Source organism: Corvus hawaiiensis, chromosome 4 (assembly GCF_020740725.1).
Source record: "Corvus hawaiiensis isolate bCorHaw1 chromosome 4, bCorHaw1.pri.cur, whole genome shotgun sequence".
In the NCBI taxonomy this organism is placed as follows: domain Eukaryota; kingdom Metazoa; phylum Chordata; class Aves; order Passeriformes; family Corvidae; genus Corvus; species Corvus hawaiiensis.
Genome location: NC_063216.1, coordinates 36,314,851 through 36,386,939, shown reverse-complemented (window position 1 = coordinate 36,386,939; position 72,089 = coordinate 36,314,851). Strand labels below are relative to the sequence as shown.

Here is a 72,089-nt window from a genome sequence, read left to right as displayed (position 1 = left end):
GTGACAGTGTCTCTATCAGTTCTCCCCACTGATAACATATGTATAATTGTAAGACAGTGCAAAAGCCAGAGCCGAGTCCATCTTGGTGGCATAGAAAGGAGCTAACTTTTCCAAGGCTACCTTTTCTTGTTATGCTTCTAGAGATATAAATGATTCATAAACAAGAACTGCTTTGTATGTGTGGTGTTTTTCATCTAGAAGGTAAAGAACTCAACACAAAAAATTTCCATTTCAATACAGCTGTTTCATGAACTATGAACTAGATTAAAGTAGATTAAAACTAGTTCCAGGTTTTAGCCTGTAAAATAAGACCAGGATAGCAGTTGAGCCCTTGTCTTACCGAGGTAATAGGAAAATAACTTGATTTATACTGAATCCCTTTGGCCTTGTTTATATCTGTACTTGTGGTAAAAACTTCCGGAGGGAGGCATTCCTACTCTCATTTCTGAAACTTACACCACTTTGTTTTGTAATTTTTATTTTTGGTAATCTCTTTTGTAAACAGTGTCCTGCAGAGACCTACAGTAGTGAGTCCAATGCAAACAGGACATCAAAACGCATTACATTTTAAAACACATGCTGGTGTATAGTTAAGATTGCGACACTTAGGACTACAGCTTGTAACATTATATAGGGCTACACTATACAAACACTTGAAATGAAGAATTTCTCACACAGTTACTATTATTTTTGAGGGAGTTTATGTTTGGGTTTCTCAGCATCTTACACAGACTTTAATAACCTTTCCTTAAAAAATCCTCCCTCTTTCTTTGTATGTGACAGAAACCAATGTGTAACCAGACCTTGGGGATACCTTTGCTCAGGCAAATGAAAACAGACCTTGAAGGCAGCTGGGATTTGCAGGTATCTCCAGCTCTGGGCAGTGCACGCAGCTGACCTGGGGGAAGCAGCCTGGCATGCAGAGCCCACTGAGTGGCAGTGAGACCACTCTGACCATGTCTCACCTGAACCACCCCTCTCTCCTGCTCGTTGCTCAGCTGCTGCCACACAGGTACTGCACTAAGCATCCAGAGACAGTTTTGTGGTCCCCAGTGTCTGTCTCACTGCCTGTGTCCCCTTCCTGTCCTTGTTGCTGTCAGGTAAGGGTGGCTGGAGGTAGCAGTGGGAGGACTGGGCAAAGCAAGGTGTGGAACAGGTTGGACAACTGTACATGCTTCAATCTAAACTTAGTGGCTTCTATTGAAAAAGTATAGCAAATGCAGAAATAGGTAACCTTCCCATATTCTGTCCTATATCCTTATATAGAAAGGAAATCCCATATTAAATTGGAAACCTAGAACCTGTTTGGGACTCACTCCAGCTTCACTGAGAGAATTAAATTGGGGGGTCAGGGCTTAGTTCTGTCTGGTAGAGTAGAAATATGTGAAAAGATTTGGCCCCGTGGAAGATAGTTTCCAGTCTAATTCACTTCAGTGATTTCCATGTTTGTCTTGCAGCTTGTCCTGCAATGAGATGGAATGCCACACTGTGTGGGAATTAACTGTTTTGTAACTAGCTTTTGCAAAGCAAAAAGGTTGCTTTGATAGAGATATCATTCAGTTTAGGCAACATCCAAATTTTGCCAACATCCAACCCTGGCCTTACAGCCTACTTAATTTGCTAATATACCAAAGGAGTGCCTCCCAAGTTTCTCAGATGACTTTGCTTATTTCCTCATGCATAAATAAATTAGTGTGACCCTGAAAACAGTGCAGTTTATTCTCTGTGGAAATCCCTGTATTTCTGGTTTGACATAGTCCTTCTCAGCTCCTTTTCATCCATCGAGTTTCTTGCAGTGGAAAAAAACAGCAGTGCAGGCACTGCTGAGACACAGCGTCCCTACAGCCATGAAGCTGCCACATTAAGACAAGTGACAAAGTAGCTTTTAAAAATCTCCTGACACAGCTGAAAAAGAATGTTTGGTCTAAAAACTTGTCTAACCATATCAGTTAAAAAGAGCGACTCAATGAAGAACAAACTTCAGTCTCTATGACAGTAGCAGAAATCTGGAATTACTTTCTAAGCACTGAAGTGCTTTTACTAAAGATTTCCACTTGCAGAGGCAATATCAGCTTTGGGCCCATATCACAATCCATATTTTAATGATATTCTAATGACAACTTGCTCTAGGTGTGGCTAAAGTGTGTATATGGATTTTAGTCAGAAGAAGTAAATATCTGAGGAAATTCTAGACTATTTTTTAGACACTAGTGAGGTAGAAGCAGCACTTGTGAATTAAAAACAGTCCTAGAGACAGCCTTTGGACATTACTTGCAGCAAGACTGATTCCTATCATCTTATCAGCCAAAGCATATGACTGCAGAACACACTAAGAGCTGTCAGGCTGTTTCCACAACTATGACACAGAAATGACCAGCAGATTATCTGCTTGAGTACAGAAGGTCAGCACTCTTGCTGGGATCTTGGAATACAGGGAGGCCAAATTCCTTTTTGTTACCAGGTACAAGTTAAATGGGAAAAAAAAAAAAGGAAAAGCAATCGATTTTAATGAGTGACTCCAGATTTACACTGCTACAGCTGAGACCAGAGCTTGGCTCATTGTGTGTAGATATATCTATGAATAACCTTCTTAACCTGTTGGAAAGCTAATGACGGAAAATGGTCCCCATAAAAGTATATATATTACAGCTGTGTAAATATATTAAAAAACCCTAAACTGTCAGCAGACCTGCTGGTAGATGTATGAATGCCTCAACAAGATCTCTGTAGTCCACATAGCTTCATTTTTATCCTCTACATAGACACACACACATGCACACACCTGTATAGACCTAATAACATTTAGAGTACAAAACTCTTTGATCAGTTAGCTCCTCCAAGCAAACAGGATCCGTGGCAGAATACATGCTACATTGTACTGCTTATGAAACACATTTTATAAACTTTACCTGGCTGCCAGCTGTAGAATTCAGCAGGCAATCTATATAACAATCCCCAGGCCTAAGAAACAGAGGGTCTTTTTTTCTCCTTTCATATCTTCCAGGGGATAACAAGAGACAGCTTATGATGGCACTGAAGTCTCCCCATAAATGCCCCAGCAAGACTGGAGAAACTCCTTGTTTTCTAGCTCCATAAGTTGCTTTTATCATGGGTTAGTGGCAAATTTTTAGGGAGCAAGTAAGAAACATGGAGTAGGTGTCTTTAAGTTTCTCTGCCCCTTGGTATTACTACTGGAGAGATGTGAATGACAAATTCAGGGCTAAATCCTGACCCAAACTTGTACGTCCACTATTTCAGTGGAAAAAAAGGGGGGTAAGGGAGGATTTGACACATACTTCTGGTATTTTTAAAAGCTAATAAAGTGGTTAAATGTCTATAACTGAGCAGCTATAGTGAATAGTTAGTTTTTTTGGCAAGACTGTTAAGACATATTTACAGCATGCAATTGGAAAATAAGCTTGTTATATGTTATAAATAAACTATTCTCAGTGACAGATTAAGAAAATATTGGATATGTACAAAATGACAGCATTAAACAATGAAAGTATTTCCTGAGGAGCTGAGCCTTAGCAAAAGCCACAGACAAAATATTTTTAGTGGCATTCCAACACTCTGTGTTTCAGAGCCATTTATAACAGAGCTCATTATGAGATATTCCTTTCTGCTACAGGCCACAGCTGGATATACCAAAAAATTAAAGAAATATTTACCTATGAGAAAGAGTCACAGTACCTGGCTTTATTTCATACAGATAATTTCTCCTCTTCAATCCACCATGTGGGTTCAAGAGAAGAATTTGCCCTTGTGTCTCCAAATCCTTAAGTCCCTGCCTCTCCCAAGAACTGCTATAAATCCAGTCATTCCCATGTGCATGAGCAAAAAATCACAGAAAAAGGCTTCTGCAGAAGCCTTCTGCAGAAGCCTGTCAGGGTAGGAGGATACCTGTACCTGTGGGCTGTAATTGCCTGCTCCCCTTACATCCTCCTACAGCACAGTAGCTGTGAACTCTCTTACAACACATGCAAAATGGATCCTGACTTCAGCTATTGTGCTGGGCATGAAAACTAGCTTTCAAGTGAGTCATGCTGCTAAAAGCTCAGGTATACTTTCTTGTCTCTTTAGAACAGCTAAACCCAACCACTAAACAAATTGTAGCCCTTAAGGACTCAGATGGGATGGTGAGGCGCAAGGTGAAAGGAAGAGAGCACAAGTGTGAAAATGCATTGCCTCTGAGCAGCAGTAGCTTGAATACCTTGAGGGCATTAGGAGGAAAATGCTCAGAGACGGCACTTTGCGCGTTTTCTAAAAGGTAAAAGCATCATTGCCTGCGAAGCTGGCCTGCAGGTACTGGTCAGCTGTGCTATCGTGCAGTGGCACCAAGAACTTTGGCTGCTTCGCATTGGGCATGCATCCACATTAACAACGTTTGTGCTGGTCTGCCTTGTCCTTTGGCTCATGACTCAAACCAGAACTCCAAGCATTTTGCTTTTAGGAACTGCTTTTTAGCAGTGTTTTCCCCCTGCCAGGCTATGTTTGTTCTTCTGGGGTTTTCACCATATTCATTCCCATCAGGGCAGATGGTACAGTCTGTTACTGACCTGGAAAAGCTGCCCTAGGGAGAAGAAATAAGTTGGGAGGAAGCAGAGATGTATCATCACTTTGCTCAGGGTACATCTCAATGGAGATCTAGATTCAGTTTTCCTTCCTTTCTCCCCTTTTCTGTGTGAATGGTGTTGACAGTGTGTGTGTGTGTGTGTGTGTGTGTGTAAGTCTGCCAGGCTTCTGCAGCTGCCTGGCTGGTGATCCTCTCCTAGGGAGCACACATGCAGGTAGAGCTGCCAGTTGGCTTCCCTAGCTGTGCTTGCTGTATAAATATGGACACTCTTCACATGTTTGTCTTTCTTTTGGAGAATATTAGTTCTTGGGTCTCTGGGTGGCTGCAAACGAGAACATACCGAGTGCCACCTTGTCTTCTCTCCCTCTGTATGCACCTCTGTAAGCTGACTCTAAGCACACCCAACCACCAGTTGTATATAGAGATGTGTGTAAATCCATGCCACTGTATGACAACAGCCCTGTCCTGGAAGTTAGAGAAGAAGAGGATCTCTTGGATCAGTTAGTTTGATGACTGGGGGTGCAACACAGTTTGAAACAGTAAGCTGTAGCTGTGTAATAAAATGTCAAGGAGGCATTCCCTGTTTTGGTTTGTTGTTGTTTGTTTTTTTGTTTAAGATCTTATATTTCTTCCATGAAAGACCATTGATGAGCTTCAATGTCAGATGAATCTCATTTCAAATTCTTCATAAATAAATAAATAAACACCAGTTGTTCTAATCAGGGTGATCCAGCTTTTTCTGATGGTAAATTTTAGATCCCAACCTGGAATTTATAGTGGTGAGGCTTGGATTTAAAAAGATATGAACGTATTCATACTTTCATCCCCTCCTTCTAACAGACAGAAGCACAGTGATGGCAGATATTCTGAGCTCATAGAAAGATTTCACAGGCCTATCCAAACCTGTGATTCTCCTGCTGTTCTGAATGATATGTGCTGTGAAAGCTACAGAGTAAGCAAAGCTGTTGCAATGGCCAGAATTTCCTTATGAGATCATTCCAGTAACTTGAAACTTAACTACGAAATCAGGTGATTCCTTACAGAAATATATTAATTATGTCTTTTTTCTTTTCCCAGGACTGCTAATGTACTGTAGCCAGGTATATTTGCTAATTGTTGCATGCTTTTTCCATGAATCATATCTCATTTTGATGCTAATTGCATAATAATTGAGGCATATTTTAGATTAGACAGGAGCAGTCAAATTCTATTTATACATTCTATTTATATTTATATAGTGTAAAACCAGAATAGTTTCTCTAGGATTTATTCTCCCAGTACAAAAGTTCACCTCCACTGAATAAAATAGAAGAGCGTCTCAACTTAAATAGGGTTAAATGGATCCACTGGGGGTTATAGGGCAGGGTAACAGCAGGAGACAAAAGGCTGAGTCCATAAACCATGTAGAAGAAAAATGAAACTTAATAGAAAGATTACTGTGTTAAGCAATAATTAAGATATTACATGTTCTAATGTATCTGTATTTACTGTGTGTGGTTACATGCACAAGAAAAAATACTTTAACTGTGAAGGTGGTGCAACAACAGCTGGAAGAGGTCGTCCAGAGGAGTTGTAGAGTCTTCATTTTTACAGGTATTCAGAACTCTATTGGTCATGGTCCTGAGCCAACTGCTTTAGTTGTAGGTTTGGACTATATGATCTCCAAGAGGTCTCTGTCAACCTCAACCATTTTGTAATTCTGTGAATGTGTAATTCCAGGGTCCAAAGGAAAGTTTAAGAAAAGATAAAATACACTTTTTTTTTTCCTTAAAACTTGTTGCTTTAAAGGCTTCAGCTTGCTCCAGGAACAAATAAAAGATTTTTTGCCTTATAGATTTTTTGCATGGAAAGTTGTAGTAAATGTGAAGTGAAGCAATAACACAACAAAGAAAAATTGTTGAAGGTAAATAATAAATTTGGGAATACCTTCTCCTTTCTTCCTGAATCTCATAGCCAAAGTAAATTGGCACAGCAGCAGAAATGAATGCTGGAGGAAGGTGCTACATTCAGGAAGCATTAATTCTTGTTAGCTGAAAGCATAATCAACAACCATATAGAAGAATAGAGAGTCACCAGTGTTGTTCTGCCCTTTCAAATTCTGCTGTTGCCATAATAGGTATGGTGACTCTCATATTCAGGACAACTAGCTAAACGGCAATAATAGTCAAATTCCTTCAATTTTCCCTGTAATTAGAATAATTATATATCCTACATGCCTATATCCCAAGCTGCGATCATGCTAGGAAAATAATTTTTTTTCATGAAAATCTTATTAAGCTGCATCATCATTGGTATTAATCTTTCCCTGTTAAAATCTTTTTTATTTCCAATAATTGAAGTCCAATGTATTGTGCTTTCTGTATTGCAAAATCCATTGGTATTTTCCCTCAAGGCAAAAGGTCTGAAGCAGCTGTCAGTGTAGAAAAGTCTAACTGTATAAACCATTTGAATTTCTCTTCAGTTTGATTCTAAGCAACAGCTGCTTTAATCTACTTCACAGCACATTATGTTTGTAAAACAATGCAAATTGGGCTGTGTTTCGGTGGTTGACCTGCTTGTCTGGCAAGTGTTAATTCAACAGTGGTACAGTTTTACTGTCATATTTATAAAGAACAACTGATTCATCTCCTGGGAATTCTCTGTCTGGATGTTTTCCACCTTTTGTAGTATAGTAATAGATAGACTTCTGTTGGAGTAGAAGGCATTTTCTTCCCGTGGAAACATACATATCTGACCAAATTTTTAGCTGCTGTATTTCTTGTGTAATCCAGTTAAGGGACAGAGTGATATGCGTTGTGTGTGATCTTACCTTGTGCACAGATATTTACAGAGCAGGCCTGAATGGAATATTCCTGAAAATATTTACTGTACCTAGCAGTCATCCAAGTCAGAGTAGCTATTTTTGCACAAACATCCTTTGTATGTTTCACTTACTCAGAAAAGATTAAAAAACACCAAGAATTTTTTCCTGTCTGCTTTAATATTTTATTTTCAGAAACCTGATATGAATAAATGTATGGTTTCATTTTATTCTTAGTGTATGCCTAAGATGTGTGCCCTTTCTATTTCCACAGTATTCCTTTAATTTGCTATTTTTCCCCCAGCCAGTTTTAAATAGTTTATATTTCAATTAAGCTTGAGATAGATGTGAGCAAAACCATTTGAGAATAGTTTTGCAAATTCTGATTGACTTTTCTCATCTTATGCTCATATGTTCATACATCTTTGCTGTTCAATGAATTTTAGGTGCTTGCTTATTTGAAGAGCAGGGAATTTCTACTTTTTAAGTGAATATACTCATATATGTAACAAACATGCAGGTGGAAAAAGCTGTCCAATGGTGTGCTGTTACAGTAGTTGCTGCTATTACAGACATCAAAACTTCTTAACTTTGTTTATAACATTTTTAGACACCTAAAAGTAATGCAGTGCCAATACACGGTCAGGAGAACACTGACAGGCAAGCTGTGGTAGGTCTTGCTGAACTAGTTAAATCAGCACTTCTTCCAAGAAGATATGGCTCCCAATTAAAGAGATGGCAGAATAGAGCATTTTACTGCACCTCAGCTGTTCCATTTTACAGCCCTGTACATGAGCTTAACTGAGCAATAGAAGTTGTTTTGCAGTAAGACACCAGATTATGAGCTGGAGCAGCTGAGGTGCAGCAGGTTTTGCTGTATCTGGAACAGAAGCAAGAATTTCTGGCAGAGGGTCAATAACAAACAGCTGGGATGGGGCGAGAAGAGGCAGTAAGGTCTTAGCCACCACAGCTGTTTGCTTAGTGAATGTGAGTCAGAGCCTTGAGAGAAGCATATATTCAAAAACAGTTGAATAGTTCATGAACAACCTGTAGCCTGAAATACATTCACAGGGAGTATTTGCTGGACAGCTGAAAAAGATGAGTAAAAGTACCCATGTCTGCTCTTGGATCACTTGCACAGAGAACAGAAGGCTATATCTGTAGTATAAAATTTTCTTTATGAAGTTCAAGGTCTTGTACCTGGAGTGTGAAGGTAAAATATTTTGAATGGAAGTTGGTTTTGTAGGGTGTGTCCTTGTAACCAGTATGTCCCTGGCACTTTGCAAAATGAAATCCATTCAATGTTCCTCTGAAAATGGTGCTTGCCACGTACGGTACTGACATAGTTTATTAGGAAATACCATAAAAGAATTCAGAGGATATTGAGGAAAAGAAAAAACTATGACATCAGCCAAAAAGACTCTCAGTGTCAAAATATTCACTCTGTTTTTACCTCTTTTCTTCTGATAATTCCTGAACCTTGTCTACAGAGAGGCACTCACAGATCTTTATTTATTTATTAACATGCATATCTATAAAACATGTGACCTCTGCCCAAGCACCTGGTTGGATTTCCATTCAAAAAAATCTAATAAATAATTCACAACATATTACCAACAACTCTAGAGAAAAGAAAATCATGAAGCTAATTAATATCCAAGAGTGTAAAAGCCCTCTAGAAACTTCAGGTGTAACCAATTTCCCCACTAAGTCTCCTAAGAAAAGAAGTATGTGGATTTTCTTATGAAGAAACACAAAAAAGCTTTGCTCTGTGCCCTAAAGTCTAGAAGGACTAGCAGTCCAGCTGGAAACAAGTTCTAGAGCTGAGCATTTTTCCTGGCAAATATTTTCCTGTCCATTACTGGAACTGGAACTGACAACAGAAACACTCCAGGTGAACTCAATGGCTTAAAAGACAAAGCAAAGAAAAAAACATGTCCCAGACCACTTAGGCCTTTGTAACTTATGCCAACATGTTCAGTGTTATTGCTCCACAAACAAAACTTTATAGACTGCTTTAATAAAAAATGCACTCGGAACTAAGAGTAAAATGGCCATGGAGTTCATTTATGACGCAATAAAAGTGAATTAGTCACGGAGCAATACTATCAGGCAAAATCAAGTCAGATTTACTTATTCAAACACTTTACTACCTGGAAAGTAAAAGACAATAATTTGTAAAAAGTTTTATGTCTTGACAATAAAACCTTTAAACAGCCAGATACATTATCTTGCATTTAACGTAGGGGCAAACAAGCTAAAAGCTGTTTAGAAACCTGCAGAACTCAATGACTTATACAGTAAGAGTCCAGCAGATGAGTAAAATTTATAGAGATCTGCTGACATAGGCTGGATGATTCAGACCTTGTGACACATGCCCTCGTGTTAAAGCTCAAGAAGCTGACACTGGTCAGAGATTTGCAGGGTTGCAAATGTGCAGGACTTCTCTATGCAGTTCAAACCTGTTGGGTGCAGTACTATTTCAGCAGCTGCTTTGCTCCTTTGGTCTCATTAGGAAGGGAAATCTTTCTTTGTCCTGTAGGGATACTTTTCCACAATTCCTTTATGACTCTCTGCCCTTTCCCCCCCGCCAGACCATTATTGTCTAATGGGAAACAATGGCATTGTTTGATGGGGGCTTTACCACTCACTGAAGATGGTGGAAACTCATGTCCTTAGTTCTACGTTAGGGCAATTGTGTTGGAGAAATGAATTTCAAAATGTCTAAGGGGAGTTTAGAAGACATTGCTGAATCTTGGGAAGAATTACGGAGAAACACTGGGTATATAGAGAGGACACAATGGTAGGTGAGAAGGAAAAATACACTGCTTCTACGCAATCCCGAAACATTCAAAATGCATAACTAATCAAAACTCCCATAAAATTCTAATTCATTTAGAAAATTTTCTGCTGTGTACCTCATTCAATAAAATCTCAGAACTGCTGATGTCCAGTGGCCTGTAAAGCCTAAAATACAGGAAAAATCCGAAAATCCCCCTTCCTAGTGACACAAAAGTAATTATTCCCTCTTATCAAACAAAAGACAAATTCTATTATTTGTCTTCTCCTATGTCTGCTGACTAAAATCACTGCCATGGGTACAGCCCCTACAGTGCAGATGGGCCAAGCTAAGGAGGACCTGCTGAGAGGAGTTCTGCTCTACTTGCTTCCCAGCTCTGTAATTTGTGGATAGGTGTCTATTCAAACACCCTTTTGGATAAAATCAAACAGCTTGGAGTTATCTATGCATTTATATTCAGTGTAGGACCATTGCTTAAAAATGACAGAACAAATTTACTCAGAGCATATCCAGAGCATTCTTTGTGTTCGAGCTTGTGCCTTACTTCATAAAGAAGCTGATATGAGGTTGTTTATTGCCTGTTTGCTAGAAATGCAGCTCATTATTCTGAGATCACACCTTCAGAAGCACAGATTTTTTACCACATCTTTTCTGTTGACTCTGACCTGAGTTTTCCTGATAATCAGGCTGATGGTATAAACCCACTCTCCTCAGCACAGACATTTCTGTTTTATTTGCTTCTTTTTTTTACAACCAAGTGATCATTCTTACACAAATAGCAATAGCAGTTAATTTGAGATGTGTTCCCTAGCACTATGAACAGCATGGGTGTCTTTTTTTTCTCTTTCCTGAAGGATGTTTTGAGTTGGTACCAGTGCCACCTGAAGTGTCTGTCACCTTACAACCACCGTCTGTCCTACCTGCAAATTCAGCAGGAACAAAGCACAGATAAAACAGAGAGGAACCTCTCCATGAGGTCCTTCCTGCTGCATTGCTTCATCAATGTTTAAGGATAGGGAAGGACCTGCTGTGGGGCCCCGTGGATGGTGCAACAAAGCCTGCAGACCTCACAGGTCCAGATTGGCTCCCAGGAGGGCACTGACTACCAGCCCCTCATGAGGAGGGCCTGAGACACCAGAAACCCTCTTGTGCTTCCCAGCAATCTCCTAAAGCAGCCATGCTGCCCAAGAATTCTCAGGGAAAACTCCCCAGGGTTGTGAATACAGCTACAATCTTTAGTCCAGCAGTCTCTGTACTGGTCAATAAGAGATGATGTGCTGACTTGAAGCAGTATTTACTCCTGTTATCTCTTGCTTTTATATTTTTCTGTACAGATTGTAACTCTACAGACAGCATATTAAGAGTCTATGTAGAATATTTCTGCTACCACAGATATGATCGCCAAATCTTTGTTGTGCAACTCCTTTCTGATCCTCCATAAAATCTCTTGCTCTTTGTACTTCAGAATGTGGCACAGACATCCACTGATATCAGTGACCTTTCAAATCCCATCCCAGAGTTTTCCCAAAGGACAGATAAATCAGTCTACCAACACTGTGACAGTCAGAAATGTAAGCTTTATATCAGTAAATGACATTCACTGTGTTTCTTCCAGTAGGCTCCTTGTACAGGGCACTGAAGGTCTGCTCCACTGCGTTATGCATAATCATGACTAAGACCAAACAGAATATTCCATTACTTGAGAGTGTCAAGACATCTATCTTTTTAGAATGGCATGGGCATGTTGAACTGTGATTAAGATCTTTGCTCCTCGTTGAGATATTTCCAAAGCTCTAGCAAAAAAAGCTTGCAAAAATACAGATGAATACCTTTATTCAGCCTCCTGGGATAAAATTAGATCTCGCATAGATTTATGCTGCTCTTGAATTTTCTGAATTCAGTCATTTTTTGTGAAACACAAGGGTGATTCTTAACTAACTTCACCCCAGATAAAGTTAAGTGTGTATACAGTTAAGTGTAATGCAAAAGAGTGGGCAGATGGGCTCCCTGCCAAAAGAATGGAGGCAAGTCTAGTTCGCAATTTAGCTTCTTCTAAACCAGATGTTTAAGTCATCGCAGCAGAGCACCCTGAAAGTGGCTCTCTCTACTGTGTAACAAGGCCTTCCAGAAAATTAAGACCTCCTACTATTTGACAAGTTCAATCCACCCTAGCTCTAAGAAACGCAATCCCTATTTTATACACTTAGGCCATCCCATGTGTTATTTCTATTATTGTATCTCTGTTTTACTGGACCAGATTTAATAGAGTTGTAATTTAGTGGAAAAATATTAGCCATGAGAAAGTATTGACAACAAGCTGTGAGCAGCTGGCAGGAATGACCAATCTTTTTCCCTGAAGCATTTTGTAAGATTAACAGGAAATTGGTAGAGGCAGGAGGCAAGGAACGAACTTGGTTAAAGCCGGTACCACTGAAGGTGTCATCATGGTTAGAGTTGTGTGTATGGAAAACAAAACCCTGAGTTCACAAATAATAACAAAACTGCCTACAAGCCTTTCTAGGGCACATTTATGAATTTAAGTTTACTTTTACGTATCTCATAATTTTTTGCTTCTAACAATTTTTGTGTAAGCATCATGGTCTATGAATTCATCTACCCACATAAAGATAGAGGAAAAAGTTAGTATGAACTCAGTGCATTAAAGGAATCAAGTACTTCACAGAGGAAACAGACCGCATTTCAACTTATTTACTAGTGAGTGAACAAAACGTTATAGCAGAGGATTTATTATAATGCAGAAAGTAAAGATGGGTAAGAATCTGATTTTAAAAATTGCTGAGTGACAAAAAGGCTGTTTGGGAATGATAGACTCCATGGGAAACATGAAATACTGTGCAAAAACTGCACTTACAACAGTGTCTGTCATGGCACTGCCCATGGGACTAAATAAATACAACAGCTACACTCACTTCCATTACCTCTGATTTTCCTTTGGTTTCTAAGACTAAACTGAATGATGAAATTTTCTGCAAATATAACATTTTCCTTCCTTCAAATGCTTTCTGGTATATCTGCCGGTGCTTATCATCACAGTAATTTGTCAATAAAGAAAAAAAGACACGTAGTATTTCAGTCCTTGGTGCACTATTTCTTTAATCTGGTTCTTTGCTATAGAAAGTTCAGTCAGATGTTAACTACTATGAGCTACTGAAGTGATAACAAACAAATATTACTGAAAAGCTTTGCAGCTCAGGGATCAAGTTTATGGCATTATTCTTTTGTGATGTCTGGTTCAAAGCTTGTGAATAGCCAACACAATAGTAAAATTAGGTAACAGGTAGAATAAAAAACCTGTCTTGAATATTTCACACTTGCTTGTGTCATGTCTGCAAGATTTTTCTTTTTCTTCCTGCTGTGGATTGGTGTCTGCTTTAGCTACAGATCTGACAGGACATGCTCTAGATACCTAAGCAGAAGCATGCAAACCAGTGTTGTGCAATCCTGGATACCGTTGGAGGCAAAAGCAATAGTTCCGGTGTACCTCAACAATGGCTGTGACACAGCTGCTTCTGTGCTACACAGCTTGAGTTGTTGGGATGAGGAATACACTTTTTGACCAGAAGCATTACATTTTGGAGACTGGTCCCTTGATGCACAAAATGAAATTTCCCCGCTTCCAAAGTGCTGAAGGCTACATGCCAGGTGGTAACTACAGTTAATGGAGAGACTTAGGAAGTTTAGAGTTCACTTCCTCTCCTCTCAGATCAGAAATCTGATATAGGCATGATGAATGAATTTGCCTTTGTCTCTCTATTGACAAGCAAGGATGTAAATGGCCACTTTCTTCAGCTCACGTGTGTATGTGTAACTTTAGATGTTATGGCTTCTGTTCATTGAGGCTTACTCACCATAGTAATTTACTTCGGTAAGTCACTGATTTTAAAGTATTTCCAACAAGGATGACAGTTGCTAATGTGACTGTAAGCCCACAGAGGGTCAGGATGACTGTGTCTGATCTGGACTAGATACTTACTCACTCTCTCAGTTTCTTTAATGTGTTTCATAAGATCAGACTTCACACAGCACCTTCTTTGTCTTGGTCCAGAGCCATGCCTATTAAAAATGATATCTTACTGGTACAGTAAAAGCTCCATTTACTAGTGTGCTGAACATTTATTTTTTTCTTCTTATTATAAAGAGATTGCTGGTAAGCCTAAAATTAGATCTATCAGTTCTGTCTTTTTGTTTGTGAATATATATGAGCTCATCACACGAGCCCTCTGTTCTGCCTGTCCAGTCAGTTCTTGTAAGTATAGACACTGAAGCAAATATCATAATAAGAGTCATGCTCTCAAGTCTCACATACTTCACTACCTTGCCTGCACACAAAGGTGAAGCAGAGTGGAGTGGTAGGGTGGTGTGACCTGCACATATCTGTACATGCCTTATTCCCCCGGGTTTGCTGTGGCCACGATACCATGAGGAAAACTGAATTTTAGCAGTACTGCGCATTGTCACTGGGGGGAATCTTGGTTCTGTAGGGCAGTGAAAAAAATAACATCATCAAATGGATGGATGCTTAAAAATGGGACCTATCATTCTTCATAATGTCAATCTTAACTTGAACTCAGTCCTTCTTCCAAACATGCAGAGCTATGAATGACACGAAGGATTCACATTTGGCTGGTGGCTGGCAGCCACAGCGTACAGAGGCAGAGTGCAGCTATTGTTTTGTATTGATGTAACGTTATTACAGAGCTGCTTAATGTTTTGCAGAGAACCTGGAGGGGAAAAAATCACAATGGGTGTTAAAATCAAGCCTACTGGGAAAATAATTATATCTCTTGCCCATAATCTTAAAACCTCTGTAACTCAGCTTCTGTGATCTTGTATCTCTTGCCAGCAGAAAATGTTAAGAGCTTTATCTCTCTTCCTTTTTCCATTTCATAGTGCTCCATTGGAAGGTGGAGAATATTCTTTATAGAAAGACAGGATATCACTATTTTGTTCTGTGTTGCCTATGATTGTAGAGATCGGACTCAATTGTGGCCGGTGTTCAGCCTTGTACATGCATGAGGTTACGTATTAAAGAAAATAGAAGTCTGTGAATCATTCCTCAAGCTCTGGATTATTTTCTAAAGCACTCCAAGAAGATCTCGTAAGACTTAGAAAAATTGCCAGTACATTCCCAGCACTCTAAAGGCATTCTGAGGCATAATATGGAAAAAAACCAAACGTTGAAATTTCAACTGTCAGGCTTGCTGTGGAATATTGATGCAGATGTTCAACTTAGTAATGGAGGATGTGGATGAAGGGACAGAGTGTACTTTCATCAAATGTTCTGATGATACAAAACTGTGAGGAGTTGCTGATAGACCAGAAAGCTATATTGCCATTCAAAGGGACATTGACAGGCTGGAGACTTGAGCAGAAAGGAACATCATGATATTCAACAAAGGCAGATGCAGGGTCCTGCACCTGGGGAGGAATAACCCCAGGTACCAGCACAGGCTGGGGGCTGACCTGCTGGAAAGCAGCTCTGTGAAAAAGGAGCTGGGGGTCTTGGCAGACAACAAGATGCCTATAAGCGAGAAGTTCGTCCTCATGGCCAAGAAGGCCAATGAGATCCTGGGGAAGAGCATTGCCAGCAGGATGAGGGAAGTGATCCTGCCCCTCTCCTCAGCTTTAGTGAGGCCACATTTGGAGTCCTATGTCCAGTTCTGGGTTCCTCAGGACAAGAAAGACTAGGAATTACTGGAAAGAATTCAGCAGAAGTCTGCAAAGATGTTTAGGGGACAGGAGCATCTATCTTATAAGGAAAGACCAAGTGAGCTGGGCTTGTTTAGCCTGGAAAAAGAGGACTGAGAAGGGATAGTATCAATGCATATGAATATCTTAAGAGAGGGTGTCAAGAGGATGGGGCCAGAGGTGTCCAGTAATAGGATAAGGGTCAACGGGCCCAATTTGTAACACAGGAAGTTCCATCTGATGATGCGGAAAAAGTCTTTTGCCTAGAAAGTGAAAAAACGCAAGAACAGTCTGCCCAGAGAGGTGGTTTCTCCTCTGGAGATGTTTAAACCTGCTTGGACATGATCCTGTGCAACCTGCTCCAGGTGAACCTATCATAGTGTGTGTGGGGATTAGACTAGATAATCTTTAGACATCCCCTCTATTCTATGATTAAGATATATGTAATGAAATATGAAATAGTTGAGTAAGTAAAGTAAGATATCATATCTGTATGAGCTACAGATCAGGTAGACCTTAAGAAGCCGTTAAGTCATTATTTTTTTTAATTTGTTTGTTTTTGTTAAAGATCTGTTAACCCCCCCACACACACACTCCACACCCCGCCTGCTAAAAGATCAAAAGAAAATGGTTGGGATGACAGTGAGGCAAGACAGAGGTTTTTTTCTTTGCTTGTTTTCAGCACTGGACAGCAGAGTGAATGCTTAAAGCTAGATGCCTGAAATTAAAATGGTCCAGGGCTTAAAATAAGGTAATCCTTTCCTCAAACAGAAATCTTATGATAAAATGAAAATGATTTGCAATTTCTGTAAGAGTAGTTTTCTAATAGCCTGTTGGTGACATCGGTAGACAAAGGCAGCCTTGTATCACAGCATAAGTGTAGTGCATATATTGAATTTTGTGGGTATAAAATCATGTCTCATGTATTCTCCCATGTGAGGTGCCCACATCAGGGCAGAGATTGAAAAGGCCAAAGACTTGATGAAATGCTGGTGTTTTGTCAAAGAGTAAAGAGCAAAGCACAGCTTATGTCCAAAGAATAAATTAAGAAACAACTCCATGTTTGAGACTCTAACTGATTCACTGGAGACGGAAAAGTGGAGACAGACGGAAGGACACACAAAATCTCAAAACATGAATCTAAGAGCCTAAACTACTTGTAGAATAAAAAAAAAAAAGGCAATTTTCTGCAAAATGCTAACAAATCCAACAGAGTTTTTAAAGGTACCTTCTCAATTAGGTGACCATCAGCATATTTTGGTGCTGCTTATGCCAAAGTCTACAGTGCACTGGTGATTCTAGCTGACAGTAGAGTCTAACTGACAGTGAGAGAAGACTGACAGATGCTTTTTTTGCCTGCTGAGAACTACAGTTGTATGGAACTCTCTGGACTATTTGAAATAATGATGTGTTACCCAGAAATTATGCTGTTCTCAGTTAAATACTCCTCTCTGTTTCTTAGGGTAAGGGAGAAAATGTGCCTCATCTTGGAGTAAAAGCAGATTTTGCTGTACGCCACCAGGAAATCAAATTTGTATTCTTTATGAGGAGGCCTCCCTGTTGGGCACTTTAACAGCTCAAAGTCAACCATCATCTGCGGGTCTCTGAGGCAGTTTTCTTCCATCAGATGAAGACAAACAAAAATCTTACAATCATTCATCCCCATTCTAAGTGATGTGGCGGCTAATAATTTGGAAGCAATATTAAAAGGGTCTCCTGCCCCACTGATATTAAAGATTGAGTGGAAGATGATACAAAAACAGTGGAGTGTACACTAAGTACTGCCTGGGAGCATGAGACATCACCTGTAGACTGTCATTCCACTACTCCAATGGAAAAAGACATCTGCTGACCTATTAAGCGTAGGCAAAACCATGCAGAATAGGTTTCTGGCTAGCCCCACAAACTTATCCTAGGGGTCTAGATGAGGTTCCTTTGTCTGCAAGGATCTCTTGATAGGGAATGCAAGATGAAGATATAATTCCTGAAGCCATGACTAGCACCCTTTTACTTTGAATAAAAACCTTCCAGAGTGAGAGACAGACAGTGGTCTTAATGAGAGGAGAATCCTAACTGTGTCTACGTTTACTTGTTTGGGTGCCACTTAATGCCTTTCTTTGTCTATTTAAGTTGTCTTTCAAAATCTTCCACAAGCTTTATACTGGCAAATGGAAAGACAAGGCCTTGATGCTAGTCATGTGGGCTCTTGGGTCATGACACATTTTGTGACAAACTCTCCAGCTATGCTTTTCTCTTAACAATGAGGAATGGTTTTCTCAATAATAAGTTATCTAAAATCAAGACTAATTCAGACAAAATTAAAACTAGATTGATGTTTTATTCAGAGATTTCTAGTCTGTTCCCTCCTTCCTCCCATCTATAGGAAAGGAAGGTAAGATAAGGTACCAGTACAGCAGAACACATTTCCTTCCTGCTGACCTCTGATTCCTACAGGCAGAGTGCAGGTGGGAAAATTCATCACCTCTCTTCTCATTCCTCCTTCTCAGTTCAGGGAAGGGAGACTCTGGGCATAAGAGAATCCTTTTCCCCACATGTCTTAGATACAAAATGCTGTCAACCTTGATGTGGATGTATTAGTTTAATAGTGACTACAGAAGATGGTATTTCAGCCCTCTAAGAGACAAATGTTTTCTCAAAGGGCTCTGTATAGTCCCTCTGTAGATAGCTGTAGCGGGTTCAGTTTGTAAACCAGGCAGAAACACCAATTAAGTGTAGTGGTTTGGTTCAAAATATCCATTACTTACTTATTTACCTTCTGTGAGATAAGAATTAGGAGAAAGCAAAGCAGGCACAAAACTTAAAAGAATATAAAGAAGCTTATTAATAGACCTAAAAGAAAGAAAAAAAAGTCAGACAAAACCTTCAGAACACTTCTCCTCCCCCCACCTTTCTCTCTTCTCCCACTGACAATGTAAAAAGACGACCCTTGAGATTTTCAGTCAGTTTACCACTTCTATAATAACCTTTTTCAGTTCACTTAGGGAGAGGAGTCTCTCTTGCTCATGCTATGGAGACATCTCCATAAGAAGTTCTTTCATGGCTTCAATGTCACAGCCAGACAGCCGCCTGGGTTGGTTCCCTGGTTGCACGTGAAAGTCTCTTCCCTCGTCTTACAGCTTTCCCCACAACTGCTTTCGAGGGTCCAGTCTTGAGCTACTGGGGTACCATTTTAAGGATGAGCTGTTCTCATGATAGGTTCTCTTCACCTATCTCTGGGAGCATCTTCATCTCTAGGAATAGAGGCCCTCCCCCTCCCCTGGGAGCAAAGGTCTTCATCACTTTCATCTCTAGGAACAGAGGTCTTCTCCTTCCCTGGGAGCAAGGGTCCTCATCAAATTACAGCTACTGTCATTTGCTTATTTCAGCACAGGTACTTTTGCTCACAATTAGAGTAATTAATTTTTTCAGCACAGGTACTTTTGCTCACCATTGCAATTTGAACGCTCCACTCCCCCATGCTTTCATAAAATTACAACAGGTACTCTCATGTATCATAGTCCATCACCATAGCTTTACAACAGAATATCAGCTTCTAGGCTTGAAGCATCTCCTCTTTCTCCTCTCTCAGGGTTTCAGCCCTTCCTTTTTTACTGACTTTGGTGTCTCTGTAGTGTTTTCTTCACTTGCCTCCACATTTCCTCTTCCTCTGGCTCGGGAGAGGATTGATGTCTGCAGGCTTCATCTGTTCTGGAGGAAACTTACAGCACTAAAGGGTAAATCTCACTCGGGCTTTGCAGCTGGAATTCGCTTGTCACTGTTGGTCACATGATCCTTGCCAGACAGCGGGCCAGCGGTCTCAGATGAGCCCCGGCCTCGCCAGGGGCTGCCTGCACGGAGCAGGGCTGTTGGGGGGGCCGCAGATGGAACTGGGCCATGCCTTGGACGACCTGGCCAGGCCAAGCAAGGCCCGGCCTGGCCCCGCTGGGCTGCCTGCAGGCCCCCCCTCCTACCTGTCTGAAAGCCGGAAGACAAGAAGAGCTTTCCAGGGGCTTGTTAGTTCTTAAATGTGGACCACAGAGGCGTGTCAAGCTTCTTAAGTGGCTTAAAAAGTTGCCAATATTCAAACTAGCCAGTTGATTGGTTCTGTCAGGTCATAGAGGAAGCTGTAAGCACTTCTTTGCAAGAGAATCACTTCCATGGCTGATGCCTTCTTCACTAAAAACCCAAACTATACTAAACCATGACAATAGCTAAGAGTTACAAGTGTTTTCAAAGGATGATTCCTTGAATCATAGAATGGTTTATGCAGGAAGGGACCTTTAAAGGCCATCTAGTTCCAAACCCCCTGCCATGGGCAGGGACACCTTTTGCTAGACCAGATTTCTGAAAGCCACATCCAACCTGGCTTTGAGCATTAGTAGGGATGGGACATTCATAACTTCTCTGGGCAACTCTTTCTCTGGTTAGCACCACCCTCACAATAAAGAATTTCTTCCTTATATCTAATGCAAACCTACACTCTTTCAGTTTAAAACCATTTCACCTGTCCCATCACTACATACCACTGTGCAAAGTCCTTCTCCAGACCTCCTGTAGGCTTCCTAATGGAAGGGGCTATAAGCTCTGATTCCTGGAGTCTTCATCTCTCCATAATGAACAAGTCCAACTCTCTCAGCTTGTCTTCATAACAGAGGTGCCCCAGCCCTTTGATCATCTTTTTTGTCCTCCTTTGGACTTGGTCCAACTTGGTCCATGTCCTACCTGTGTTGAGGACCCCAGAGCTGGATGCAGCACTGCAGGTGGAATCTCACCAGAGTAGAGTAGAGAGGCACAATAATCCCCCTTGACCTGCAGCCCACCACATGGTTGGTTTTCTGGGCTGCCAGTGCACATTACTGGCTTGTGTTGTGCTTTTTGTCAACCAAAACCCCCAAGCTTTTTTCTTCAGGGTTTCTCTCAATCCATAATCAAAAATTAAGTGTGTAGAACAGAGATGGGATGAACCCTCTAGAGGAGCAATGTTCTCTGCACTGTCTGTTCAAATAACATAAATGATGACAGTCTCGGACTAGAGGTTTCAATTTTGCAAGGCTGCAGTTAGCTGAGGTGAACCCTATCTAAACTTAAAATTCCAACCACACAGTATCCAGAGCAGCACTTTAAATGATAAATATGGCTGAGTTAAACCCATGTGCCTATTGAAACAAAAAGGAAGACATCCATAAAGAAATTTTGGAATTACTAATCTGCCTAGTGGAAGCTGACAAAAATCATCATCCAATAATCAGACATTTACAGGCTGGTTTGTTTTTTTAATTTTTTTTCCCTGCAGATGAGTCATTTGCATGAATAGTCCAAAAACTAGAGTCCTGTTTTTCCTGTTCAAACACAATTTGAATCCTTTAAATTTCTTTTGAGGAAGAACTTCAGTGCTTTCTGATTTTTAATGCAATGTTGCCTTGAGTAATGATTTAATTGTTTAAACAGTCCAAAAATGCAAAAACTGCCTCTAAGCTAGGCCTTATTTAATGAACAGCAAGAAAAGCTGTTGCAATATATGTTACAGAATTAGCTTCATTGTGGTGAGATCACCAATTCCCTTGTCCTCCTCAGCAGTCTAGCCATTGTTTTCCATGGAACAAATCCTGCCATCTATACTCAAAATTTAATCAGGACAAAAGACACAATAACAACACTAAGAGCAACTTCTGGCAGTGCTCTTCATAACCTGAAGCTGTTTTGTTTTCCTGGCAGTATCGTGCTCCATTTTGCTTGACATGATGATAAAGCTCAGCAAAAGGCAGCGCTGTGGATCCTGAGGAAAGCCGACCCACATCCCTGTCTGCCCACTCTCAGAAGAGGGATGAGAAGGCTTCACTCATTACCTTTACCTCTTTTTAAGGATAGCAGCACAAGAGAGTTTTTTTGAACAGAACATTATGTGTTATCTCTGTGCTTTTAAGTCAGATCTTCTAAAATCCCCTGCCCATTTCTTTTCAGGTGACATTGGCCTCTTCTTCCACAAAGCCTCACCCTGTTTTATCTCCCCTCCCTACCCATAGTTCTTCTTCTCTGCATCGATCTCTTGCCACAGTGACAGTCCTCTTGTTTCCATTAATTGAACTTTGATGGTGTTGAAATAAAGAAAATATCACTGTGTTGGTGTACTGCTGTGCACTGCTTTGGGTAAAAATACACTTTTTTTTCTTTCTGCTATTCAATGCTTCTCTTATTTTAGTGCTCAGTGCTGTCATCTCTTCACTTGCTTCCTCCAACTTGAGTCTCAGCAGAAAGCAGGAAAGGCAGTCAGCTTTTAGCTCAGGATGACCACTCAAATATATAGAAAGAATCAAAGCTTAGTTTCATAATATGGCAGCTATTTTGTTCCTTTTCTCAGAATCAGAAGTGCTGAGAATTGCAGAGCAGGCACCGTTGTTCTCCCCGACTTGCTGCAAGCTGCAGTTTGTTGGGCTTTTAAGTGACTCTTTGATTCCACATGAGTAGTTCATGATAAAGGAAGTGATTCAGTGCCCAAAACTCCTATTATCAGGAATGTACAATCTCTTAAGTAAGTCCCTTCTCCTGGATGAAGATAGTGAAGTTGTTAAAAAACTCAAACAAAATAATCCTGCCTATGTTGTAATTAAAAGCCCAAGAGATAACGTGAGTGCCATGCATTTCTTGGGCTGTCAACTGTAAAACAAACACTATCTTCTGCTTTATTGCATGATTTATTTCATTTTTATCTGCTTAAAAAATACTCTTTAGGGATGAGCTGCAGGAGAATGACTTTTGGACAGCTATGGGGCAAAATGAGCACACAATGAAGGGTGACCTTTCAAAGGGAGATTATCTATAAATAGCAATGGTTATCCCTCACAGCCTTCTGACATAAGCCTGCTGGGAGTATGAAAAAGGAGACCCTTTCCACCAGTTCCTCCAACATGATTTTAGATTGGCACATGACACATTTTGGCCATGAATAGCTGATAAGAATTTGCAAAGGGATCAAGCAAAAAGCCTTAGCAGCTGTCTGGCTGTTGATATTCCCCTGGGTTTAAAAATTAGCTCAGAGCTTCCTTCTCTTTGCCCATGAACAATGGCATACACTTTACTATAAAGGTATATTAAGATTTTATGTTTGAAATATGTCACTTTGTGAGCTCATCTATTAAAAAATTAACTATAGCAAATTAGCCAAGCAGTCTCAGCAGAATTTGTTCAAACACCAAAGGGCTTTAGGATCAGACTGCAGTTCTTAACTACTGTTTTAACTTCTGCTCTGCACCATGGATCCATCAAATCCTTTATTTGGAATGAGGAAGAATTGGTATTCCTGGCCATTCACTGTTTTTAAAGAGGTGAGTGAATTTATCAGGAAAAGATAATGGACTGTTCTGTTTGTAATGCATATCCTTTGCTTATTTGCCCTGTAATATTGTCATAAAATAGTATTTCAGAGATTCTATTTTTGAAGCTTTCATATGAAGGATAATCTGCAAAGGGACAGAGCATAGAAGATGACAGTTTTAAATGGTCAGATGTGATCAGTGTCTGAACACTTGTGTGTTTGTTGCATGCTTACGTATCTGTATGGTGTTTTAAGGTGCATCCTGTGTGCAGCCAGACATTACCAGCAGCCCTTCCACAAAAGGTAGAACTGCTCTGTGTTCCTAACTGCTGTGGCTTCATGTATGTAGGATAACTATTCTGATAGAAACAAAGCCAAAGCAACTTGGTTACTGTTAGATTCATATTGAATGATTACTGTGTTTATCATCACTACTATAATAATGAGTATTAGTGATCAGGATCTACACAAAAGATTGAGCCCATGCACTACATACTGTTGGTAAACAAAGTAAGAGGCAGTCTTTGTTGGAAGGCATTTGCAGCCTAAATAGATGTGCAGGCAAGAGGTGTTATTATCTCCTCTTCACACATGGTGACCAAGATACACTGAGATGATGTGCCAAGGGATACAGGCAAATGTGAGGGGGCAGGGCGGGAACAAGGCAGTACCAAAGCTGGGTTACTGGTTTGCCCTGACTGTGACCCTCCTTGTTGCACCTGCTGCAAATGGAGCAGCTGATGGGCTTCCCTCTGCTTGCAGACAGCCAGTGCATGACAAGCAGCTTCCTCCCCAGCTCCTCCAGGCACGGTGTGGCCTCACAGTTGACTTCTGCGAAGTGGAGCAAGGTTCCTGTGTACCCAGGAAGTATTTGTAATCGGTTGGCTTCACAAAGGAGATTTTTTGATTCTGTCTCGCAGATGTTGTTTTAATGCACATTTGACAGTTGATTCTCTGCTTTAACATCACGATCTGGAAGCTGTTCTCTTTGGATGTTTACAGCTGTTCTTGGGTTTAACAGCAGTGCTTCCTTCAAACCTTTCCACAGTCCAGGATTCCTCCCTGAATTTATTGTGAGGAAATGTTGCCTTTAAAAAAATTAGGATTCTTAGAGATGGGTTAGTGAAAGGCATTATATAATAGCATGCTAGCACTAGAAGCAGATTCTGTGACCCAGAAGATAGCTTCCAGTCCTGTGTTAGTGCTGCCTATGATACAATGACTTATTTTCAGTGCAACACCACTGAGCATTGCAAGTTCTCTTCTGACATGAAAATCCCCTGAATGGTGACAGGGAGCAGATCACTCTTCTGCCATTGCTATCATGTATTTATGCTCAGATGCAACTCCAGTTCAGGATCTGTGTCCTATTGTGACCTCTCCTCCAAGGACAGGTATAGAAAATGATCCCTGTCCTGAACTGCCAGGACAATAGGAAATGTTAGCAGATATTAACTGACAATTTACATCTCCTGATTGTCCTTACAGCATAAAATTGAGTGTGGGTTTATCATGCAGCTGTGTTGCTGCTCCACTGCAACTGGCAGGTTAGTTTTTAAATGTGATTTATAAAGTGGATCTTGTTTCCATGTTGGAATGCTTTCACATTACTGCATGAAATTTGAATGTGTCTAAATAATGGGAATGCAGGGGTGGTGGCGGCTGGGAGGCAGGGATTATATGAAAGCTGTCAGGATGCTCCGAGCACTGTGCTGCATTAGCCAAGGGATTTTTATGGGCACAGAGGCACAAAGTAACCCCTCTAATCCCTTTCTCACTGGCTTACAGACTCTGAAGAAGCTTAATAATTACAGAGGAATGCAGTCAAAGTGTTTTTAAGGACATATGTGCAGAGGCTTATTTTAGTCATTTCCTAACGGCAAATGCACTGGCGGATTCTCAAGGAGAAATCTGGGCACAAATTTTCCCTTCTCTCAACCCCCCAACAAAAAGATGATTTATGCTTGTATCAGAAAGAGGCTTAACCAGTGTGGAGCTGAAGGAATATTTCCCAGCCTGTAGGATTATGGTTTTTCCACAGCCACACCACTCACCCTCTCCTTCTGCATATACAAAGCATATCCCTGTTCTGCTGAGCCTCCCAGATGGGCTTTTTTTTTCAGTGAAAAGGCCAACAGAAAGCCTGGACGTTCCCTTTAAAATATTATCCTATCCCTCTGGAGAAGTATTTCGCCTTCTCTGAAATCACTGGTTCAGCTGATGGTGACTCTGCTGCTTATGTATCGCTATCTGTAAGTATGTCCATAACTGCATACTAAATATATGCATAAGAAGGAGGTGTCCAGGAGCTGTTTCTGTGCTAAGCTTTTAGTTTCACAGCTATGTCATTTCTGGAGGAATCTGCGCCTGAAAGAGAAAGATACAGTGTATACTCTCTCACCCCAGGGAGTTTTTGTGAATTTTTTTTTTCTCTGAGAATCTTTCCTAATTCAAGAATTATGGCATGGATTATCCCTCACTCTCCTTCGAATATAACCTCTTAGGAAAACTGGGCACGAGAAAAACAACAGTAACTGGAAAAGTTCTTGAGTTTTAATGGTAGAGGAGGATAGGAAATATATACTTGTTTTACTTGTTTTATGGTGCATGCTAATGCAGTGCTTGGTATCCCACTGTTGCTTGGAATATAAACTGCAATAAAAATGAAACAAGTTATATCTTATTACTGCATTACTAACTAAAAATGTCCTGTTTGATCAGCTTTGTAGCAAAGGTGAAAGTTTGTCCATATACTTGCCATTTCTCTAAGACAATCCAAAGACCTGTAAATTCATATAAAATATATATGCGGTAAGGATTAGCCTCATCTATCTTGAATCTTATTTTAAAATTGCAATATTCTGCCAGCACTCTAACTAAATTCTTGGTCCTTTTCTGCTAGGGATGCTAGGAACAGATTGCTCATGTTAGGATTGCAAATTAACTGTAGTTTGAATCCTTAGCATTTGATCCAGTTTACTGTGTGTGAAATTTTGAGATGAAACAATATAAACTAAACCATGATCTGCCTTTCCTGATTAGATATTAAAAACCTGTGGCACTTTCTGAAGAGAGGGTGTTTGATGAAGTGACATGAACCTGATTTTTCTTTCCTGTGGTCTAAAACTTTTTTCCTGGGGAAACTGGCTTTCATTTTACGTACTGCTTTCCCACCAAAGGCAAGGTTGTCTGGTTCAAGTGGCCTAAACAGTTTAGATTTGAGATGACTCAGCAAATCTCTGTTTTCAAGGTGGAATCTAGATACCAAGATGAAGCAATGAGCACGTGTCCCAGCACATGCACAGACCCTTGCTGACTCCTCATGAATGTGGGTGCTACTGACCCACGTGGCGTCCTCTCGTGCTGCTTTCTCTTGCTATGCACAAGACATGCCAGGGACTTAGACAGCAACAGGAAAGAGAGAGCTTCACCCTGCAAATGAGAAGGTCTCCTTCCCTATGTGGTAGCTGCACATCCATCCCTCAAACAGAACTTTAAGTCTGTCTCAGTCTTCACACACCCACAGCATCATCAAAAATTTTTTGTAGATGGCACACAGTAACCTCACAGTATGTGAGATGGGCAGGTCTGTGCCACTCCAATTAACACATCCCAGTTCATGATAACACAGTGTCCTCCAGACTCTTACAATGTGCCATCTAATAATTACTGACTGAACAATGTTTCTCTCGTAACTAGTTCTGTAGACTTCTGTGGAATGACTTTGTGTGAGCACAAAGTCACATTTTTAATTGGAGTTACCTGCTTATTTGAATGTTAGATGCCATTACCCCAAGGTGCTGGATGTAATCTGGTTTTATTCTCTTTGATTGTTTCTAGGAAAAGATGCTTCCTGAGTAGAAGAAACATGAAAGATCAGGAAAGTGACTAACAGCACTAGAACCCTAATGACGCCTATCAAGTGCAATAACTGAAAACACCGAGGATTGTGGCAGGGATAACATAATGGGCTGTTTAGCACAATAACTGCCAGCTATTGTTTTTCAGGCAAATGACTGAGACATTGGGATGATTACTCTATAACCAGAGGAAAGCAAAAACACTAAACAGGATGAGAAAGAGATTGTAAAACACAGGAAATAAAACCCTCAGACAAACTTCCTATAGACATGAATTTCACCCCAAAACCAGTCAAGCATCAAATTTCCTCCTGATGTATGGCAATAGAGTCAGCACATTTGTACTGGGTTGGATATGTTCTTATATATATGTAATTAGGTTTGATCACAAGTTAGCTCTCTTTGGCAATAAAAAATTTACCTTTTGTTGCTTGAATATGAAACTTCAGCCCTACTCTGTACACCTTCATGCTGTCCCATTGGCTTTATTGGTAGAAGGGACTAGAGATGTTATTTCATGATGAAATGTAAGTATTTGGAGCAGAAAATCACCACTGATGACAACTCCTCATGCTGAAATAAATGTCATCCATAAACTCATCAATTTCTGTGGTGTCTGCTCCAGCAGGGACCTCATGTTACAGTAGGCAAACAATCTAAAAGGCAACATGGCATTAAAATATTGATATAACTATGTTAATAGGAAGGGAAATGTATATTTAATAAGTGCTTAGATTCCTTTCATGTTCACATGTGACACTGGATTACTCAGGCTAATCAGAGTGAGGTTGGGTCAGTCCTTGTGAGGGGAAGGTTCCAGACAATACATGGGGATATCCTGTTGTAGCTGGCTTGATTGTGTTTTTGGTGCCTTGACCAGAGGCAAGGAGCAGGGTAATCCATGTCTTGAATCCCGGTTTCTGCTGGGACACTGGGCAAGTAGTTCCCCTTGTGTGGTGTCTCAAAAGGCCCATTTCCTCTATGACTAACTCCATTGTAAGGAAGGACAGGCTTTAAGATGCTGCTGTTGCAGCCTTCTGTGAGCGACAGGGAGGCTGGAAGACACACCACTCATGCTGATTGCTCACCTGGAAGCTGGGAAGTGGCAGGACTCCTGATCCACTGACACGAGGAAGTCCCAGTTTGCCCAGAGAAAGCATTTGAAAGGGTAAAACAAAAAGCTCACTGTGCCCTGAGCACCCCCTCACACAGAAAGGTCAAGAACAACATAACCCAGGCTATTAATGGCAATGAGCTGTAAAAGCTTTGGCCTCTGTGTCATGAAACTGTAGTTGTTACTACAATGCACTTTATAACCTGCAATTCCACCTCAGGCTGTGCAGCCTAAGCATGAGGGACAGTATAAGTCCGTGTAAATGAGTATGCACAGCCCCGTGCTCTGGCTTGTCAAGGTGTGAACTGTGAGCAGCTGTTTGGTTTTACAGACGTGACACACACCTTTCAAATAGCTGCTCATAGATTCAAAAGTTTAGCCTTTCAATTGCAAAATTGTTCTTCGTGTTAGAGTACATAAAGAGCCCCATGTGTGCCAATGTATGTGTGTGTATGTGTGTTGAGGTGCTTGCTCCTTTATTTGTTTAAAAATTATTCATAACACTTACCAACAGTACTCTGTACATTTTTGTTAATTCCAGCTCTGCTTTAGCTCTCATACCCAATGCATTTGCTGTAAGTAATAACACTTACTTAATCGCCACAATGAAGGAAATTTTCTGTGCTTAAACTTTGACACAGTAAAGTAATGGCTTAATAGAAAAGTACTTGGAAATAGTGACAAACCTTATTATGAATGTCACCTATTGGTGAGTTGTAGATCGCTTTTTAGTCTTTATCACAGCACTGTGCTTTTCCACTGGAGGGTATGTTTCCTTCTAAGCAGTTAGTTAGTGGTAAAAAAAAAATCCCTGGTAATAAGAAAAAAAATCCCTGGTAATGAGAAAAAATTATGTCAGTGAAAGGAAAAGAGTATTTTCACAGAACTTGCACAAAGCTGAAGCACACTAGGCAATTATTTGTAGTACATTACATCCCAGGCAAGGCATACTTGCTAAGCATTAATAGTTACATGCACTGTGAGCCAGACTGATGCTTTCATTGTAAATGTACTCCATGTTCTGGCCCATAGTTGCACCACAAATTTCTGAGGATCATTATATTATCACAGAGTTCCCTTGAGATGTATTCAGTGATAATGTTGGTTATAAAGAACTTTAGAAAAAGATAGAAATATCACAGTCAGGCCAGCATTTACATATATTGCCAATTTACCATTTATAGACTCACTAAACTTGGGTTTGATTCATTACACAGCTGGTTGTTGGTTTTATAAAATATTAATAGGAGCAGAAATATTTATTTGTCATAGAAATGCTGGAAAGTATCATGACAAAGAAAAAATGGAATCTAAATCTGAAGACTGGGAAACTTCTTTAGCTCCACCTTTTACCAGGATATTCAGGAAGAATTGAGAAAAATCAATTAGAAAGAAATGAAAATGCAGGACTTTTGAGAAATCAAGTTATTCAGGCCAATAATGTCTGGTTTAGAGCCTTTTCTGAAGTGAAGGCAGCACTTTATAGTGATATTTAGCATGTGTATGGAAACAGACAAGCAGCTACTAAAGAGGGTCCCACAGCAACATCTCAGCTATCTATTTGGCATATTGAGATGTACAGAAGTAACAGAGCAGACTATACAAAACACTTCCAAATTAGCTGGAATGGTAAATATACATACATTTGGGAGTATTCAATGCTAAATACGTGCTGAAGTTGGGAGAACTATAGACCAACCACAGTGTATTACATGAAAAATGCCAGTTTGGATATCTTTCTCTTGAGTAAACACCCACAATGGAAAAAAAAAATGCATCTGCATTCCTCTCCTGGACTTCTCCTGTTTTATATCCTGGGCCAGGCTGCCTCCAGTGGAAGGGGCAAGGGTGGCAACACCTGTGGAGGAGGCCCAATGACTCCACTGGAGCAGATTCGGCCACGCTACACCTGTGGCCTGTCGCCACCAGCCTTTTCTGGGGAGGCAAAGATTAATCAGAACAGTGGTGGCAAGGACTATTGACCTGGCCGATGTCCCTACACCGCACTTATGTTGACATTCCCAGAAAGGAGCTGAGACACCTTTTACATGGATTTCCTTTGCAAGGCAAGGCCAAAAGGGGGGAGACATATATCCACATTCTTCCCTCTTCTTATCTAATCTTATCCCAAAGATCTGGTCCCTCACAAGGTCACAGGAGCATGAGGACCTGGTCTAGCACTACAGAGGACCAGGTCTGTACACAGAGGGGCCTGTCTATGCGTCGATCATGAGAAAGACTGGCTCAAATGGGGGCTGAGCTGGCTGCATCCAGACAAAGGGCTGCATGCACTAATCTTCCTGAATTGCAAGTATTGGACAGTATTTTACTCACTGGAGCACCAGATCAGAATAATTAATGAATTAAAATGGATTTTCTGCTAGGCAATATTTTACCTAGGTTTTAGAAGTTTGGGGTTCTTAATAAAAAGAACAGAAACCAAAAACCAAAGAAACCCTCCAAGACAGCTGTCTTGTGAGGGATCTGTATTCAATATTAGAAAGCTACACAGCTGTGGAGTCTGGATGCTATCATAAAAATTGAACAGTAGAGACATGGCATTGCTGGAATACAACCCACTTTGGAAGTATGCTGGGTGCTTGGAATGTGCATATCACACAATAAATGTGCTGTTCTTGTCTTCAAAGCAAGAGCACCAATAGGCCTGTGGAGCTGATGTAATGAGATTCAGGCTGCCCTCAACAGCTGAAATATTCAGTTCAGCAAATGGATATTTCAAATGTAAATATTTATATGGGCCAAGGGCTCTTTGTTGCTTGCTATTTTGACATTTTCAAATCCCTCAGCTTTACTTTTGTTACAAAGATGGTGTATTTGCTGATGAAAAGAACAAAGGTCAGTGGCTAGTTATGCAGAAATGGTGTTATTATCACAGCAAAATACCACTTCTCCCAATCTGCAAAGCTTTGATTCCATATGCTTCAACATGATAACCTACACATTAATGGAAATAATGTGTCACCCAGGCTGGTATGAGGAAGACAATGATAAAATAAAGAAACAACGAATTTGAAGTTGTAATTATTGGATAGGATTAATGTTTCATCAGGAAGAAATGTTAACTGCATTTGACTTTCAGTACAGAAACATTCCCAAGCTGCTCTTAATAGCCACTTGTTGCATTTTGCTGGACTGTTATTTACCTTCAACACCATTGCTATTGCAATTCTTCACTCGTTTAACAGTGTGCTAACTTTTTGGTTTTTACCCAATTTAGAGATTTAGGAGATACTTAAGAAAGTTATATTTTAGCTAAAATTATTGCTATTATTTAATCCCTAAAGCTTTAAAATTAATATTACAGTCTCGATGTTGCCTACATGAGCAATTATCTTCCTTTATATAGCTAGGTGTGACTGCCACTGTTTTTTTCCCTTTTCTGTCTCCTTATACCTTCCCTACTCTTTCTCCTTGCTATGCTTTCTGCTTTTCTCTCCTTTTCCTTCCAGTTTTTGGGTACCCTGCTGCCCCCAAGCAATGTGTCTCTGCCTCCTTGCAACCAATTTACTCTCTTTTGCCATTTTCCTGGGCTGTTGCTAGCTCTTTCTCAGTCTGGTTCCACCAACTCAGCTCCTCAAGTAAAGATTCTTAGTTTGGGCTTCTCGCCACTCAGTGCTTAGTCTGTTTATTCTTATTGCCATTTTATTGCAACAGTGGGAACTGTTGAATTATATATAACTGCTTCTTGGAAACTTGAAAGAAAGATTGAATGTTTACCAAACCACTCTTTGGCAGATAGCCAAATTTCAATTCATATTGTTGGACTTCTTCCATAAATTGTTTCTTCCATAAATTGTTTTCTATAAAAATAGAATACCAATCATTTTTCTGAGGAACATAAACATCTGGAGAAAAAATTCTTCCAAGATGATCACAGAACGTATAGGGTTGCTACCTGCCCAGATGAGATAGGTCGGGTTCTGAGGATATTTATTTTAGTCCACTTAAATATTTAAGTCTTGAGCACTGTTGTCTACTTAGTGCTGCTTTTGATGTGGGATGTCATTATTCATATTTGGTTGCATTTACTACCCATTTCAGTAATCAGGAGTTAAACTTTCAGCAGGAGTCTAATTATGATTCAGATCTGGAGCTGTATTTGACTTTTAAACCAAAGTGGGGTGAAACTGTTCCCGGCAGGATTCTTTCCTCCAGTCTCCAACATCCTGTGTGCACAGACCTCTGCTCATTTCCTTTGCTCATCACCAAATTTTCATTCCTGGCAAGCAATTTAGATTCTCCAGGCTTTATTATATTTTAAAAACATTGGAACATTGTTTTCTTAAGCAAAATCTGAGCTGCATTAATTGCCAGGGAAAGGAGTTTCGAAGATATAGCTGTAGAATTAGGCTGCTATGAAAGTATGTGTGAGGTCAGGAGTACCTAGATGTCCTAAGAACATCTGACATTTTTGGACTGTGAATACATGTACTATAGGGTAATGAGTGTAGTACAGAACTCTGGTGTAACTGCAGAACTCCAGCTAGCCTCTTAAAAGAGAAAGCCGTAGGTAAACAGCATCAGTTCTCCTCTAATCCCTCCAATTTTCCTCAGTTTTCAGATATGAAAATTTATGTCCTAGCATTTGGACCATGACTAACAAATGCCTTTTTTATGGAGGTAATTGATTTTCCATGTGGAGCCAATTACATACTTTGTTAACATCTTACAATCCTCTCAGGTCACAACTTGTGCGTATCCTCTGATGGGAATGGATTGGGAGAGACGTGCTGGTGTGTTTGTGAGAGTAGTTCTCTCACCATTAAGTGCATCATGGTTCAGTATAATGAAAATTTCACTTGCCCACCCTCCCTTGCCAAAGCTAAAGTGAGCATTGACAGCATTGCTCTCACCAGGCAAAATGTTCCTTAAAAAATATTCTTTCCAGGTCACTGAGAAGGTCATGGAGAAGCTTCATTTTTTGTGTGTGCTTTCATGTATTTCCCCATGTGTGCATACCCATGTACATTCTAGCTTGCGAGGTGTCCTGAAGGAGATGTTCAGTGACAGTTTTTACCCAATTAGAAGTAACAAAATCTTGACTTTGTTATAATGTCACCATCTTTTACCACTTTTTTCAGCTAACCACATTCACACACTTCAGAAGCTGATAATTATTTGTCATATCCTAAAGTATAGGCACAAAGATCTCAAGTTCTTCTCTTGGGCTCATTAATGTACCATGGGAATCCTTTTAGGCACCACCAAGTTCAAGCGTCTTTTGGAAAATTTGGTTTAAGTAGCACTCTGCTCTCAGATATTTTGTAGTTTATCACCAATACCAAATTTTTAAATGTTTTACCAGTGATTTCTTCCCTTTGAGTCAGTGCACTAATTACATCCTGCATCACTCAGCCCTGATGAGGCACAGCTGGAGTGTTCAGTCCCCACATCAACAGGCACATGGAAATACTGGCCTGAGTTCATTGAAGGGTCACAAAGATGGTTGAGGGATTGGAGCATCTTTCATATGAGGAAAGCCTGAGGGGGTTGGGACAGCCCTGCCTGGAGAAGACAAATCTCAGGGGGATCCTGTGAATGTGTATTATATACCTGAAGGATGGGGATAAAGAAGATGGAACGAGGCTCTTAGTGGTGTTCAATGAATGGAAAAGAGACAGTGGGCACAGAACATTTAAAATAAGAAAACACTTTTTTACTATAAGGGTGATTGAACAACAGGACCAGTTTGCCCAGACGGGTTGTGGTGGCTCCATCCTTGAGGGTTTTCAAGGCCTGAATGGACACAGACCTGAGTAACCTATTGTGGTTGACTTTGCTTTGAGCAGAGGCTGGAATTAGATGATCCCCAGATGCCCCTGCCAACATCATCCATTCTGTGGTTCTGTGGTTCTCCCTCATACTCCTATAAGATTCTAACTTTTTTTCTCATTTTGCATGCCTTCATGGTCTGCTTTTTCATTGCATGCTGGTATGATTTGTTTTGCTGTAGGTCATATCTTGAGAAAAGTTTTCTGAGTGATTTTATTTCTCTCACATCTGTTTATACTCTTAAATAAAAGTTAAATTCTTTTTGATAAAACTTTCTGGTGGTTTTTTGGACTGAATGTAACTCATTATTCTAGAACTACTTGGTCAGTGCAATTTTCTGACTTTTCAGTGACATTTCCTTTTGCTCGTATGTGTTGCCTGGCTAGGTTTTATGGTATGCAGTGCCTGGACATTTGTACACATAGAGATATCAAAGCTTTACTCTGTCTTAGGTCCTGCAGTCCCACAAGGGCTTCAAAACAAACTCTTCACAAAGCACTTTCTGTACATTTGGATAGGAGAAAATAACCCTGTATTACTATTACTACCTAAATAAATCACACCCCTGTATCTGTACTAACATTCATTCCCTCTGAGGAAGTCAGAGATTTAGTGTGCCTCAGTTTATCTCCTTACCAGTTTCATTGTCCTCTGGACTGTCACTGGTCCCTGCCTTTCAGTACCAGGGAAGTCCTTGTCAAAATACTTGAATTTAGTCAATACTATTCATCATGTATGAAGTGATTTCCACAATGCAGTCCTTTGGAAAAGGGATCGAAAACTAGGTTTGCCTCATCCTTGCAAAAACATGTTTCACAAAGATGACCAACACAACCATATTTCATCTTCTGAACCCCCTCTCTCCTCCACTTTTTTTTTTTTTTTTTTTTTTTTTTGGGGTGGGGATTGGAGGGAAGTGGATACATACATAGAGCCTGTCTTTATTGTGCCTCTGAAAATGCAGGGTTTTCTTCATTTTCTTTCTTAATATAAGTTGACAACTGAGCAAAATGAAGAGGGGAATGGAGCCCTTCTGAGCTGTGGCAGCTGATAATTACCTTGTTCTGCACAGGGCTCTCCATAAGCCCAGCATTGTGAGAAATGTGCTTGATTACAGAGTGTAAGCCTGGCTTAGTGTGAGAGTTCTGCTTCATTAGGAAAATAGAGCTGCAATGCTTTTGCTGATCTTATTTCCATCTCCATTTTTGCCCTAGCGTGTATTTATGCTCAAGTAGCTGCCAGTCTTTTATCCTTGGAGAGCTTTAGAGGTAAATGCATGGAGCCAAACAATTGGTAAAATACTTGTAAAAGTGGGTAGTGTGAGGAGAGGATAACCTGGAGGACCAGTAGATCCTCTTCAGAAAAGAAAAAAATAATGTTTTGATAGGATTTCTCTGGGGAAATAATAGTGCTTATCATTTTAGTGGGTTTGTTTCTTCAATCCCTGGAGAAAAAAACCCCAACCAAACAAAAACCCAATGTCTATCCCACAGGGAAAGAGGCATGATCTCCTGGAATAGGCAGTGACTGAGTACAATGATGATGACCAGAGGCCTTTTAATTTAGAAAAATGGGTACATTGAACATTGTGGCTCAACAGCCTGGCTCTGCTGGGTGCAGAGAGAGCCATGGCACTCCAAAACACTCTATTGAAGTAAGTAGGGATTTGGGGCATAGAGGAAACTTAGCTGAAGGGATTGTTTTCACCACAGAGTGATATTTGCCAGGATACATGTTTTCTTCCATCTGTGAACAAATATTTAAATTCTAATTGTGTGTATTTCTGATTTGTCAGCATTTCAGAGCACATATAATGACATTTGACAGGTGTCTCCTCTCAGACCTGGCATTGTTCTTCAGTACTCAGCAGTGAGTGTGCAAAAGTAGAGACTTCATCTTGGACAGGAAAGTTACTCATGAGGTTTTAGACCTAACTGCAGGTTTGGAATTATTTATTCTTTCATGGATTCAGTGTTCAATCCAATGAGTTTGTGAGTGCAGCTGCACTGGCATCAAAGGGATGGTGAAGTTTAGGGATGATTAGGGTGCATGTATACCTTGCAATAGAGCAAGAAGATCCATGATCTAGGACAGTCTGGGACTAGTGCACACTTAGTACAGTGCAGTCAGCAGCAACTAGCTTGGGGAGGAAGGCAGATAATATCCTCCTGAGATCATCTCACTCCAGGCAAATTCAAGCACAGATGGCAAGTGAGGGTGGGAAGTAGGAGGAGTGAGCATCTCCCTTCAGGTAATGTTGCTTTCATGCTCAGTTATAAGACATATTGCTGCCATTTTTGGTGGCTGTGGAGTCCTCATGGGGTCAGGGCAGGGTACCACCATGATTGTCGCAGATCCAGCTTGGCTGGCATGCTACTACTAGTGTAGAAATTCCATTAGCTTTTCAGATCTCATCCCTATGTTACACAGGCTATGAAGCAAACTAGTTCTGGTTTCCTCAGCCATGTGTGTCGTCAGCTGATATTCTAAATGCTGCAGTTGACTTTGCAGTTGATTTTCTGGATGGTTTTAAAATCTGTAGGTAAGAAAACCTGGGGGTTTTTTGAGCCTAATCATTCCCTCATTTATATCACTAACTTGAAAAAAAACCTCCTCACAGCTATCTGTACAAAAGGGAAAAAGACTTATTTGACTGTCAGAAAACAGGGACCATTTATATCACCAGATATTCCACTCTTAAGACTCCTCTTTAGTGATGGGACTGCTGTGAATTTGGCTAGTACTGTGCTGCAGCATATTAAGCATCCATGTTCCTTCTGGTTACCTGCACCTTTATGGAGCAATGGTGGTCCTCCCCAGCCTGGTGCATTTCCCATGACTGTATACTCAGCAGCTTCCTCTTTTTTAATGTATAGAAGAATAAGGTTCACCACATCAAACCTATCCATAAACCTACTCTGAACTGCATAATTCTGCTTAAATGAAGTCACCAGAGAAGGAAAGAATGGTTAGTGCTATTACAACAGAGTGAGGCAGTATTACTGGAAATTACATAAAACAAACACAAAACTCTCATTACAAACAAACATCTAATCTACTTTTCAACACTGTTCCGAGGACAAATGAGTTTTATTTCCACCAGTGGCTAAGGTTTAAAATAAGATCTTTCCTATTATGCTGCTCATGACCTCCTTAGATCTTGTCTCAGTCATAGTGCATGGAATGGAGTATTACAGTGTTGGCTCCCAAGGGACGCTTGAGTCTTAGTTACCTTTTAAATTAACTAAACCTTTTGGAAAGATTAAACCATTCCTACCCTATTATGTTTCATCTGGTCATTTTATTGTTTTAGTTAGCATTTTATGTTTTACTACCTCTGATCAATATTTTCCCTGGATCAGAACAATCACAAAGACAGTTCACCACAACAAATTCTTCTTCCCTTTCTTGCCTTAGTACAGTCACTGGTCATGTTGTAAGCAGCACACATATGGCTCCCAATGTGATGTCTTCTGCCTTATTATCAAATGTGCTGTTTTCCTAGTGCTGAAGATATTTATAATGTAAGGGCTGCTAAAAATGTCTCAATCAAATCCTTGAAATATTTTAATCTCTTTCTATACAGTAAATGTAGTGCAGCCCTTGATTGTATAATATATTTTATTTGCCCCATGCTCTCGTTCCTAGGCAAGATTCACTGCTTTGAATCAAGATCAGGCAGCGAAGACATATAGGCTCAACTGGTTTTGTAAGGCCATTTTGAGGATTTTCTGAAGCTGTGCCAAAGCCTGCCTGCCTCATTTACTCCTACAGCATTCTGAGTTTTTCTGTGCTGAAGCACAGTCTGCTTTCACTGTCCCCTTCCAACCTGTTATGCTATGATTCTATTGCATCTGAGGATCAGAGTGTCACCAGCAGAGCAAACTCTTGCTCCTTGCCTGTATCCCCTTTCCCCTTGGACACATCATCCTCTACACAGTGGGCTAAATTTATCTAAGACTCATTTCTATGAAAGCAGTTTCAGCCGTTCTAGATTCTATTTGAATCTAGGATGGCTGAAACTGCTTTCATAGAAATCAGATGTTCCCTATTTTTGCTTTCTTCAAATGCCCTTTTTGAAGCCAGGGTTCAACAGCAAGACACTTGTGCAACTGAAAATCAGCTTCAGTACATGCTTTTCTATATCCTCTTGGGATGACAGTGCCTTTGTGGAAGGAATTATTAAGCTGTGAGAGAAAACTTTCTAAGAGCAGTGTGTTTCTTTGCTTCCAGCTGATATTGGGGGGTGCTAAAGTTGTCACGCTAGGACTATTTTCCTAGCGTAAGAATGAGTTAAAATCTGGTGTGTAATTAAAGCATCTGATAATTCAACTTCATTTGATAGGTAAAGCATTAACAGTGCTTAGGTAGGGAGTAGAGACCCATGGCTACTGGATAGTATATCTAACAGTGGCTGTGCACCACACTCAGGTATGTCTCCATAGCAAGCTACAGAGACCCAGGGTATTTGTAACTCTGCTAGTCTGGGCTTGGGAAATAGTCTGGTTGTGCTTAGAGAGGGGAATTTAGCCTGCCAGGAAACAGGGAGAGATTCACAATAAGGTTTAGGGGGCAAAGTTTGTATTATGCAGGTAAAAACCAATGGTATCTCAGTCATGTACAAATGAAATGAGAGAATGTTGAATCAGACTTTTTTATTTTTAACCATGGGAAACAGACCCTGGAATGCGTATGGGAAATGCAGCAGAATGTGCTATAGCCCAGGAATCTGCAGAAAACCTGCTTTCATATTCTGGATAGACTGCTAAGGCAGGAGAATTAATAGCATTAGCAGCCTCTGACAAGATACACAGCTTTCAGATTTCCTAAGTGGGTGGGTGTAAAGCAAGGTGGGTGATGGCAGGATGATTTTCAGTTTTAAAGAGAGCACTCAGAGCTCCAGCAAACAGCTTTAACAGCTCAAAGAGCTTGCTACCAAGATGAACAACAGTGCTAGGACTGGGGAGGAAGAATGGGGAAGGGAAGGGAAGGGAAGGGAAGGGAAGGGAAGGGAAGGGAAGGGAAGGGAAGGGAAGGGAAAGGAAGGGAAGGGAAAAGATGGAAGAAATATCCTGAAGATTACCACCAGTCTTTGTCTGAGGTTACTGAAATACAAAAGGATGACTTGGTTGATTCAGCTTCACTTGCTGTTGGGAACCTCCTCCCCTGCCCTCCCTCACATCTGATCTCAGCCCTACATTTGAGAGCATGTGTCAAGCACAAGGGAGAAAAGCTGCTGAGTATTTTGGTCACAGTCTGTTTCTTTGTGAAAAGTACAAGGTATTTTGAAACTGAAGCATGTCTCCTGGAAACACCTTTTCCCTTCCCTTTCCAAACCACATTTACTTTTTTCCCAACATTTATTATCTCAACTCAGGTCAATCTAATTTTAAACATAAAACTTATCCTACTTTATCTTCTTTCCTGCTGTTTAGTAAACTCCTTCCTTCACAAACACAATTCACATTACTGTGGCAATTATGGTCTTTTCATCTTCAGCATCAAAACCGTGTAGTCAAATATTCTTCTTTTAAAGCTGCCACATGGTATGTTATTGTGAACAAGAATATGTCATATTTAGTTACAGGCCTCCCTCTCCAAAACCATCAAATGCTAGTGGGTAAACATTTAAGGTATCAGAGTAAAGAAAACTGCCTTTCAAGAGCCCCTCTCCCCGCTGAGAGGGAGCCGACTCCTCACATACCCCAGCCTGTGTTCCCGGCTGGCTCGGGGCACTGCTGCTAGATGCATCCCCATCCCTTCTGATGATAACAGGCTGAGGAAGCAACACCTAGGAAATGCAGTTTGTTTTAGGATACCTTTTAATTTTTTTTTTTTCTTAGCCTGGCAACAGCACGCGTGATGAATCTGTGCTGGCACATGTTCCTCTTGCTGCCACCCCCTCATTGTCTGTTCAATGTCCTTGCCTATTCCTGCCTTAAATTGGGCTGCAGCATCACGTGTATAGCCTCTTCCTTCCTCAGTCTTTGTGTGTTTGAAGTCACCAGGATGATGGAACTTTATTCCTGGTTAGGACTAGGTTCACTATTTCTGTAAAAGCAGGTCTTCTGACTCGTCCAGCTCTGGGCCAGTTGCCAAAAAGTTTTGTCAGTCACTCTCCACAGTTACAGCATTAAAGTAGGAAAGTGCCATTTTTCATGCGTTCTTCCCTGGTTGCACTAGCTCATCTATATTTTAACCCCTGTTAAAATCACAAAAATGCAATTATGCAGTGGGGCTCTGTCCTTTCTGCCACTGGCAGCCTGGTGGAAACAGGCTGTTTGAGAGACCCTATAGATACGTGAGTCAAATGTGAAATCTCAGTGACTGCAGGCACTGCATATGGGCCAGGCTGCAATTCATCAGGCAAATAAGCTCGGGACAAATGCCTTGGGTTGAGCGATGTTCCTCATCCTCGCTTGTTTGTGTCAAAACCAGCAGAACACTAGGAAGTGGTGGTTGCATTCCCATGGGCCTGGAACTGGATGAAAAGGTACAGTGATTGGTGCCAGGTGGGCTCCCTGCACTGTCAGGGATCACCAGGCACCCTGAAGAGGGCACGTGGCACGAGGAGTATCCAGGACTGCGTTGCAGCAGGGTGGGTGCTAGCACCATGCCATTGGGAAGGTTGCTTCATGTCACCATGGTGGTCACCCCAAGCTAGGCAGGGCAGTCTCCCTGTGCTCTTCTTCCCTGAGGCGCCTGCAGAACTCCCTGCTGCTCTCATGCTGCTCACTGCCCAGGGAAGGCTGCACAGGAAGGCACTTCCTCTCCTGAGCTGTGCTGGGTATAAATAGCTTTTTAGGCAAGTGGAAAGGGCTGCTGGCTTGCCAAGAGGTGGGAGCTGGTGGCACGGAGAGGGCTGGCAGGGGTGGCAGCAGCAGGCTCCCCTCTGGGCTGTGTCTCTCAAAGCCTCCTCTGTCTCAGCTGGCTCCCTTTGAGCAGTTGCTAGGTAAAGGCAGGTGTGTCAGCTGAAGTAGTGGAAATTTCTATTCATCTTATAAATAGTTGAACAGCTCGACTTGGTGAAATGTGAAACGAGCAAACATCCCATCTTCTCCTCTGAGGGCAGATCGGGATTCAGTCTATAGTGCTGTCATGTCAACTGTGTCAGTGCTGCTTTCATGATGCCAAGGCCCTATAAGTTATTCATGTGAACACAGCAAACAAAGGTTTAGCTTAACCAAAGGATGAACACTCCTCCACCTGCAGCTTTCTCCACAGCTAGATGCAAAAAGTGCAGAGGTCACTTAATCTGTGACAGAAATAGACTGCCCCGTCTTTGGGGCAGTACGCTTTGCAAGTTTAGAAATATGACTGCAGGCAGGTCTGAGGGCTTCTGGCACAGCATCCTTGGTAGCAAGAGAAAGTATTAAAATCCTCATGCAGCTTGGCTGGCTTACTTGAAATTTGCTGGGAAAAATTATAAATTTCCCTTCTAATCATGTTTATACCCTAGGCCATTAGAAGGATTTTTCCTGCTGCTAAGCTCTCACACTTCTTGTTGAACTACTCTGACCCTTGTTCTCTCGTGTATTAAGACAGATCCTCATCAGTGGTTAATACTCCCCATGAGACTGCAGGAGCTTTTCAGGCCTTTCTCAGTGACAGAAGGGTCTGTGCTCTTAAAAAGATGAGACTTCACAGACTGAATTAGAAGCTATATGTCAGTTTGCCAATATATTAAATTGAGTTTATTGTAGGATTTCAATTGTAGTCAATTTTAAAGAACGGAGATATCTCTGTGATAATTGCCTGGAAACAGATGTGTCCAAGCAAGCTGTCATAGAACCTCAAAGTATCTAGTCATCAACATCATCTAGTGGTCAAAGAAGAGGGCTGTGAGTAAAGGTAACATAGATCCTAGTTCTGCCACAGGCCCTTTTAGCTGGACTGACTTCCCAATCCCTTCTTAGATGATCAAATTGCCATGGGGACACTAAGAATAACATGCACAGAAAAGCATGGTGTGCTCATTAAATGAACAGGAGTCTATTAGAACAAGTTTTTGCTTTCTTTTGTTCCCATTTATTCCTGTTAACCAGGTGGTAGGATTATGCTGATCCACAGCTGACCTGGGCTCCCACCTCCACATGGAGGCAAAGATACTGTAGTGGCCCTGGGCAGCAGCTACTGCCAGTGACTGCAGTGACAGTGACTGAGTGACATGGTCTGAAACTGGACCAGCACTGCATTTACGTGTAAAACAAAACACATCTTTCAGGTCACTGGCTTACTGGTGAATTCTCATATCCTGCTCTCATTTGCCCTTATTCTGCATAGCTGCTTCTGGAAAGGGGTGTCTTGTGGCGAGCCAAAGGAGGGTGATCTGATGAGAAGCCAAAGGGGGTATGTGAATGAAACCCAAGCCATTTAAGACCATCTTATGCCTTTCCTGCATTTCTATTTTGTTATGCTCACATCCACAGAGAAGGAAAAACTCAGCTTTGTTAGGTTAGCTGTTGCCCTTAAACCCATGTTTGCCTGTAATCTGATTAAATTCAGGTAAAAGGAAATCAATCAAAATTAAGAGAGATGACAATGCTCAGCACAAAGCTGGTGCTTCACCCCTTGGCGTGTGATGTAAGCTGTAAGTGAGCCTTGCTGCCTTCCTTGGAGATTGGTAAGTAAGCAGAGCAGTCATATTTAGCAGATGTAGGAACAAGAAAGCCTATAGCTACAGCATGAAGGGGGAGGATAAACAATTTATAAGTACTTGTAAGTGATGATGGCACAGCTCTGAGTTACTGCTCTAATTTACTGCTTGCTGCTTGTCTCCCCCGCAAGCCTCAGCCAGCAGATTGCAGGGCCACTGCATTTTGAGCTCTGTGCAGTCTCAGACACAGGCTGAGGGCTGTGCTGTATGAACCACACTTTCATTTTTGAGAGCATACACGAATAGCCTCACTAAATTCAGTGGGATGCTTTGCATAAATACTCACTCTGTATGGCTTACATTGGGTAGTGCTTACGAGGTGAGCCACTTAACCACAAAACTTAGCAAAGGCATAAAAATACAACCGCTTTTTATATAGAGCTACTGTAGGTCATTGGCCTCAAAAGTCCTTGTTTTTAACATGATAAATGGCTGGCTCCCAAGTGTAGTCACTACTGTTGTGGAGTGTAATCTGATACAGAATGGTAAACAAGGTTTTATTTGATGTACAGTATTGAAGTGAATTCATGCTTTTAAAACTCCCTCCTCTATTGGTCTAACCAAGCACAGTGTTCCTACATTGTGCAAATAATTACTGATGTGGACTTTACAAATGCAAACGTTAATAAGGTATTGCTTGAAAGTGTTACGTGGTCTCAATTAATTTGATGCAGGAAGCCATTTCTTGGCAGGATTCCTCATCACCTTAATGCAAAGATAAAGATTTTTTGAGGAACTATGTGCAGATCAAAGGCACTCTTTGAACTGCACCTAAGTATTGGTTAGGCCTGGGAAATGAATTGTTATGGGAGATGTATTTAACTGTGAGTGAATATATATATATCTTAGAGCAGGAGAAAGGAAATTGTAGTTTCCTTAGAACTTCAAAGGGAGGAAACTTTATAATGAAAAACTAATATATATCTTTGCATAACACTTCAGATTTTGTGTCTCCTGCCATTGTGTAATCTTGCATCAAAGGATACCTAGGTAAGTATTTGAGGAAGCCATCAGCAAGGAGACCAGCACAAGCTATGGAGGGAGTGAGCAACAGAGAGCTATCAAAAGGATTTGGAATTGATGAACATGGGATTGAACAAATTATGTTTTCCCATATTAAACTTTTATATTTGAAGAACAGCTTTAAGAAGTCGTTTAGACATGTTGTGTGACCTGGTTACTGTAAAAGAGTCCACAAATATTCATTTACTATCAAAGTTATAGTTTCCATGACTTTATTGCCCTTGTACATTGTGTGGGATTTGTTTCCCACCAATATTTATGAAACATCTTAGACACAGTTATTTTCAAGCAAATGTTGAGAGATACTTTTGATCATCAAATTTTAAATTAAGAAGATTCTTGATCTGGTAAAATTCCTAAAAATCTGAAAACTTTCTAAGAAATATATATATGCACTCAGCAGGTACCATGGAGGTGGTAATGAGATCATTCTCAAGGGAGAAGAATGAGGTAGCCAAGGATGTGTATCACCCATACAATAGAACTACAGGTACAGTTTAACTTTTGAATAACCAATGTTCACAATAAACCACTTTATGCCACAAATTATTCCAAAAAGATAATTAAAATAGTTTTGAATTCTGAATGAAAACTTCAGTGATCCAATGGGCAGCTTGAGTACAGAAAAAAGAGATAATATTCATTTAAGAGATCATTTGTTATGGATTGTTTGCCAAGTTTCATTGGTTGCCATCTTTATTTTGCATTTTACTCCAGCTCTTTCAATGGGTATTTATTTTGTTGGCCAAAGTCTGTAAAAGCAACTTAAGATGCATATAAGTACTCAGAAATCACTTAGCTGGTAAGTTGCTAAAGTGATTTTAGGGCAAGCCAAAGTCAACATACATAACAAAGCAGAGTTTTTATTCTCCTGTTCACTTAATTCAAACAAACACAAAAACCTTATGCAGAGGTACGTGAGACAATGCTCCCCTTCCTACAGATGCTATTTTGTACATAAAAATACAGATTTCTCTTATACCATTGAGCCCAAGTTGGTAAGCAGCAGTAGTACTCAAACCTGTTTTCCTATGGATTTTTTTGTTAAAGTTGAGGTCATAGTAAGCATCTGTTATGACGAATGAAGTATGAACACTCATTTTAACCTTTTCCTCAGTGAGGCTCTCACTGAGTTTCTCAGCCTTCAATTTCTTTCTGAGAATTTAATTCATTTGGGATATTTTGCCATACACCAAAGTTGGTAGAAAGTCAGCAGTAGATTCAGAAATCATTAAAGGAACTAACAGACAGACATTGGCATCATATGATCCTTATTTATTTCAGCAACCAGACAGCAAGAGAAAACAAAAAAAAATACACTTTGCAATATTCCCTGTCCAGGTTTCTTCTTGGTGTCTGCAACAAAATAATGCCCCCCAAAACTTCAGAGACCACTTGTAAAAACTGACTGAGTAGTTAAGCATGTTTAGTAAAAGTGTTACAGGTACTGGCATGCAAATGCTGCTTTAAAGAAAGATAAAAATATGCTTGATTGTCTTTACCAGACAGAGCAGGAGAAAGGCAGGTCAGCCCACCACAGAAGGCTGCTATGCTGAAGGTACTGACAGTGTGGTTGCTAAACTCTAACTTACATGTAGTAAGTTGTGCTATAAATAAGAATTGTATTCTTATTGGTGGTCCTGTGGTATGTCTTCTGCCTATTGCCTCTACCAGCAGCAAATGGGACGTTTTTAACTTATAGAGACTAAAGTTAACACTGTTTTCTTGTTACCAGACAAGGAAGAGAAGTACACACTTGTCATTATCAGTACCGTATCATTCACAACTGGGAACATGATGTGGCACCCACCAAGTCCTTGTGGAATGCAATGAATATTTTGGCACCATATGTGTTCAGGTTCTTACAAAGAACTTAAAAAACAGATGGGATGGATTCCTGAAAATGTGTATATGCCATTCAGCTATTTTGCTGTAAAGAGAGCTTAGTGGTTCATGAGCGAATTGCTATTTAAAGACTTTTTTCTTCCCCCTTCTCTATCCATGGTGTTACGCAGTAAGCCAATATGGCCCAAAGTCACAGAACAGGAAAAAAGGGACTCCATCTGCAGTAGGTAGCAAACTCTGTAACTGTGAGAAGTGAGTGTTGTAGCAGCCTAACAGGCATTTAGTCATGTGTAGCTAGCTCCCTACCTGCAAATCTCTGTTTTAAAATATCCTAACTGTAACACTACAAAGAGTTAGAGCAAGTCAGTTTGATTCTGTCTTCCTTGACACCATAGGAATCTGTGGAAAGCATCTGTTTAAAGCACTGCTGTCTTGAGGGCTTTTTTTTGTGCACAAGCCCCATCTGCTCACAGAAGAGTCTGTGATGTCCCCTCAACAGGATTTTATGTTTCTGCCTAGTCTGTAAGAAATTCCTCTTCTGAGGATCTCAGCTGAGTCAGAGGTCCATTGAGATTTAAGGCTTAGCATGGACACAGGAAAGACAGAGAAAGGGGATATTGTGTCCTGCTGTACTGCTGCTTTCAGACTAGTCAGATAATTTCTGTAAACTGGGACAAGCTAGACCAGGCATTAATAAAGCTCAGAGCTGTATTACATCCTTATGGAGCCCCTAGTTCTGCTGCTGAGCAGCTGCAAGGGGAGCCAGATCAAAGGCAATGAACATTTGTGCGCGACAAGGAAGAAGGCAAGCCGTGCTCCACAGAGACACAGCTGTCCATGCTGAAGAGGATTCCAGTTTTGAGGAAGCTATTTCCTTTGAATTGCTTAGGTCCTGACATTATTATTGCAAAGGTTTAGAGGATGCCTTGGATGGCTTTAAATGAGAGGCCAGCTCTGTGGTTCTCTGAAGGAGAAGGAGGTGAAGCACTCAATCCTTTTGACTGAAAAAATTTTAAGTGCTCACTGACAATAGCAAAGGGCCATGGAAAAGGCTGTTTACTTTGGTACTAGACAGAAATGTTACTGATGTAAAGAGAACAGAGCTTTCTCCAAATTTTCTTCTTCCCTGATTGCATGAAAATTATATGGCTGAAGGCTATATGCTAAAAAAACTTAATGTGTTTTAAAACATGCCCAGGCCTACAGGATTTGCTTACATTTGAAGCAAGATATAACTCACCTATCAAAGGATGGCCAAAGATATCACTAGGTGAACTGACTATGTTGATTTTGGCTAGTACATGTTCAAGTCAGCTAGTCATAGGTGTCAATCTAGTTCTCAAGGTGTCCTTTGGGTATGGTTGAGATATACCATGTACTGTATTCTTATTGGTGGTCCAGTCTGAAGTGAAAAATCCATATATTCGACGTTCAGAATAGCAGCCATTCTCTTACCATCATAACTCTTACAACATGGGGCTGGGTCAGATGACTCTCCAGACAATGTAAAGACAGCAATTTGGGAATAACATTGAGGACTTTATACACAGAATTCTGGTGCTTGGTGAAAACAGAATTACTCCCTTTAGTATTATTTCATCTTCAATACTGGATCTTAAGGAATGAAAAAACAGTGCCACAAGGTCAGTTCCTCATATAATTATTTAAAAGTATGTATATCTTGTGAGTTATGGCCTTTCCATTGTATCAGATCTTGTTTTTGAACAGCTGCGCACTGATTACTCTTATGGCTGGTGAACAGTGTGCCTGGGCTATCTTTCTTCTGGCAAACATTCAAAGCACAAAAAAATTATCAGTGCTTCTGGTAGGCTAATGAAATTAATGCTGATCCTTGACATCTTTATTGATATTGACTTACCACTTCACAAATCATTTTACAGAAGAGTGTGAGCAACAAAAAATAGTACATACATTTGCTAAAATATCCTGCTTTATACAGTAGATATGGAATGTTGCAGGAAAAAATAAGCTAAGCTGGGGTTGTAAGTCCACCTACTATTTTCAAGGAGTAGAGTAAAACTCAAGAGTAAACTGATGAGTGAAGATCACTCAACCACATGGCAAAACTGGATTACTCCTATTAACAGTAATTATTAACTTTTTCCATGCCAGAATTGACACCATTGATAAAACCTTTTTGTCTTTGCAATGAGAGCACTTGTAACAGGAAAAATTACTAAATAATAAACAGATGACCAGAAATAGTATTTTCTCCATTCCTGCTCCATGCATTTCTCTATGTGATGTTAGCAAGGTCTAGCTCCTCTGTTAATGATAACAAAATAATGCTGTAAAAGAATAAAATAAAAATAACAAAAAAAGTATATATTCTGCCATTAGATTTCCTTCCTGTTATTTTCCTAAATGTTTCTCCCCTCTCCTTTATAGGTACACACAATGAACCTTTAAAAATGTGGAGCTGCCTTCAAAATCGCTATCGTCATCCAGATCAATTTGGAACAAAGTCCTGTCTCCCAATCTATTCTAATTTCAATGTACACACTCTGCTGGCTGGCTGCCAGCACGGAGCTCAGGAAATGATAAATACCCATTTAGTCACAGACGCACAGATTTCCCTGGGATGGTGGGCTGGGACTGCTTTAGTATTCCCAAAGTTGCTGCATGTTTACACATTCACTAACGTCACTTAGTGTGATATTTAGAAGCTGGATGTAGCAATGACACATGGGGGGAAAGGCCAGAAGTTGCACATGCTTTTCAAAAGGGCTGAAGCTTGGAGTCTTGTTTGCCTGCCCTGAGCTGATAGCCTTCCACCTCAAATAACTGTACATAACATGAATAGAAAATTAGGTTGGACTAATCTAATTTGAAACAAGCTGGTCACAGCCAGCTACTGTGAATCTCAAAGGTCTTATGAACTGGTTATGATAAGTATTTGACATTTCTACAGGGCACTAAATGTAGCTATAAAGTGCAGCACACTGCGCAAGGAAAATGGGCTTGTATGCTTATTGGTTTGGTGGCTTGTTGGTCTTTTATCCCTGAATTGCTACAGAGATGTGGTTTTCTTTGTGCATCTGGGATATTTCCAGAAAAGGGATGAGTTAATAGCTTTGGATGACTTTTCCATATAATTAATTTTTATACCCTTCTCCCCAATTATTTGAGGACTGGATCTTTTGCAAAGGCTGAATCTAATATCAGGATAAATACTTTCCAAAGTGATTTGAATTTTTTTTGGTGCATCTCTTGCTGGTATGTTAGGTAAACATCAGCTTAAACAAACCCTGAATAAAAGCTGGAAGCCTGCAATGCAGGCAACCCTAAAAAATGGAATAAATTTAAGAGAGAAGCTCAGATTTTTCATTTACATTAGCAAGTCATTGAAAAAACAAAATACTCTGTTAAAGATAATTATGAATATTTAACTAATACTGTAGGCAAAAAAAGGTCTCTGGAAGAAACTCAGAGCCTTCTAATGTGTCTGTTGTGCAACGAAAATGTTAAAAACTCATTCCTGTTTTCACCAGCACTAAATACAAACATATGTTTTGACTATATGGTTGATATATGGACTGGATTCTTTGGTGTTCTGAGTTTCTTTGTCATGACTGGACATTACAAAGGAGTCTGTCATGACCCTTATCTCAGTTTCTGAGTGGGGCCCTAAGTGATGCAGTCCCCTCATAAGAGAGTGGAAAGATGTGGAACAATTATCTCAGAGACACAATTAATATAAGGGACACCAGTGCACAGCTTGCTCTGTGTCAATGCTGGCTGGGTGAAGAGATTGGTGTTGGGGCTCACCACAGTTAGAGGTCTACAGTGCAATGTCTACAGGTGAGCCAGTTTGTCTTAAGATTTATTTTAGACAATATGACCTAAATCACTCCTCAACTTATCTGTTGAGCTGTATGAACAGCTGTTCATACATACATGCATACATGATAGACATGTAAAGACAATGAAATGAATCCTATGTCTGTTTCCTGTTATAAAAGGCAACTACCTTAAAAATTCTTGATTTGTTACTTAAATTGTTTAACTAGATATTTTTACAAGAGGATAGAGAAGTTTTTGTTTCAAACTTCCTTACAAGGTATTGCTAAAGTGAATTTGCTTTCTGAAAAGTTGACATTTAATAAAATCATGACTCTGATCATAATGTGCCAGTAGAACCGTTTGGACTCAAAACAAGTTCCTAAAGTTTTAAACAATGGATATAGGGTTCATAAACATTCTTAAGTTAACTGACTTGGGAATACAAAAAAAATATAAGTAGACAGACTAAAACTAAGAAGAAGTCCCTTCTAAGTGTCCTTTTTCATGTTTCTATTGAGGTAAGAAGTGTTTTCAAGTATAGAATTGCTAAGGATGTGACTTTGTTAAGAACCTTACTTGATAATTAGTACTAACAAGTTTTAAATTTACATCTTGCTTTGTTCTGTGCAGGCATACAATATTCTTTCAGTATCTCATAGACTAATTTAGAACAAGCCTAGTTAGAAACATTTGTTTAGTTTGGCCTTCCTTATCTCCAGAGCCATCTTTTTCTAACAATCTATCAGAGTTACTAGTTTCAATCATCAAAACTCACTTGCCACACACAAGATCTATTTTATATGCCACCTTTTCACTTTTATGCAATTCAAAGCATGTGGATGGACCTGAGCTTGAAGAATGCTGAGTAGCTGCATGACCACAGGGATTCTACAGCACTTGGGATGGTGTCAAATCTCACAGTGACACTTGGGTGCTACTGCAACCTGGACCTTGGCCTAGACCCAAATATGTTGAGTGTAAATAATTGCTCATTAAATTCTACTGTAAAAATTAATTTGCACTAATAATGACAGAAACAAATGGTAATTTGTTTTGTAAAGTGTCTGTACTCCTTAATAAATTAATCTCCAAAATAATGTGCTACACTATATTTTCTGGTTCCATCACAGGCCAATTCTTTTTTCTTCTTAGAATGGATGATCACAAGGTCACAGAGTATTGACAAATATTGCCATCAGAGAATAACAGAAGGAAAAGAAGTTGTTCTTATCTCAGAGAAAAGGAAATGTATTTTGGTAATGAAGTAGTCAAGATACAATAAGTTAGGTTTAACCCTCACAAATATCTATATAAAGATGTTTGTGCTTCCCAAGTATTGGTCTGTGAGTTGTTGCAGCCTATCTGTAGTAATATGGTTGAATTCCAAGGTTATCTTATTTGTTCTTCCTCTTCAATATAGAAATGAAGATTTCCTTGGATGTTCTTCAAGGTCAGCAAAACATTGTTTTCTTTCCGTCATCTGGGAAGGAAAACATTTCTGGCCCTTAAAAATATGTATTGTCTACTTAATGGATTTGCAAAAGAAGCCTAGTGAAATCTGTGTGGACTAGAAGAGTTGTTTTGCATCAAAGCTATTTAAAACAATCCAAGTTAATAATAACAACATTTTTTTAGATGCACAGGAGTGCATGTGAATAGAAAGAACTGTTCAATACAGGCTCTTATAGGAAGATTACTTCAATTTACACATTGATCACTGGTGGAGGTAACACGTGTCCAGGTCTAAGGTCTTTTGTGTACATCTCCATCCTGGCATGAATTAAACCACACCATGTTTTGCTGTTCCCTATTCATTCTGCTGAGAGGGAGCCCAGGGGATTTCTGGTTGAATTGTACAAATATATAAAGCTTGGTAGTACTGATTCCAATTTACAATGGGAGTGGCAGTCTGTTTGCTTACTAAATTTCAGGATAAGTTTTCCATAGACATTTCATTTGCTGACAGTAAATTTCAAATCTGCTTGCAGGAGAGGTATTGTAATCCTGCATAGTAAATATGCTTGTAGACATTCACTTAAAAATTGCATGCATTTGTTGTTTTGGAGACATGAGCAAAACTGTGCTGACTCTGTGCACCAATAGTAAATAACTTTCCCAAGGTATCTGGTTGTTTCCTAGATATGCGTTAAAGAAACAAAGTCTAACACTTTCCCTCAATTACTTCTGAGTTTGTAATTAAATCCATATGAGAAGAACTGTTTGTTGGATTGGGGTGAATAAAGTGCTAGTAAAACCAACTCTAATTTCCTGGCCAGTCACTGTTTTCCTTCCCTTGTGCACCAGTGGCTATTCCAGGGATCACTGCCAGATCTGTAGCCATGTCCCCTAGGGCTTTGGTCTTGACACGTCTTTCAAAATAAACAGGACAGAGGATGTGGACAAGCAAATCAGTTACACAGACCCAAGCAAAGTTTCGGAAGCACCACCAACCCCCTGTGGGTCTTGCTTCTTGGAACCTTGCTTTTACTATATACCAGGGGATAAGGACATGGTGAGGTAGAGCTTGATTCCCACCCTCACTTATTTTGGGAACTCTCTGACTAAACCCTGAGCTTGATTAAAATGCAAATTCTGCTGTACACTACTTTAAAGTTATCTTAAACATTTCCATTGCCTTAATGAAGTTGAAATCAAGCCTGTAGATTGGCATCTCAAAGGAAAATGTGGGCACTACAATAAAAATGATGTGGGTGAATCAGTAGGTGTCAGATTGCTGAGTCCATAATGAATAATTATCTCAGCATAATTATTCTATGCGCTGTTTTTCAGGCAAGATGTAAAATTGAGGTCCTTTTGTTTCTTGGTAATTAAAACCACATCTTTTATGTGATTGCACCTTACAAAAGAGTCTCTCTTTTGGAGAATATGGCCTGCTAATAGTGTCCAAAGCTAGATAGGGAACTATTATACTGATTATTAGAATTGTCTGTCCTATATAATTTTCTCTTTCAGCATCTCTGTTACTAATTTTTGAATTTTCATTTCAGTTTATATATGTATTTTGCAGAAGAAACACTTATGTTGTACTTTCTGTGATACATTTTTTAAATTTTTTGTATATGAACAGGGTTTTGATACTGCTCCTGGACCAGATTTGACGTAATTTTGAGTTCAAAAATCAACTGCTGGATTTCAAAAGCAACTGGATGCATTCATGGGGTAAAAATACATGAAAAGTGTTAAACACAAAGACACAACTTCTGTTTCAGGAAATCCTTGAGCTGTAAACTGGTAAAAAATGGGAGAATATTCTTAAGAGTCCTGAATGTTCCCTCTATTCTTAAATTTTTCCCTTGGTATCTGTTGTTGACCACTATCAGAACAATAACTGGGGCTATACATACTTTTTATTTTGTGCAGAATGGCTATGCTTAGTTTTCTGTGTAATATACTGTAATGACTGAAATGCCCCACCATTCGGTTTTTCCCCAAGGCAAGAATGCAAACCTGTTTTTCAAAAAAGTATTGAAAATTTAAGTAGATTATTTTCTCTTGAAGCAATGTTACTTGGGATATATTTTTCTATAGAAATATTCCTGTTCAATTTTATTACCAAAATGGGCATCTTATCAAAATGTCTTGCACTTTCTGTAAGTTATGGTGGTTTTTTGGACATTATTACTTGGCCTGCTCTTGGAGCTATTATGGGAAATTGGATGCAGAAAATGGTTTCTCATGTTCCATCCAACTTCTTCAGCATATCCTCTTCTGCATTTGCTATGTGCCAATGCAATTATTTTGAGTGGAAGAATCACAAAAAACCAAATTTAGATGAGACATAGCTAAAAGCATTTTCATGCATCCATCCCAGAGATAACAGTTAAAGGATACTTTTGCGAAGAGCAGTAAGTCTGTCTAATTAAAACTGGATTACTGACCTGCTGCCCAGAATCAGATTAAAGAATTAACTTAGCACACAGTGGCAAACCGGCATTTTTCTAAAACTTTTCCTGTCATTATTTAGTGATTGCAACCAATAAGGGCTGCTTTTGGCTTTACCTTTGACTGCCCACAGATTACGCCTATGCAGCCTGTCAAGATGTGACTTGAGATGAATATTTCTTTTTCTCTGGCAAAACTGGAGAAAAAAGGGATAGAAGACATGAAACATCCAACTCTGAAGTCAGACACAAAAACTAAGAAGTCGGAGATGAAATCCATCTGACGTCTTTCTATCTTCATAACTTGGATATGATAGGAGAATGTTCCTTTTGTGAAACAACAGTAGGAGGAAGACAATAAAATAAAGGGTGAAGAAGATGGCTTGGTCATTGTAATGGCAACTAGGAAATGAGAAGAAAACCACTAATTACTCCATGACTAGTGTTTGGAGAAAGAAAATCCTCATGCTTGAGCAATACAAGCAGCAGAATCTCGGGTGAAACTATGTAACATACTGCATTTTCTTTGTGACAGTACATGGTGTGGTGGCTTTAAACAAAACAGCAGTTATTTATCCTGGCTGCAATTTGACTGATCAATGGTAAATACAATTTTGAGCTTATCAAGAAGTCATCAAGATAGCTGTGTCTGGCTAGATTATGACTAAGAAGGAAACCAGAGGCACTGGAACTAATGTTTCAGACTCTGTGGGAAATAGCAGAGTATGTATACCCAGGTCCTGAAGGTCCTCAACCTGTTTGAACCATGTTTCAGGAAGTGAATAATAAAAAAAGAAATCTATTATATATAATATAAACTTTGATACATTTCCATGTGTCTCCTGGGCTGGGTGTGGAACTGGAGAATCAGCTCTGGCAGTCAGTTGTGGTCTGCAGTCAGCTACCTGTGGGACTCAGGTGTACCCTGAGCTGATCAAACTGTGAGACCTGTGCTTGCCATGAGACATTATCAAAATAAAGAGATATGTCATGTGCTTGGAGAGGTACAGAATAAGGCAGTTCTCAAGCAGGAGGCCGAGGTATCTCTTTCTCCTGTGTTTGCCAAGTGCATTTACACTTGGAGTACTTGGCTGCCACTTGTGCAGACTTCCCTTGGAAACATTTTCCATCTGTCATGCTTACATGCAAAATAACCCCTGGAGATTCCACCCCCATCCCTGAAATGGAACCTCTCTTTGTCTCTTACAACTTTCAGCAAGGTTCTTATTAAAGAGACAGAGAGGAGAGGAAAAAACACAGACAAGGTCCTTTCTAGCGTTTCATATTCAAGAGCTGTAGCCAACAAGATCACAAATGCCTGGAATGGCAAAGAGAAAGGGATTCAGTTTCACCTTGACTCCTTATTTCCACTAGCAATCCTCCCTTTATCTGCAGCACTGTAAGCTGCATCAGCTGCTTCATCCAGGCCTACTAAGAATTGAGTCTCTTTATATGTGGAGAGCTGTGAAATAAAGTAGAGCTAGTAGTCCTTGACACTGCTTTCTCCTATACTTAGAACTGCATGTGAAATACCAGCCACCTTCTTCACAAAAGTAGCAGAAAATACTTTTCATTATGATTTGTAACACCATTCCCTCTTATAATACATCACCCACATCAACAGCAAAATGCGAAAAAAATCACTGAAAAGATATATGAGAGGATGGGCATCCTAAACCTGATCAGTGATGATGCAGGGGTGATATCCGTCTCTCTTATGTCTTCTTTTTTCAAAACGGTAATTATTTTGCAAATAGACCGCTCTCTTATATAATGATTGTGATTTTCAGAAGACAATCTTTGGACAGCACTTTATAATTTCTACAAGATATTTAATGAATAGACATTAGGAAAACTAGATCATTTGAACAAATGGGATCTTTCTTTAATGGAATTTCCTTGACTTAAATTTCTGCTTCACATATTATGTAAAAGGAAGCTGCATATTCAGAAAATTGAGTGGCAAGACCTGCTTAAAAGACTGGCTGTTGTGCCTATCACTGACAGTGAAAGCCTGAAATTTCTGTTGTAATTTAGTTATATTTTGGTCATAGGGACATTTAAAACTACCTTTAAGTATAAGTATATTGGAAATAAGTATAGCTCTTATTTTTCAGAAGGATTTTTTGGCTTCTCCCATCTACTCTCCCCTCCCAGCTCTATACAAGCCATATCACTCAAGGCACTGGAAACAACAGGTTAGCACATTTTCCATGAAGAAGTATTGAACTTCTGCCCATTAACTGGGCTCCTTCAGCTCTCCTGCCTGACACCACACAGTATGCCAGGCTTTGGCTGGGCTGACAAGTCTTTGCTGTGTTTTATTTTAATAAAAAGCACAATCAGCTGGTGCAGTGATAAAAAATCAGTTTATCAGGGATAAACAAAACAAGTTATTCAGAGGGAAATGATACATAACTGCTTGTGATTGAAGTCTTTAAGAATTACTTGTAGGAGAAGAAAGGAATTGCATAACAAATTTAACTCCCTGGTTTTTTTCTCAGAATATGAGTGAAACGGGGCAAAACTATCCTGTGAGCCAAAACACACAAATGCTGATCATGCTCTTCGGCAGGCCTCTTAAATGCGTTTTTACTGAATTGAATGCTATCACCAATTCATTCTGTAATGGAAGAAAAAGAAGGTGGAAGGTGGAACCTTGTGGAAGTATCCTTTTTTCAGAGAAGACAGAAGACAGAAAATGAGTTGGAAAAATTCTTTTGAGACCTCTCCCCTCACCAATCCAAAAAATGAATACAAATCTAATGCATTGTTTGAAAACTGAAAAAAATACAGGCACAAGAAAGTACTCTCAGTTTACCAGAATCAGGCCTGTTGCAGAGACCCTCAGAGACCATTGTGTCCTTCTCCATATCCCTTTTCAATGCATTTCAGTAATTGCTGCATGCTGTTATCCAGCATCCATGCTTCACCACAGGGGTGTCTGCAGTTCCGTTTTGGCTGAGGAATTTATGGTTTGCAGGGATAAGAGACAAAAGGATAGCAGAAAATGGCAAAAAGGCAAGATAAATCTGGTGGTGCCCTCTGATCTCCATGGTCTGCTGTCTGCAGGCTGTAACCCCATGCAGAGTGCAGATGCACACACATGAATACACACTGCTAGTCTCCCTCTTCTTCCCTGCAGTTGGCTTTGCCATGCCACCTGTCTTCATACCACAGGAAGATATTCCTTATTCCCAGGCTTGCTGGAAGGAGGGGGATGAGGGATGGAAAAGGAGGCTGCTGTCAGGATGCAGGGGAAGAGGGGTTCTGTCAGGTGATCCTGCAACTTCCCCACAATGACTCTCTCACTGTGCCGACCCCAGATCAGGGGACACTGTTGGTCACAGACTAATAGGGGCAATTGCACTTTGTGTGTCTGATGGATAAACTGCTATGGTAATTGCCTCTCCACATACTGTATAAACAGTGAATGATAGATTTCTGATGAGCAATCAAGACTCTGGACAGAGAAGGATTAGAGACAGAAATTAATATATATTTGTACATACAGTTATAGATGTAAAAGGTTGATGCCTTGTTGTTCTGGGAGCCAGAATAGCTTATTATGGTCACAGGTCTGAGGTTATATCATGTTTATATTCTAATATCCTGGTTTTAATGTCTAATAACAGTCAGAAATTTTCTGAATTTTTTCTGGTCCAGAAATGATTTCTATCCACATGTAATTTTTTTGGTAAAATTTGAAAAGGAATGGTTCTTGGCGTTATTTTTCCCTCCCCAAAATTATTCAGGTCTTATCATGGGCTGCTGAAAAAAGGATTTGAGTAAGGCTAAATCCACCTGCCTTCTGTCAGGGCATACCCAAGGAGAGGCATCAGCAACTCTTCTGTCAAAACAGGATCCAACCTATGTACATCAGGACTTCACTTCTGTACAGTAACAGAGTGTAGGAAAAAAAAATCTCTGCCACAGAAAGTGAAAGAAGTGAGGTCAGTACGAGAAAAAACAAGGAATGTGGGCGAAGAAGGAAAGTTTGGTGTGCTGTATCTAGGAATTCTGAGAAAGATAGTGAGGGAGGACAAAAGGGTGAGTTATGCATATCTCTGATCAAAAAGGCATTACTATGTTTTAGTTGCTTCTCATTTTTCTCACCATCTTTTGGCAGTTGCTTTGCCTTCTGGGAAGGCCCATGGCCCTATTTTGTTTCTGTGAATATTTTCTGTCAGCTTATGGTGAATGTTTCTTGCACTCATTGACTGAGTTCCTTGCAGTGTATCTCCAAGGGCTGCATGGATGTCACGTAGTCGTGTATTTTCTCTAGGTTATCAGCATCATCCTCACTGACTCAGGGAACAGGGCTTTTGTTTAACTGCTGTCTCTCTCTGGTGTGGAAAGTAATTGCAAATTTGTATTTACTCTTTTTTTTTTTTTAACTGAAAAGGGGGCAGATAACAATCCATGATGCTAGACAATCTTCAGTAAGTACAGACGAGGCTGAGACATTTCAGTATTTTTTGCAAGTACTCGGTGTGTGCCATTTCCTGTTAGTGTCCTTGTTCTTAAGCAAATGTTGCACTCACTGTTTTGAAATGTGAATGTTTTAACTTCTGCACTGCCCAGGGCATTCCTTCTGCTGCTGGCTCTAGTTTGCTTATGGTTTTAATGGCTCAGACTAAACCCCTTCTGAACATTTTCTCACTTGTATGAATGGGTTTTTCACTGCATAGGAGTACTGCGTCATTGCTGAAATGACACTATCTTTTCCTAAAATATGTTTTTATTCCCTATCATCAGCTTGGTGTGGCCACACAAACCATGTACATTCTGTTCTTATTATCTGACTAATCTCTATCAATTCACTCTAGCCCAAAGGTTAGACAAACCCTACAGCTGACATTTGCAGCCTCATATTTGGAATCAGGACTGTGAGAACATCTTTGCTTGAGCTTCTAATCACCACCTGCAGATAACTTTTCCATTTCTCTGGCAACTTAATTATGCATTGTAATTGATTTGGAGCCTATGAAAAAGAGACATCATTGTGAAACGTGATATTACAGATTATATACTTATCTAATTTTTAAGTCCTACATTACATTATTGTCTTTGATGAGGGAGAAGAAAGCTCTTTGTGACTTAGGAAGTTATTCTCAAAGTCTTAATAAGTTATTTGATTTTTTTTTTTGGTTAGCCAATACTGCAGTCTGAGGATATGAAATCACTTCCTCCCCCCCTCCAAAAGAGATCAAACAATGGAAATTAGGACCTGTGGATACTCCAAACATTTGCAAATGAACACATATGAAAAAGGAAGGAGGACCACCTAACACTCTTTTTAGATTGCTCTTTATCAGGGTGTTTCCATCTAAAGGGATGTAAGACTCTGAACCTCCTAGCCAGCATGGGTATATGAAAGCAGTGCTGCTTGACCTACCTGACCTCCTTCTATGACAAGGTGACCCATTTAGTGGATGAGGGGAAGACTGTGGATGTTGTCTACCTAGATTTTAGTAGTCTTTGACACTGTCTCCCACATCATCCTCAAGCAGAAATTAGCTGCTTATGACATGGATAGGTGTGGTCTTCCCTGGATGAAAAACTGGCTGGATGTCTCAGCCCTGAGAGTAGTGGTAAATGGAATTAAATACAATTGGTGACCAGTCACTAATGGTGTTCCCAAAGGCTCCCAAAGTACCAGGGCCAGTCCTGTATTATATCTTTTATTGGTAATATGGATATGGGGATCAAGGGCACCTTCAGTAAGTTTGCAGATGGCACCAAGTTGGCAGGACTATTAGTCTCATGCAAGGCTCTGCAGAGGGACTTGGTCAGACTCGATCAATGGGCCAAGGATAATTGTGCGAAGTTCAAGAGAGCAAAGTGCTGGGTCCTTTCCTTGGGTCACAACAACCCCATGCAGTGCTACAGGCTGGGGGAAGAGTGGCTGGGAAGCTGTCCAGAGGAAAAAGAAGCTGCAGATGCTGGTTGACAGCCAGCTGAACGTGAGCCAGCAGTGTGCCCAGATGGCCAAGAAGACCAATGGCATCCTGGCTGGTATGAAGAATAGTGTGGCCAGCAGGGCCAAGGAAGGGATTGTAACCCTGTACTTGACACTGGTGAGGCCACACCTTGAGCACTCTGCCCAGTTCTGGGCAGGTGATACTGTGTATACAGTATGTAGATAGGCAATTACCATAGCAGTTTGTCCATCAGACACACAAAGTGCAATTGCCCCTATTAGTCTGTGACCAACAGTGTCCCCTGACCTGGGATGGGCACGGTGAGATAGTCATTGTGGGGAAGTTGCAGGATCATCTGTTTTCTTTAAACATGCAGTGTTTAAAGAAAAACATTGAGGTGCTGAAATGTGTCCAGAGAAGAACAACAGAACTAGTGAAGGGTCTGGAACACAAGTCTGACGTGGAATGGCTGAGGAAGCTGGGGTTTAGCCTGGGAAAAAGGAAGCCATGGGGAAATCTTACCACTCTCTACAATGACCTGACGGAAGGTTGTAGACAGGTGGGGTTGGTCTCTTCTTCCAGGTAACAAGTGACAAGATGAGAGGAAATGGCTTCAAGTTGTGCAGGGGAAGTTTAGATTGGGTAGTAGGGAAAATTTCTTCACCTAAAGGGTTGTCAAACACTGGAACAGGTGGAGGGGTTTTCAGCCCCTGGGAGCTGACAGAAGGGGGTTTTACCCCTCACATGCCGACACAAAGAAGCCCAGAGGTCAATGCTGAAACCCCTCTGGAAGGCGGCACTCAGTGCCCAGCACACAATGAAAAAGGGTTAGAGGTCCTCACCCCAAAAGGGGCTGTATCTTCCTGTCACCGTTATGCAGGCGCGCAGGCCAAGGGAAAGAAGTAAAGAGAGGGGACTCTCCGTGTGTGTTCCACGCAGGTTTACTCCTGTGAACAGACAGGACGAAGAGACCAGGGGTCTTATACTGGGTATGGAGTAGGGAGGGTCCAGGGATCTTATACTGGGTATGGAGTAGGTGGGGAAAGGGATCTCAGCCAATGGTATAGACACAAGCAGGTGGGATTGACGGGAAGGGAACCAATGGGAACAACACATAGGAGGGACTCAGGGAAGGATCCAATGGGGCGTCGAGGAACAAGGAACTTTCTAGAGCTGATACATATTAAAGAAGGAAAATGAATATACATAATTTCATACAGAAAACAGAGAGACAAAATATTAACCAATCAGGGGAAAACATGCAAAAGACAAAACAAGGGAATCATGGGTTCTCACCATGACTGAAGTTACATGCTAAACTTGGGTTGCTAACCGCCACAGCTGGTTGCCTGGGTTTTTCTCAGGAGAAACAATGGTTGGAGCCACCTGCACTGCCACAAACAGGTTGTCCCGGAAAGTGGGTGAGTCACCATCTGTCAATGCATTTGAAAGACGTATAGATGTGATGCTTAAGGTTATGGTTTAGTGATGGACTTGGCAGTGCTTGGGTAATATTTAGACTTGATGATCTTAGAGGTATTTTCCAACCTAAATGATCCTATGATTGTCTATGCTATTTTTTTCCTGGGAATGTTAGCTCTAATAAGTAGCATTTTAAATAATACCTTCCAGAGTCTGAGTGCCTTTAATATTGGGATCATAACAAACCTGTACATTTTGTTGCAAAACATTAGTAAGAAGCAGAATTACTGTGAATGGTGAATGTTTTCCATACATAGATCTCTCTACATATGTGTGCATCAAGATGGCATTCGATACGACTCTTTATGGATAGGACCAAAATACATCTCAAACTTTGCCGTGCTGAATCTAGAAACAACAAGTTTGGGAGAGTTAACTTCCTCAGGAAAACAGGAATGAATTTGTAAGTAATTTAACACATGAGATTCAAAACCTTCAAAAGTCAGACTAGGTAAGATTGCCTTTTATGTATGTTTAAAAGGAGAAATAAATAGAAATTTGGTGTTCTTTCAAAGGTATCAGGTATTACTGTACAGTATATGTGACATAGAACACACCAAGAAAGATTTATCAAAGAAGTGACTGACAGCTTCATGCTACTATTGCACAGTTCATGATCAAACATGACAAAATGGTCCTTAGAAACATCAGACCATTTGCAGACCCACTGGAAAGGAAATGAGAAGTTTTAGATGTGATGGAGACACCTTTCAGATCTATTGGAATGATATGAAGAGCTCCAGAGGGACCCCTCCTTGACATATAAAGACACTGAGGTCTAGAGAATCACAATGCAGTCCACTTCAGGACCTGGAATAAATTTAGTGTATAGCAAACAACAGTGCTGCAGAGCAAACAGTGCAAAAAATTAGTGGTCCCTCAATAATCTCCAATCACCATAAATAACATGGAAAATCTAACTTGCACTGAACTTTTGGTCTGTGCACACTAATTCTCTGGAGTGATTCAAAGGATGAATTCATCTGATCTGCTTGCAGTACTCTGAAAAGCCAAAGATGTTGATCGGGAAAGATCAAGGCTTTTGAAGATGGTAAATTTGGATGAAACCAAGAATGTGATAAAAGAACTGGAGGCCTGGCTGCAGAGCCTATTGCCTGTGCTTACATGCTATAAACAAATGTATATGTACACCGTAGTGCCCTGCTATGCTCATTATCTTGGAGCTACTCCTGTGGAATAAAAAAGTGGGCTTGCATTGAACGAAAAACAAGAGATGTGTGTTAGAGATGTGAAAATCAGCTGTGTTGTGTAGCTTGTCATAGCACCAGGAGCAGGCACCACTACCAGTTATGAGAGTAACTCTGCTGACAGAGTTGTGACTCATACAACCAGTGCAGCTCAGAAATGACTATCAGTGACCTGAGTAACACTGGTTTTAGGAGAGGGTCAGAATTGTTTGCCAATGAGCTTATGGGCAGCAGTAGTGGAGCATCTTTATTGTTACACCTCCTTGTGTTTCAGGAGAAATTTTCAGTTCAGCGTGGCTGCAGGTGTGAAATATGAAATATCAATTTTTCCTTGTTTTACCTCTACAGAAGTGAAAATGTGACAAAGGAGAATGCAACCACATGAGGGAAAATGTCTCTGCCTCAGAGTTCACTGGGAATATCTTCAAAAGACTGGTCTCAGAAACACCAACAGGACACCAGCTGGTGCTGACTGCATGTGACAACCTCTCCAAGATGAGATAGAGCAGTCACACAACGTAAAAGTCCCTGACGGTTAAATATGCATTACCTAGTCCTTGTTGGCTTTCAGTCATGCTTCTTTCTTTCTTCACTGGGTTATTTTAGGTCTACAGGAACCTATGTTTCCCTCTAATCAGATTCCTGTAGCCAGGTGCTCTGGAAGTCCTTGGATTTCAAAAGATGGAAGAGTGGAGGAAACACAGTCAGGGAACCTCTGACAGACAGACTGTGTATTGACGCTGAAAAGACAATAGTCTCATGAACATCCAGGACACAGAACAGCTGTGACTAAGCAGCCAGAGAAAAGCAGAGGGAAAAAAATTCCTAGAATACTCCTTTTATCATTCTTTTATGCATCTAGAATTGTTGTTATGAATCCAAAGCTTAGATTCAGAAAAACAGAGCCTACTCTTTGCAGCATGTTGAGAACTATTAACTAGCAGTGAGAAAGGTCAGTAAAAAAAAACCTCAGTGGTTGAAGGGACACTGAGAAACACTGGGAAAGAGATCTACAGATATTCAGGTAAGTTCTACATGTCCTATTAAGTTTTGTTGCGTTGCTTGTAATGGAGCAATTTGCGGCAGAGAAGGAATCGCTACTTTGCCACAAGAGCCTCGACTTAGTGCAGTCTGTATCTGCCCAGTGGGGAGATGTGACTGGAAACAAGAGACCTGTGACCACTGACACCACAGATGTGCATTTGAGCAGTGACTCTGAGGCTGAAGTTAAGACATGAGCATGCACGCTACTTAGGAACACCACATAAACACATGAATGCATGGATTCCTAGGGGTTAAAGGAATGATAAAGGCTTATTAAAGCTGTCTGGATTGGTAGGAGTTGTAATGTTCAATGCAGGCAGCATGAATAAGTATTAATATTTTAAAGTTCTGTGTGGTTTTATGTTCACTTACTGTCATCTAAGTTAAACTCTGACTGAATGTTCTGGTGTTAGTACTTGTGTTGTCACTTTAAATCAAATTCTTCCTTCAAATTCAAAAGTTTATGAGACTTAAAGTATCCTTACTGGAGTTTGTCTTTCGTTTACAATATAGTGCAAATATAGTTCATGGGGCTACAAGACTGGATCCAGTAAAAGTGTATTTATGTAAGTGATTATGTATTTCTTCACTTAAACTTTGGTGACTGCATGATGCTTTTTTTGGAAAATAGAATAAATGGTGTAGTGTATTCAAATATTGTCTCCTAATTTTTACGTGAGAATTCAGCTTTTGAACTCCTATCAACATGTTTGATGTTAAGATAGACTTCACATTCTTTACAAACAAGAGCTCCATTGATTCAGATTAAACAGTGGTGAGTGGTGTGTCCTGCATCTCATTGTGATCTTTGCAGAAATATGAATGAAATGGCATTTGAAAATTGTTGCAGAACCACAGCCATGCACTTTTGAATATTTCATTAATTAATTATGAATTTAAAAAAAATACGTTGCTGTGCTTCTCAGAGTGGAATTGTCCCCCAAGACATCTCAGGAGGATCATCTCAGTGAGCAGCCTAAGCTCACAGAGTAAACAGAAGTTGTTCCTGTCTCCTAGGATGATTTCGCCCAATTTTTTTTCTGGCCAGAACACTGTTGCTTTTTATTTCTTCTGTTGAGATTTTTCAATCATATACAAGAGCAATTTCTGGTAATCAGGAGGCTGCAGCAGCTGGCTACAGCAGATGCTTAAAAGTTGTCAAAAAATCAAGGCCCATTTTTGCAGAAGTGACATTACCTATCAGGACAGACACAAACTCTGGGGAATCAGCAGTGTTCCTGGAATTGTGGCACCTTGTGCACAGAAACACAGAACCAGGCAAAGCTTTTCTGACGGCACCAGAACCAGCAACAGCTTGCAGGTCTGTGGAACATGCTCTGGAGAAGGGATGCCAGCAACAACTAATGGCCTTCGGGAAATAAAAAGGGCAGCAAAAGCGAAGTAGGAATTTAGAAAACTACTTCAAGTCTTAAAAAATATTGGCTTCAATTTGAGAATCTGGCTAATCTATTTCCTTGAATTATTTCTTCTGCTATCACTTTGAGAAATGCAAGGAGAATGACTCAATCCTCTAGCATCTTACATGCGTCTTAGTCATTGTCAATCACAAAAAAGTTACAGTCTGCTTCTCATGTTGAATTGAAACACTTCCTGAGAGAATAGGCATACTTGATGCAATGCTGAGTCACTCTCAGCTGCTCACCATTATTAGGTATTCAGCACTGCTAAATTGATACAATTAATTTTCCTGAAGTCCCATAGAAGTCTCTTTATCTTCCTGACATCCCGATATTATTTCTATTCTTTTTTATTGTGGTAGTCAGTTTGTTGCTAAAACATTATTTCTTTTCTTTTTTATTATGGTAGTCAGTTTGTTGCTAAAACAAAGAAAACCCAGCTTTTGCTCTTGCTTTTATATTTGAATCCCACAGAGCAATTACTTTATTCTCATTTTTTTCCACTTATGTGTGAATCACTGCATCTTTCAGAATATGAATCTGTAGAACATGATGCTCTTAGGTGTAAAGTGAAAGGATAAAACCTCTTAGCCATCTCCTGAAAAGTCATAGAAAAAGAATCACTGGAGAGGCTGACCTACAGACCAGACAGTGTCCCTTAAACAAAAGTTTGGATATTTTCTGTGAATTATTGAGGCAGATGTTACCATTAAAGATAGGACACACACAAGTATAGACCAGAATGCTTTCCATTAAACATTTTATTCTTCAGTGCACTTGACCAACATGAAGCGCTCAAAGGTTATTACACTTACTCCCCTGATTTGCACAAAACTACCTTTTGTTTTCTTTTTTAATGCCTGTTTCATATGATTCTTGGGCATGGGTGATTTAAAGCTATAAAAGAACAGTTTGAGAAAAGCCATGTTTAAAAATGGCTCCGAACCCATCCCTCTGGAGAAAAGCATGGTCATGGTAGGTATTCTCTCCAGTGAGAAGAACTGGATGAGGCATGCACCTTGATCCTGGAGTTCAAGATACTGTGATTCTGCCTGGTAAAAGCAGAAAGCAAGTTTCAGAAAGGAGTACTTGTGATGACTTGTTGGATCTCTCTTGGCTTATCTCACCTGCCAGTCTGATGTACCAGGAGAGACTGGTTTCTTGGAAAGCAGATCCCAAAAGGTGGCTGGCCTCATTTTCTGAGTCAGCAGGCAATGTGCTCCATATACGTGTGCAGTGTAAGGATCCCAGATGTTAAAGTCCACCAGAGAAGGTTTCTTGGGGGAGAAGGTTTTATGTTTTACACTCCATGAACAAACTTTCCAGACCTTTCACCTGTAAAGCACAGTACTGTATTTCAAGCTGAAGGCAAACAACTCCCCTTCTTCTCCCTCTGAAAAACAATTCCTGTTAAACCATGGAAAACTTGTTAAGTCCTTAACAAGGTAGACAATTTGCACTCTCTCCTACTGCATTTCAATGAATGAAACAACATTCCTGCACTTTGTGAACTGCTAATGGCAAAAAGAGGCTGTCCAGATTTTAAGCCCCCTGAAAGACAACAGCAATAAACTTTCCAAAAGAGAAAGGAACATTACCTCTACTACTGCAAAATTATTTCTTCTCCTGAAACGTCACTTTCCTTTGCTCTCTCAGCCCATTCACTCTCCTCAGCATGCTTCCTTGACCCCCACTTCTGTGGCTTGAACCCTGCAAATTTCAAGGTCTAGGCTAAAATAAGGGTGGAGCTGTGTCACCATGACTGATGAAACAGAAACTGTATTTTTCTTATGGATGATGCAGAATTTGTTTTTAAGAGTCTTTGTCTGTGTAGAAGCTTGACTCAACACAGGCAGTGAGCATCAGTGATTCCAAGAACAAGGGTAATGTGTATTGCAAAAAGGATCCCAGAAAGGATAGTGGTTTTATTCTATGTAGATTGTCAGGATCTGTTCACACCACCAGAGAAGTAAATTGCATGACAGCACCAATCTTTTCAAGTAGAGCTTTTCCTTAACACCTTTTGTGTGGCTAATGCTGTGCCAAGAACTCATGTTTGTGTGGGACTTTCCCCATGTCATATCATAGATTGCAGGGCCTTGGATATCTTCTCTTAATTCACTTTGGAAGATAAACAGGAGTGAATATCAATATAAGTAATCTGAATTGAAAAGAGCCTCAGCCTCATCACTTTCCCTAGTGTAAGTAGACAGTTATTGCTGTGATTTCCTGTTTATTAGAAAAAATACTAAAATGTTGGCAGTTTTGGAAATTTTTTATAACAAGCTTTGAACAGCAGAGGCATTTAAATATTTTTAATGAGAGTCCTGTCTTGAGCATATAAAATTAACTGAATTACACTTAATTAGGTCATCAGAACTTTCTAATCTTTTTACGCTTTAGAGACATATTTAAAACACAGTAAATGTGAGTCTGAAGTTTTTTTAGGAAAATTGTTAAGGTCTGCAAACTTTTAGACATATCTGTACTGCACAAAACTTGATCTTGATCTCTTGATTTTCTTGTTCTCAGCTCTCTGATTTTCCCACTAAGGAAGGCTGTTGCTTTTGTAGAAGACTAAACTGTTTGTGATATGGATGCACACTCAGTAGTTACCAAAGGAAGAATGTCAGTAACTGTGGACTGTTTGCTTCAGGCAGGTGGATTTTTACAACTGAAACTCTCCTACAGCACTATGATTTGTCTATATGAGGTAGTACATGTCCTCATAAAAATTACATAAGGCCCCCAAAAGTGCCCATTGTGATTCCAAGTTTCATGTAAATTGGATCCTCAGTTGATATAAATGTGCACACTTTCGTTCTATGGCAAAAGGCTGTTAATATGTGTTGAGTTTTAAAAAATTAATTAAAATAATTGAAATTCACACTTCTGGTTTCTAGAGCTTCATTTTATTATATTAAATAACATTTGGCAGTTCAATTATGCCAGTGTTGAATCCCAAACATCACTTTTGTGTCATTGCGTGGAAGGCAAATTTCCCCATTTTTTTGCTGGAAGTTTTCCATACGTGAGGTATTAACTTGAATAATTAGAGACATCCTGAGAAAACCTCAATAAATTTTCCTCCTTTTGGTAGTTATACTTTGGGGAATGACACTGTTGGTGCTTTGCTGTCAAAGCTTTGCATTAAGAACAGAGAATAAAAATCAATTTCTACAACAAATTGATGGACTGCTGAAGGACTTTGTTCCATATCTGTGCTGACACCTTGAGGGTATCCAAAGCCATGTGCTCTATATTTGGAAACCTAGAGAACTAACTCGTGTTCATGTTCTGTCCATTTATTGAAAAAAGAGAAACAAAATCATGTCAGAAGCAGGGAAAACTAGATGGAGGCTCAAATTGCCTTGTGTGCCCAGGTGCTGATTTTTAACCATACCAGGACAGGCTTGGAAAGCTAGTTGTGCTCTTCTAAAAACAGGCAATGGAGGGAGAAGGGCCACTGATTATATTCCTCATCTGGTGCAGAAAGTCTGGGTTCAGTTTCTTGCTCTGCCATGACCCCAAAAGCTTCAGTGATCCTAGAATGATTTTTTTCTTGAAAATTAAGAGGTGTGCAAACTATGTGCAAATGCAAATGTCTTATCTTGATCTTGTTCTAACATAAATTCATTGTAAAACTATATTCTGATATGCACTTTAGAAACTTTTTTTTTAAATGTAGGCACTGTAGATAGGCAAAATGAAATTGCTTTGTGGACTGAGCCTTTCTAGTACCTAGACAAGAATATAGGGTCCTATATGCCTTTATCATTTTGTGGACTCTTGTGTGAAGGATGGGAAGAATTGCAGTCTCTCCACTTAATGTGGAACAGGAATTGTTCTCCATCTAATGCCTCAAAAGGGGCAGAGGAGAAATGACAGCAGCAGGATGAAACCTCGGCACCAGACTTGGCTGCCTGCAGGGAGGGAAATGAGTTACAACAATTCTATATGGGACTAGTGCTTCCCCTCTCCTAATTGGATATTGCAGGTTCTCCTGGGCTGGTAAGGTGCCTGTTTCCTGCATTGAAGGTCCACGCAATTTAGATACAATTTGGTCCTCCAGTTTCCTTTGAAAAGGACATTCATATATGAATATCTAGATAGAATGAGCTTTTTTTGTATGTATATGAATTGCATTTATATGCAATGCATACTGCGTATACATACCAATATGTATTTATACCTCTGTGCGCTGTAACTGCAAAAGATTGTGATTTGCTTTTTGCTATATATGGACATGTTGGTCTGCAATGAGCTACATCTGAAATCTCATTCTGATCATCATTTACAGGTATCCACAGTTTGTCTTGCTTATGAGAGCAAATTTCGTAGGCATTTTACCTCAGGAACCTGGTGGTATCAAAGTCTCATATGGACTCTGCAGAGTGTCCTGGAGCACTGCACCCGGGGCTAGCCAGTCCAGCTGGGGCATGCGAGGTGGTGTAGAAATTTTATTCATTGAAATTGTATTCAGTGATGATCTTTTAAGTGACCATGAAGATGGTCCTTTTCTTCTCCATGGTGCCACCAAGATAACATTGCTGCTCTGTGCAGGGGTTGGACAAGCTTATGTTGGAGTGAGCTGCTTATAGGCTGTAACAAGAGGAACGAGACCAAGGACCCATGCCACCCTCTCCATCTCTTTGAAAGTGCAACTATACTCCTGGTTTACAATGCTGTTACAGCCCTGGTCCTTCTTCGGGTCATGCATCCACCAGCCCTGGACTGCAGTGCATTTTTTGGTTTTGCTTTTGCTAAAAAGAATATAATGATCAGAATGAAAGCAATACATCAAAACTCAGTGAAAATTAAATATTGTTCTCCTTTATCACATTCAGAAATTTCAGTAAAACACAGTCTTTACGACATTTTTGTATACCATCAGCTGGAGCCATCATGAGAACAACATGTCTTTTGCTTTTTTGTCAGACCTGCAAGCTGTTGCAGAAGTTATATTCATTTTTGGCCCTTAGGGAGCTTTAACATATCTGTGTTGGAGAAGAAGACGCTGTGACACAGTTTCAGTTCGTTTGCCCACTGACATGTTTTCAGGAACTAAATGAAAAGTAAAAAGACCATCTAGTGTTGGAGCTGTTTCTTCTGCTTTATGTGTGTCAGGAATTGTCTGCAGTGCCCTTGCAGACTCAATAGAACTCCATCTAGTGTGCCATTCCTCAGCAATCAACATTCATTTCTAAAACATCTGCTTGGATTTGGCTTTAATCCCTCTCTGCTGCATCTGTATTTATCAATATTTCAGAAATTTGTGTCACCTAGTCTCATACTCTAGCCTGTCTGCACAATTGATGTGATAATCTGAAACTTTTAGGAAAAATCAGCAATGAACTAAAATAACATAGATATATTTAGATCTGACAAATACACTGTGACTAATTGTGCATGTTGGCATAGTCATGTCGTTTTATACCCTAGATTTCCTAGCACCCATTTAGAAGAAAACCCACATTGTAATGAAAGAAACCTTCCTAAGAAGAATAGCCAAAAATATTAAATTGCAGCAGCATATATTTTTAAATCTATGTTTGCAACATTGCAATAGAGATGGGTAGACTAAAGTAGAGCTGATGTAAGTCTATGAACTTTTCCCTCTCTGGCACATGAAGATTTCTCCGTCCCCTCCCCTCACTAAGTACTTTTAAATTTTTCCTGAAGTGCAGCTTGTGTTTTATGTTAGGGCATGGTGGTCCATTAAAATGTTGTGCTGGCAGAGCAGATATGCTTTTGCCTCTAGAGCATATATCTGGTTATTTACTTCTTCCCTCTTCTCCTTCAATTTCATGCAAGGAAATTTCCTGAGGAATTTAAGAGTCATCTAATACCCCATTCACTCAGTGTGAAATGATATCTATGAATGTTTCTCCAGTGAAGGTCTAAAGTCATGAACTATTGTCTTCTTTTCTGCAGATGAACTTGAATGTCACAGAAAGAGCAACAGGCATTATCCCAGAATATGAACAGATTCTCTTAACCAGTTCTGTGGGATTCTTCTCCTTTTTATTTCTCATACTCTTCCAAAGATCAGCTGAAGTTGTTATGATTAAAAGATTAATGTTTCAGACCTCTGCAAAATACGGAAGACTGAACATTAGGTAGTACAGTCCTTAAAAAAGATAAAGGTATTTGTTAGATAGGCTTTTAAGGCTAAAATAAATTTTCTATACACATAGCAATATTAAAATACCTTAATAAAATAAGACATTTGGAGGATTTACACAAGTTAGAGATATAATTGGGATGTGACAGGCAGCTTCAAGATATCTCACTTTACATTATCTCAGCATTTGTGTTGATAGTCACCTGTTTGTGCTATCACAATAAACCTAACTTCTATGTTGGTTTGTGATAACAAGGCGATGAATAAGAACTAAGAAACAATAATGAGAAAAAATAGTTAGAACTGAGCCTGTCTATTTTTGCTTTTTGTTGTTATTGGGTTTGATTTCTTTTCTAGGAAGTTTTCCTTAATGTGTTTGCTTTTCTGAACGTTTCACCCACTATAAATGTTGCTTTTAAAAATGCCCCCTTAAAAGTTTCTTAGGTTTCTCATTCACATGGAGAAGATCAGGATGGGGAAGGGCAGACATCTCAGTGAAGCACAGTCCGGCCCTCCTGCGATGCCATCCTGATGTACTTCCCCAGCTTGGAAAACCTGCCCCTGTGACTGATCCTTTCCTTTCCATTAATCAAATGTAGTCATCTGAAATCATGTTGGGTCATCCCTGGACTTGTGGGAAAAATTAATTTCCAAGTAATTTTCTCTGCTCCATCAACAATGCACAGTAACCTTTTATAAAAATGGGAAGTAATTAGGATTTCAAATTAATGGATTTCCTACCTCAAGGTGGACTTCTGATTCTAGCTTTTGATAGAAGTGCTTTATTATGAAGCTTCTGGCTGTTCAATGCATTTAGAGCCTCAGATTGCATGCTGGCAGAGACTTATGAATTTTATTAATGATTGAATAACTAATAAGAAAATGCTGTAGAACTTGCAGATTTTTAAATAATTCACACTTACCTTAGAAGACTTCTGCCCTCTTTTTCTGATTGCAGACAGAGTATATTTCAGCTGAGACATTTTCCTACTGATTTGATTTCTATACAATATCTTTTTCTGCTGCTCTGGAAATCAGTTACTTGGGTGATACAATAGACCTCCTTCAAACTGTGTAGAGCACAGCACAACCTGTTTCATTTCAAGCCAAGATGGCCCAACTGATGTAAATCATAGAGTCACTCAGTTTATTGCTATTTATAAAATTAGTCACCTGCAGCATCACCCTGGATGACGTGGTTGAAACAATGTTGGAACTGTGCTAGGAGCACTTGAAATATAGAGAACATGGTGTTTCCCTTAGGCGCTTGGAAGTTGCACATTTCTTACCTTGAGTGTGGGGAGTCCCTTTCCATTAATTCCGAACCAAATATGAAAAGTCAATAAAATACTTTTTAAAAAGGAGATTTTTTTTCCCCTAGCAAAATTTTATATCTTTCCATTCTTTTCAGATATTGAAAATGACAAAATTGCAGTTAGAAACTTGGAAGAAGAATATCAAAATTTTGCAGACCCAAATGACTTGACAAAAGGCAATTCTACTTTTCCTTTTGTGGTCCAAAATCTGTCTAGCATATCAGGTTATACAAACCTCAAAAAATAGATCCACTGAAAATGATGGGATTAATCTAGTATATGATTTCTGTTTACTCAGAGTAATCATGACTTATATTCCTGTGTTGTATTGCAAGCAAAAGACCATTATGATTTTCTCCTACCTAATTTTCTGTAGATA

The 72,089-nt window shown here is 40.0% G+C and overlaps 2 long non-coding RNA genes across 3 annotated transcripts; both read left to right on the top strand.

The window, feature by feature from the left end:
* The first annotated feature begins 23,939 nt into the window (after positions 1-23,939).
* On the top strand, positions 23,940-27,657 carry LOC125324897. Its single transcript, XR_007203146.1, has 2 exons — positions 23,940-25,449; positions 27,038-27,657. It is a non-coding gene; the product is annotated as an uncharacterized LOC125324897 (long non-coding RNA).
* Positions 27,658-51,425: 23,768 nt separating this feature from the next.
* LOC125324898 lies at positions 51,426-67,157 on the top strand. 2 transcript variants are annotated; one of them, XR_007203148.1, is made up of 4 exons: positions 51,426-55,392; positions 55,699-55,861; positions 60,884-61,003; positions 62,157-67,157. It is a non-coding gene; the product is annotated as an uncharacterized LOC125324898 (long non-coding RNA). The 2 variants fall into 2 exon arrangements; XR_007203147.1 differs by having other exon boundaries at positions 60,858-61,003.
* Positions 67,158-72,089: the final 4,932 nt, after the last annotated feature.